At 44.9% G+C, this 55,624-nt stretch overlaps 4 protein-coding genes across 7 annotated transcripts; 1 reads left to right on the forward strand and 3 right to left on the reverse strand.

Annotated features, from left to right (window-relative positions):
• Positions 1–354: 354 nt before the first annotated feature.
• On the reverse strand, positions 355–7,126 carry myoz1b (myozenin 1b). The gene is made up of 5 exons (XM_086139696.1): positions 6,120–7,126; positions 2,571–2,737; positions 2,420–2,489; positions 2,157–2,337; positions 355–1,017 (listed from the first exon to the last, which is right to left on the reverse strand). The coding sequence occupies exons 1-5, from the start codon at positions 6,202–6,204 to the stop codon at positions 786–788; spliced, it is 735 nt and encodes a 244-aa protein (XP_085995822.1). The 5' UTR covers positions 6,205–7,126; the 3' UTR covers positions 355–785.
• Positions 7,127–11,318: 4,192 nt separating this feature from the next.
• Positions 11,319–23,118, reverse strand: synpo2lb (synaptopodin 2-like b). The gene is made up of 5 exons (XM_086139695.1): positions 22,877–23,118; positions 19,358–19,509; positions 18,953–19,255; positions 18,180–18,553; positions 11,319–14,528 (listed from the first exon to the last, which is right to left on the reverse strand). The coding sequence occupies exons 1-5, from the start codon at positions 22,976–22,978 to the stop codon at positions 12,052–12,054; spliced, it is 3,408 nt and encodes a 1,135-aa protein (XP_085995821.1). The 5' UTR covers positions 22,979–23,118; the 3' UTR covers positions 11,319–12,051.
• Positions 23,119–24,424: 1,306 nt separating this feature from the next.
• On the forward strand, positions 24,425–44,921 carry sec24c (SEC24 homolog C, COPII coat complex component). 3 transcript variants are annotated; one of them, XM_086139576.1, is made up of 25 exons: positions 24,425–24,603; positions 26,681–26,859; positions 27,104–27,184; positions 28,293–28,419; positions 29,181–29,347; positions 29,466–30,197; positions 30,277–30,425; positions 31,086–31,154; positions 31,995–32,103; positions 32,337–32,464; positions 33,545–33,683; positions 33,832–33,947; positions 35,668–35,792; positions 35,960–36,151; positions 36,243–36,336; positions 37,027–37,143; positions 37,265–37,435; positions 38,576–38,672; positions 38,786–38,931; positions 39,090–39,228; positions 40,048–40,166; positions 40,598–40,777; positions 41,064–41,249; positions 41,338–41,427; positions 42,519–44,921. In XM_086139576.1, the coding sequence occupies exons 2-25, from the start codon at positions 26,700–26,702 to the stop codon at positions 42,657–42,659; spliced, it is 3,774 nt and encodes a 1,257-aa protein (XP_085995702.1). In that variant the 5' UTR covers positions 24,425–24,603; positions 26,681–26,699; the 3' UTR covers positions 42,660–44,921. The 3 variants fall into 3 exon arrangements, with proteins under 3 accessions (XP_085995702.1, XP_085995703.1, XP_085995701.1); XM_086139577.1 differs by lacking the exon at positions 27,104–27,184 and having other exon boundaries at positions 24,450–24,603; XM_086139575.1 differs by lacking the exons at positions 24,425–24,603; positions 31,086–31,154.
• LOC147215276 (NLR family CARD domain-containing protein 3-like) lies at positions 44,842–50,726 on the reverse strand. 2 transcript variants are annotated; one of them, XM_086139578.1, is made up of 10 exons: positions 50,660–50,726; positions 49,205–49,327; positions 48,923–49,063; positions 48,776–48,841; positions 46,925–48,701; positions 46,427–46,588; positions 46,163–46,336; positions 45,914–46,081; positions 45,750–45,796; positions 44,842–45,581 (listed from the first exon to the last, which is right to left on the reverse strand). In XM_086139578.1, the coding sequence occupies exons 1-10, from the start codon at positions 50,682–50,684 to the stop codon at positions 45,058–45,060; spliced, it is 3,207 nt and encodes a 1,068-aa protein (XP_085995704.1). In that variant the 5' UTR covers positions 50,685–50,726; the 3' UTR covers positions 44,842–45,057. The 2 variants fall into 2 exon arrangements, with proteins under 2 accessions (XP_085995704.1, XP_085995705.1); XM_086139579.1 differs by lacking the exon at positions 50,660–50,726 and having other exon boundaries at positions 49,205–49,437.
• Positions 50,727–55,624: the final 4,898 nt, after the last annotated feature.

Here is a 55,624-nt window from a genome sequence, read left to right on the forward strand (position 1 = left end):
TAATTGTGGTTTGTCCATCTCCAGCGCTTTCAAATATAGCTGGTGATTTTTAGCAACACGGTTGTCATGGAGATGAGTATCTAGCTAATTTCAAAGTCAGTCTTGTTCCAGAGTTTGGGTCAAACATGCCTGCTGAGTTAATTATGCCCTTATCTGTTTGTTGGCTGATGGCTATGAGATGTGAGGAGAAAGAAAATTAGTGGGTGATCACCTTCATTTATGATGATTCTCTCTTGAACTATCGAAAGTTTCTTGTAGTTAGATGTTTTAAGACTGTGCTGTGATATAGACCTGCACGGTGGCTCATCTGAGATGAATGGTCTAAGATTGGAGGCTATCATGGATTCTGTAAAGGGAAACTTTATTGCATAAATACATTGCTTTTTTATAAGAGTGCAGAGTGCTTTATCAATTTCTGTTCACACAGGCGTCATACATGCAGGCTATTTGCTAAATCACTGAAAGACTCGTTCACAGACAGGAAAGAACAGTAAGAAAGGACACCAGGAGAGATCCTTTGTCCTTTTCCATCAAGTTATTTTCACGTTGTCTTTGCCTATCTCATTTCCATGCAAGCGAAGTACATTTGAACATGTTTGTGGCAGAAACCAACAATCCTAAAAGTGATTACGTCCCTTGTGAAAGGGGTGAGCTTTATGAGCCGCACCTCTCTCATATATGCCAGAAAACAAGAACGTATTCTTGTTAATGAGTTCCACTCAATGAACTTTGAGTGTGTGAATTTTGCGATATGGGCTTCCATATTCTTGTGTCTTCATGTCTGCTCAGAGATCATCCGTCTCGCCGTCAAAGGGGATGTCCAGGTCCATGAGGATGTTTGGGTTGTCCTCGCTGCAAACCCAGCCGATGGGCGTGCGGTTGAAGGAGGGTCGCGAGCGGATGTCGGCCTGCAGGGAAGGCAAGGGCTCCGGCTCCTCTAGAGCGGTATTGAGCGCCGGGATTTCAAAGGTCAGCATTTTGGACCCCTTTTCAAAACCGCCGAAGGGCAACGCTGTCCTGGGAGGGGAAGGCAGATAAAATCATTAATCAACATCATGCCAAGTATCTCATTGCGGCATCAATTGTATCACTTTTTAGATTTTGCCAGTGTCCTCCAGACTCACTGATGAGTTTGCCTTAGACCAATTGCAGTGTTAAACGATGTTTGCCGGTTGTCTTTAGTGCAAATTCCGAACCATCAGTGAGTTCTGGAGGATGCCGCTGATCTTTTTTGGAGTCCGCAAAAACATTAACAGCATTACAGCAGCCGGGGACGCATGGGTACAGATAAGAGTTAGATAATTAGATCAGGGCCGAAGTGCCGTCTCGGTGGTAAGTGTCATTACAGGTGGGTACATCTGTAAATGTCAGTACTGTGTGCCATCTGTATTGCCGCGGACCGAAGCCGCAGGGACACCCGGAGACAAAGCAACATTTTATTGCTGGTAGAACATCAAACTAGCGGTTGTCATAGCGATGTTGGCTCTGGAGGAAAATGGTGGTAAGTGTGAGATGCATGCGCCTGTTGATTGGAAAACAAAAAAGTCTTCTGTTTGTGTTTTGTCAGATGGTGTTCCAGTTTCTGTCTGGACACACTGGGCTCTTTATTTGACTCTTACTCTGAGTTTCGAAGTAACGGTTTTGATTTTGAATAATATTCGTTCGATAATCTTTCGGCTCACCTTATTTCTGAAACATTCTGTGCAAAGACAAGTAAATTTTTACAGAACAAAGTTGCTTTCATCTGCAGAAATTTTGTATAAAAAATTTGCAGGACACATATTGTGTGAGAGAATCCCCGATAATTGCAATTTTTGATTTTCCCGACAAACCAACCCCCTCACAGGAAACGCTATTCTGACGAAAAATTAATGGCACCATCTTCCAGAGACTGAGTGACTAAAAGAAAATATGATCTGAATATATATGATATAAGAACATTTCTGCATTTATAGCCGCGTAGGTTTATATCCAAAGCACTTCTCTTGTCCTTTATTTTTCTTTTCTTTTATCAAAGCCTCACATGCAATAAATCCCTATAATCCAGATTGCTGCTAGAATAAGTAATAATCAAGAGGTCTACCTCCTAGATGTTCTGCTTGCTCTGTTTTCGCAAGTAAGGTGCAGTTGTTTTTATGATTTATGGTACAATCTACCTGTTGAAGCTCTTGTACTGGGGAAGCTCTGAGTGCAGCTGGATCGGGCCCGGCATGCTCCCCTTCATGGTTGCTGTCAGCTCCTTGTTGCCCTTCATCGCTCGTTCCCACGGCGATATGTAGGTGCGAACGTATTCCCGTCTCCTCCTCTGTTTGTCCGCCTCCACATCCACAGGCACAGCTGAGAGGGGACAGAAATGTAAAAAGATAAAGCCGGTAGACTTACGAGAGCCTGTCAGCAGATCGTGCCGCTGCAAACTCACCTTCATCCTTTTGCATCTCAGGCTTAGGTGGGACAGGCGGTGGGGACATCAGCAGGTTCTGAAGGTTCTGCTGGAAGGGGGGAAATGGACACTGTCTGAACGGGAAGCGTGTATCGAGAACAAACCAGCACGCCGTCGTGAGAGACCCCACCAGGTCTTCGTTGTACACAATGAACTTGTCGACCCTCTGCTGCCTCATCCTGAACATCTTGGAGCCCTTGTTGGTGAGCAGGGAGAGCTCCTCCAGCATCACATCCTTGGGCGTCTTAATCTTGGTGCCCAGGTCCAGCTCGGTGGCCTCGGAGTCAGACTCGTCATCTTGGAGGCAGCAAGTCAAAATGAGGGGAAGAAGATGGGAGAACAGTGCGCCTCTACATGTTTGCATATATATATATATATATGTGTACACTGCTCGAAAAAATAAAGGGAACACTTAAAAAACACATCCTAGATCTAAATGAATGAAATATTCTTATGAAATACTTTGCTCTTTACACAGTTGGATGTGCTGACAACAAAATCACACAAAAATGATCAATGGAAATCAATTGTATCAACCCATGGAGGTCTGGATTAGGAATCACACTCAAAATTAAAGTGTAAAAACAAACTCCAGGCTGATCCAACTTTGATGTAATGTCCTTAAAACAAGTCAAAATGAATCTGTGTTGCTTCCTGAGTGGACACTATGATTTCACAGAAGTGTGATTGACTTGGAGTTACATTGTGTTATTCAAGTGTTCCCTTTATTTTTTTGAGCAGTATATTTCTACATATCTATGTGCATGCAAAGTGGGTGATCCAGATCCACGTCAAAAAATTTTTTTTTCTATTTAAGAACAATTCCGGGAGGCTGTTTTAAAAAAGATTAATTATTTCACATAAAGAAAATAGCGTTGTTTGGACAGGCGCCATGCAGCCGCCCCATCTGTTCCCTGGCTTTTGTTTCACGCTGACACGTGGGCCGGATAGATCTTCTCGTCTAGCTCTCACCTTGAAATCTGCCAGGCGTATTTCCTTAATGTCAAATGAGCGCCATTCCTGATATTGAATGAAGGGAGTTTGTTTTTGTTTTTGCCCTCCCCCACAAGCCCTACTCTTGTTTCAATGAATTAGCGCTGCAACCTGTTGTGCGCCATGGGGACGTGTGCTTGTAAAACCAAGGGAGTCCTAGAGGTTACTGGGCCAAAGCAATATGAAGGAAAGGCCTCTGGAGAATGTCATGGCAGGTCTTCTTGGCGGAGCGGTTTATGGAGGGAAATCCGTCTCTCGCTCCGGCCTTCTCCTCCTTCTCCTCTCTCCATGTGATGGAGAGATCTGATGGCCTTTTACAGCTCCACATAGCTTCTCATAAAACACCCTTCTCATCCACCGCATACACCCTGATATCACTCATAACACCTGGAGCCCAGCCATAAACCCCACACACACGTGCCTGCACACTAGCCCGCACACACACACACACACACACACACTCACACTATAATGTGAACACATCTATAAAAACAGCAAGTTGGCATTGCAATGCTGCAGAGAGCTGTTAGCAGTACCTCGTAAATCAGACTTGTGCAAGTGGGTGTGTGTTAAGAGAGAGCATCATTTGTGTGGGTGTGCGTGTGTGTGTGTGCACGCGCGCGCAAGAGAGAGAATAATTGAGGCTGGGGAGCAGAATGAACTCTCCCATGAGGATATTGATTAGAATGTTAATTCAGAAGAATGTGAAACCGGAACTGGCTGCTGACTCGGGGGAAATCGGATATACTGACCACGGCGAGAGGTAGACGGACGGGACACCGCAGGCAGACGGGCGGACAGAGACACGGGACGACACTTTTGACAGTGACGGCGGATAGACGGGTGCGAATTAACTGGAGCAAGATAAAAAGGGGGGCCTCAGATGGGGGGGGGATTAGCAGGATAAGCCCCTGAGTGACTGGCTGACCGAAAAACACGCTGGTGGAAACATGCAGCGGCAGATGTGGCGGCAGGACGGCAACACAAGGCAGCGTATCAGCCAACTGTTGACTGACAGATCATAACACAGGTGGTGTGAAAGCACTTATCTTACCTGTGTTTATTTCAATCTAGAACGACTTGCGTAACGTCACTGTAGATGTCCGCAGGATGTGATCGTGTAGAGCTGTTAATCTGTAAGAGCTCGCCTGGATGTTCAGTTACCCAACGCAGGAACGCCCGCAGCGATCCATTTTTATTTAAATAGAAAATAAAAAAATCAGGGTACTCATACCAGATCACCCGTCAAATCAGCCAAGACGGAGTTCAAGTTTCTCTTCCCCCTCCCCTTCGTGTTGTTCTCTACTGGGTTTGAAAACCAGGCCAGTCACAGCAGGGATCTACACAAGGCAGCAGACGCCTGAAGCCGCCGAGGTGTTACCGAGGCTACCGCGTAGAGCAGCTCAACGGATGTACTTTGACTTTAAAACCAGGACGAAAACAACAGTTAAAGCGTCCCCTTTGCATTTGCTGGACTCGTACGACATGGGGTTGAAGATGTAGCCCGTCACATTCACATTTTTGCTGGTCAAGTGTTCCGATTGGTTGTCGGCTCCTGCTGTGATTGGCCCATAGCCGAAGTCAGAGCATCCTCTTTATATATTATGATGCCTTTCGAAAGTCTGAATGACAACTTGTTGTTACCAAAATAACACTGCTGGTGTTTGTAACCATGGCAACGGAATTGATATTGAGAGACTAACATTTGGTCCTCGTGTATCAATAAAAAATTGTGATATTTTTCCACCCTTTTAAAGTATATTTCAACTCTAATTTAATTAACTTGCCAGCTAGATATATAACAACAGATATTATTTGATTCATTTGTGATATGATAGATAAGGATTGTGGTTATTTTCATAAAACAGTTTTGGATAATATGACCGTAAATAGGATTCTGTGCAAAAAGTGATCCCGTCTAGTCCAGATATTATCGTATTTTTCTTTGCTCGGGGAAATGAAAAACCTTTCTATTTTGTCCTCACTTTGCTGAAATGCAGCCTGGTTGGTATTTTTGAACACGTCGGAATTTCAAACCGCACAGGAAAACGTTTCAAGCCTTTTGAGGGGGGATCTGGCAGAGCGGAGTCCATTCATCTCTCTCTCTGTCTGGTGGGTCTTTTCCTGCAGTCCCGCCTCGAATCTCCGCTGCACAGGAGGGGCGTTTGAACTAAAAAGAGGCGGAAGAACCGCTCCGGCGACTGTAGCCCAACCAAGAAAAGTGCGACTCAATGAGAATTGGCTGGTGTTACGCATAAAATGTGTCACAGCAAGGACACGGGTAACAATAAAAAGCGGGTGATTTTAATGCAAAGACACAAATTATCAGACTACACTTCTGCCACGTACAGAGGAGATGCCGTCTTCTCTTTCCACCCACAAAGACAGATTTGTGGGGCATCTGACATCTGATAATGACCCACATGCATGCCAGTCACTGTGTTACTGCATCTGTGTGTGTGTGTGTATGTGTGTCCTCATTAAATTGTAATATCCTGCAAAATGCAGCAATTTACACCCACTCAGGTCCATTTGTACCGGACTGGATAACCACACTAAGCAGGAAATAAATAAAAAGGATGATGAGGACCATTAATGTCTCATATTTAGTCATATTAGTTGTCCGCGAGTGTGGGAGTTTGCCATGATTATAGTGTGTGTATTTGTGTGTGTGTGTTTGTGTTACCAATCTGGCTGATGTTGGACAGATCAGTGATGATCTTGTTGGCCTTCTTCCTCTTGCTAAAAGGGGCAGCGGTTGTGAGAGGCATGGCTGAGGACAGAGACAAGCAATGGCATTGTCACAAAAAATTCTTAACCTTCCAACCAACTTGGCCACTTTTTAATGCACAAAAGCTCCTTTTAGAATGAATTAACCCAGAATGATGATAAAAGACAAATAACCCTCTCTAAAAAAGTCTTTAATTGAACAAATGATATGAATTTATTCTAAAGTGGATACATGATTAGTAATCAGAAGTTATTACGAGTAGCAATAATTTATATTTTGAATGACTTCCGATAGTATATATTTTATTTGTATTGATTTTGTTTCACATTTAATGAAATATTTGTATGTAACTTGATTTATGAGGCTACGTTTGTAAAATATTGTCAGCAAGTCTCTGTTGCAAATGATTATCTTTATTATGGCCATGTAAGTGTTTGTAATGCCTTTCTAAAGCATTAAAGACTGCAATATAGATTGTTACCACTTTTAAAAATTTGTTTATTATCATGCTATCATAGCTATGATTTAGTATTTAATTTAGTGGAACTGAAATTTCATGGAATATCATGACTTACTATTGGTTTTTAAAAAAAAAAAAAATTTAATTGTATTGAAAGACACTGAATGTCTGTGAGCAGACAGCACTGAGTGAGAAATGAAGAACCTTCAGTGGAAAAACTCGAAGTCTGACGTTTGAAACATTTTTATTAAACTTAGAATAGATTTGTGTTTAACAGCTTTAAGATCGAACTCTTTCGTAGGACGGAACTCAAACTGGCGTCTGGATGTTTGCAGTTTTCTGGCCACTGAACTTGTTCGGCGTGAGATGGTTTACTTTGGCCAACAAAGACGGCAGATCCTTCTGTGAAACTTTGCACCGAAGACACAGAGAACATGAAACTACCTGGCCGACGTGGCGCTGGACTAAAATTAAACAGTCACATGAGTGAAGGAGATCAATGTAAACAGCAAAGTCAGTATTGGACTTATCAGGCAATAAACAGCGACATCTTTCATCCACGTTTGCCGTATTATTTTAGTTTTATTTTCTAAGTTTCACACTCCGCATAGTTAAGATTCAATTCTAAATCCAGTATATTAAACTTTAAATTATATGCTTTATTTAATTGAAATAACCCAATCTTGAATTTTATGTCATTTTATTTTATTTTAGCTTTTCACTTAGGTGGTTGATGACTTGACATGCGGAATTTGATTTTGAATTTTCAGATTTTTTTTTTTTTTTAATGCTTTCCCATATCTGTATTTGCACGTCAAGCACATGCTCGGTTGGTGTTTATGATTTTGCTGTTTAAAGAGCAATCTGGCTAGCCCCCCCAAAAAAAAAAGAAATAAAAACTTCTATGAAGAATTTCACCGAGGAGTGCCTGAACTGTCAGGCATCCTGCAGGGCGGCATGACAGAATTAGCAGCGGGACAGAAGCTGGCTGTGAAATGTGATCCAAATATGTGTTAAACACGTCCATAGCGCACGGCGATGTCCACCTAGATTTACAATTTGTTTATGATAAAACTCGGATCCCATATTTTCCAGCAGGGGTCCCTAATGAAGTTAAGAACACTCGGCGTATCGTCGCGCACGGGCCTCCTGTGTCCTTCAGGACACTAATTCCCAGTGGCAGCTCGCGTCTTTTAGCATTCAGACAGAGACGGGGGGGGGGGCTCGCCATACATCGCCGTCTATTGCGCAGGTCGAAAGCAATTAAGTCAGGCTCGGGGGTTACGAGAGAAAAAAGCCGGGGGGCTCGCCTGCCGGGACCTGTTTAATGTAATTGCTTTTCATCCACTGTAATTGAAGCTCATTTCCTGGCCTGGGATTCGGTCCCGCGTGAGCTATTTATACGGACACATGTTCTCCGGCACGGTGGCGAGTGGAACTGTCATCGGGCAGCAGGACGTACATACAAATGGGCTCGAGCGCACTCACACACACACACAGATCACACACAGATCTGCACTATTGGCTTTCCTCCGCGATACATAATGTGTGGTAGATTGGAAACAGGGTTTTACAGGAGTATTCCGGAATGAGGGGAGCGACGGCTCTTGTTACCGGCCCTCTAATTGCTCTCCTGTCCCCCACAACCTGCCTGTTTTAGCTCCCGAGATAAATCTCCAAGGGACAGCTGGAGAGGAAGGGCATCAGTCAGCGCATTCCCCTTTCCGTCCATCCCCGACACCCGCCGCACGAGGACGGTAAAATTCATCCGAGGATGGCATTCCTCTACCGGGTTTCGTCCGGTACGCGGGGAGAAATCGAAAGCGGAGCATCCGTCAGGTGGTTCATATCTGTTTGGCTGATAGTGAGATTAGAAGTCAACATTTAAATCTTGTTGTGATTAAAAAAAAAATCCTCTTGAGCAGATAATGTGATTTTAAAAAAAAAAAAAAAAAAAAAGGAAAACATTGCACGGCATCTTCCAGTCCCTGGATTATTTACTGAGAGTCAGGCGTGGGAGGTTCTCTTCGAAGGCCCCAAAATCTACCCACAGAAATCAAACGGGACTGATGAGCATATCCCGAAATTATCAAACAGCTCCATCAGCGTCGGCGTGCGACTTTTTCTGACGCCGTCTTACCTAAGACCCAGGTATCCGCAGGTCCCGGAGCAGATGGACGGCGGGAGAAGGGGGTGGGGGGGGAAAGAATACAGATTCCGCCGCGTCCAAGAGCTTGTATTGAACTGCTTCCCCTCCTCTTCGCCCCAGTGGGAGTGTAATCCTATCAGCAGGGGCTTCTCCAGGGCTATGGACCCGTGCTGGAGGGTGTGAAGAGGTGGGTGGGGTGACAAGGGGGTTAAGAGGGTGGGAAGGGTGGGTGGGTGGGAAAACGGTCAAAACAGCGATGATTCCAGCAGACCCAGAAGGAAAATCAACCTAAAAGATTGATGTTATTGCACCTTAACATGAGGGTGAATGGATTAAAACTGCCTTCAGAAATGCACGGATGGTTTCATTTATTGTACTTTTGGTTACTCGACTCCAACCCGGACCCTAAACCTGAGGTCTGACATCAGACCCTCCCGCATCGGAGATGGGCGTCCCCCAGCTAGATGCTATGTGAGGGTTTATCGTCCTCAAGAAAGGAGTTCTCTGATCATCTGTGATGGTCTTCTGCCGTCTTCCGGTGGTTTGGATGGCCTCAAGCTGCAGTTCGCCCGATGCAAAATTATTGCACAGTCTCGGTTCTGGTATTCCCGAAGTTTTCCCGAAGTCCTCAGATGCTTGTATTCCACGTTTATTTTTTTCCTTCCATTCATATCGACAAACGACAAATTCATCTGCTTAAAGGCGTTGTGATGAAAAAAGATCAATATTTAGAATAAAAAAATTAAAGTGATAACATGCCATAAAAGTGGCCTGAGAAGGAGGGGATTCTATTTTTTCATTATTTCATTTTACCTGTATTTGGCAATAAAAGCACATTAAGACTGTAGGTAAGTTTGTAAATGCTGCGTTTATTTTTTCATCGCCGATCTTGGACGGACAATTGTTTCCCTGATGTCGGAAGATCTACGATTTGGAAATTGGAAGCAGAGGTTCACTGCTGCTGGACGTCAAACTGATCTTACAGGATTTTCCTGATTTCTTCTGAAGAAGAAACCTCTTCCAGAGAGGTAAAGATGTTTGTACAGTGCATCCCCACTTCCGACACAAAAACACCTGTCTAACTCCATTGCCAATTTAAGATGAATTGCAATATGAAAAAAAAAGTGTAAGTTAAAATGGATACATACAGATGCTGTCTATGGATTAATGTGCCTTTCTTTATGTTTCAGTGGGTTACAACAAATAATTGCAATTCGACTTTGCAAAGAAAAAAGCCTTAAACAATTGATAGTGCAAGCAGAAAAAGCGTGAATTTCAAAAAAACGTTAAAACACGAGGGTTAATTCATCACGGCCGTGCAAGTATCTGAGAGACTGACCTCACAGCAGAATCTCAGCCACAAGCTGAAGTTCACGGTGTTAATAACTGGGCTGAATTTACATTGGACCTTTGCACCTTTGCTCCGGCCCGCCAATGAGATCGCTCCGTCAATGACCCGACATGAACCCGAACCCATTGACCTTTGACCCCGAACGGTGTGCTCTGCAGGAACACGGTGGGAGGAGTGAGCGGCTTTGGCTGAGTGTCGCACGGAGGGCGGGGGGGGGGGGGGACAGGATGTACAAGGCAGCGCTTCCCCTCTGCTCTCAATCACATTGTAAAAAAGCCATCAGAATTTAGAGTTTAGCAGCGGGCCAAATACCCAGAGATTAACAGCTCCAGAAATAGGTGAAATGGGCTAAGTGTGTATGTGTGTGTGTGTGTGTGAGGGAGAGAGAGAGAGAGAGAGGGGGAATTAATGGTGAAAAGCAGAGACCCAGAAAGAGAGAAATGAAAAAAATTGTGCGTGTAGTTAAAGCTTTTGCGTTTTTTTTTGTTTGGTTTCGAAGCAATCTTACTTTGCGTTGCCGTTAGCGCCGTTGCTAAACTTGCAAACGACCTAAATAGGTCTAAAGTTAGCGGCTAAAGTTAGCCCCGCCGTCCATCCATCCGTCACCTGATCTTGGTTCAAGGGTCAGAGGTCAGATCCTTCACCACGGCAACGGTTTCACAACTCCAAGGCCACCGGTCAGCCTCTGCTCCCAAATGTAGGCCAGCCGCCCCACATTTCATTTTGACAGTTTTATCCGCAGTGATTTTTTTTAATTAATCCAGGAAAAAAAAAAGATTTGGGTATTGAGATTGTCTAAATTTTAATCAGTGTACAAAATGAATGAACGCTGATTTTGAACCCGTTTTGTTTTTTGCCATCTCCCTCATCGCTGATTTTTTTTTTTTTTTTTTTTTGCTTTTTCTAATCACCGACATTAAGCCGACGTGAGCTCCCTGACACCGAGCTCTCCGCCGCCGTTTGGCCCTTCCTGACGATTGATCCTCTGCTGCCTCCGTGTGGTTATATTACCAAGTTGAAGATAAGTCTTTCTCAGAACTGCCTGAATCCTGATGTTTGCAGTCCATCTGGTGCAGAATGCAGACAAATGAGGGGAAAAAAATTAAAATAATAGAAGGAGAAGCCGTAGAGGGACGGTGGAGGGTCAGGGTGTTGACGTGGGTGACACCGGAAGAACCAGACTGACAGCTGAGGTGAGTAATGTCTATTTTTATTCAGGCCATCGCTCCGGAAAAGAATCGCAGCTAAACAGACAGACATGTTATCACGTTTCATACGAACACATACTTGTGTTATCAGATCTTTTTTTTTTTAGTGTGTGTGTTTGTGTGGTAGTGGTGAGTGTCGCTAAAATGAGAAAAAAAAAATGAAAGTCTACAGTCGTTGCGGAAAACACTAAAAGCATGTATCAAGTTTACACAATATGTTAAAAAGGGAAATAAACATATTATTTCATTAGGTGGCAACACACGTTTCAGGATATTCACCTTTCTGTTCTTTTCAAAAATTCATCTTCCTCCCGTCCAGAGCTAACTTGTCTTCCTCACATCCTCCTTTCTTCTGTTTTCAACTTTAGTATTAAAATCACTTTTTTTCCGTCGTCCCTGCAATACCTCTGCCTGCTCTCTAACTTTTTTTTTTTTTTTTTTAACTTTTTCCAGTTTCGCCAACTTGTCCCCTTTGATAACAACCCTTATCGGATGAATATCCCTTTTTGGATTTGTATACAAGTTGCGTAAGTTGGTGGTTCGCAAAATCCAAGCGATCTTGAGATAAAACGTGTTAATGATAGAACACTAAGCCGAAGCCTTTAATAACTATATTACAACAATTAAAAAAAAAAAGAAAGAAAAAAGAATGGATGCATTTCTCTAAAAACAACAATGTGACTCCATCTCCGACGGATTCTCTCATGGCCGGCGTCTCCTCAGTGCGCCGCGGACCCGGGACGCCAGACGCAGGGCTGGAGGCCGAGATTGGAGGTGCTGAACCTCGGCCTGGGAACTCTTGGAAGCTGAGCGCTTCCCGGCGCCTGCTGGGGGCCGCCGGGCCTCGCGGGACTCAAATCGGGGGCGCTTTTAAACTGCCTTGCAGAGGCCGGAGACGGCTGGAGGTCCGGGACCGGATTCATCGGGGCGGAGAAGGTGGGGAGTCGAGGTAGGGGAACGGCGGGGGCGGGACGGTGGGGCGCCGAGGCGACGGCCCATTGGGTTTGATAGTGAGCGGCGGGCGTTTGAGGTCGATATGGGACGGGGCCGGCCGAGAGTGGAGGGGACGTCGTTTCCGAGCGCCACAGGGGTTCTCCGAGGGTGGTGGCCGACCGGGGCGCGATGACCTTCGGGGTCGGACCCGTGGCTGTCGGAGGGGGCGTGGAGAACCGCTTCACTTCGTAAACGCGCGCCGTCTTCTCAGGGGCGCGCTGTTGCTGAGAGGCGTCCTGGGGAACGCCGCCCCCGTAGGTGAAGAGAGAGGACATGAGCTGGTAGGGCTGATGGCCCATAATGTCCACCGGCTTGATCCCCGCTTTCTGTCCCTTGCCTGCGGACGTTTTGGGCTTTGCCACCTCGGACTTCTTCTGCGCTTTCAGGGGACAGGACGGCGACAGGAGCGGGTTGTAGCTGATCGGCGGCGGAGCGCGGATGTTTGACGAGTACTTCCAGGCGGCGGGGAGCGAAGGCGTGGGCGAGGGCTCCCTGGTCTGGGCGGGAGAATACGGCACCGCCGCCACGGAAGGCGACCGGTCCACCACATATCGATCCATTCTGTTCTGCCTGCGGGCGAACATGTGACCCCCCTTCCCGGCCAACTCCGGCACCTGTGGGGTCTGCGGTTTGGGGGCCACAGGGGGAGGTCTGGGCCCCCGTTGGGCCTGCATGAAGTTGCACGCTTCCGCCCCCAGTCTCAGCCAGTCCTCTTCGGGCCCGGACTCATGCCCGGTCTCGCCGCCCGGCGCGGAGGCGCTTTCTCCTCCGGCGGGCCTCCCGAAGCGATCGTCCATGTTTTGAACCATCGACAGCAAAGCGGGATTCGGGGACACGTCTTGCTTCTGCACCGAGCAGAACATCGGCTTTTTGGAGCCGCGACTACGCGCATCCTGCAGGATGCCGGTGCGGGCGGCCGGGACCGAGATCCTCTGTTCGCGGGTCGCCAGAGAATCGGCGGGAGCGGCCTGGGGGCCGGGGGGAGCGTCAGCGGCGGTGTTGGCGCAAGGATGGACGGTTAAAGATGGTAGCGGTTGGGTGGGAGGGAGAGGAGGTGGGGGGATGTGAAGAGTGGAAACGCCAGCGGAGACGGGCGGATGCATTTGGGGGGGAGGAGACTGGACCGGCTGCGGAGCCGGGGGAGGGAAAGGTTGACCCGCGGATGGACAGGAAGGAGGTGAAAAGGGAGGAACGTGCACAGGGGGGGTCGGAGGCTGGGGACGAGGGGCAAAGGTCGGGGCAAAGGTCGGGGCAGGGGGGGCGTCACCTGGAGGGGGAGCGTTGCCGTGGTTGTTCCTCGGAGGGATGTACAGCGAGGTGCTGGACACCGCCCTCCTCGTGTCCGGTTGGGACGTATAGTGAGTGGGCGTGAGGGTAACCATGGAGACGGCAGTCGCCGGGTTGACCGCTAAGGATTTGGGCTGCGGCGGGCGAAACATGACAGAGGTCACGGTCCCGCGGGAAGGGGAGGGGCCGGCGGCGAAAGGGCGGGCGGTGCGGTTCAGGCAAGATGGATTGGGGCTTGGATTGGCGTTCAGGTGGAGGTCCGAGTTCTGAAACCCGTTCTGGCTGTTGGAGGGCGTCTGAGAGGGCGGGCTCAGAACGACACTAGCTCGACTGACGGCTACCGAGCCGCCATTGGTCAGAGCCGCGGCCGGAGGAGACATCGCGGGCGGGGAGCTGATGGGCCGATTCGCGACGCTGTTATCGAGCCTCGAGCCCTGATAGGCCGAGCCGTCCGGCTCAGACGCCTCCACCCCCGGGCTCAGATCGACGGGACGGCCGAGATTCCGAGGAGAGAGGATATCAAGCCCCGGGATGGAATTTGTCGTGGGCGTCGTCGGGGACGTCGGCGTGGTTGACGGGCAGGCGGAGCTCCTCCTGTCCAACAGGTCTAAATAACCGCTGTCCCACGTGGGGTCAAAAGATCCAGAGAATCCATCCTCGTCGACTTCCGAGCCGCTGAGTATCGAGCTCCCGCCTTCCTCCTCGGTCTCGCCCTCCGTCTCCCCTCCTCCGTCGCCCTCGGCCTTGCCGAAGCAGGTCAGCGTGTACTTCTTGGCCCTCTGCCGGCGCTTCTTGAACATAAGCACCCCCTTGGAGTTGGGGTTGGGCGCATCAGTCAAAAGGGAGGCGATGGAGCGGCATTTGGTGCGAGCTTCCTTCACCTGCTTCTCCACCAAACTCTCCCCGCGCTGCAATTCTGCAGGAACAGCAGAGGGAAGACAGGGAATTAGTAACGCTGTTTTTTTGTTTTCTTTTAAGGGGAGGATAAAGGAAGAAACCGGTGTAACGGCCCTCAGTGGCTGCAAGCAGAGGCTGATTTATTACAGCGAGGACTGACAGGAGAATGTGTTATGGATTTAGAACAAAGAATTCCTGCTGCTCTCTGCATTGAGTCACACACTCAGGTTAGACTTGGATCACAATGTCTGTCCTCGGCAAATCCCTCTTTATGCCCGTGTGTGTGTGTGTGTGTGTGTGTGTGTGTGTGTGTGTTTAGTTCAAGGCTGTTTCCGTTTTTATTTTAGTTTTTAAATGTCTGGGCTGCTCCCATCTGAATATAGTGATTATACGACATCGAGATGATAGTCTTTTGTATCACTCCACATCTGTTACTATGTTGAAATAGGTGTAATAATTATAAAGCTGATTAAATATGTTTGTTTTTTTTCATTTTAAGCATATTTTATGTGTCCTGCAAAAACATGAAATTGATTTATTATATTATATTATACTGAATATTAGTCATGCCATTTTATTATATATATATATATATATTGGAACTTGCAAGATATGGTGATGTATGACTGTGTCTTATTGTGCGACACGTGCTCATTGACTTTGCATTGAAAAAGAGCATTTAAAATATAACTAATAATTACTGCTTAATCCTCACAAAATAGATATTTTAGTATAAAAATGTGAATGATCTTTACCAAAAAAAATAATGACCTGAGGAATGTCCCCATGGATTATCGCCCCCAACCCATCCAAAAATTGGTTTTGTGTGCACATTACATGGGGAACTTTATAGCATTTATTTTTACATATTAATAAAATGTATAACAATATTAATTATACCCATTAAACCTGTATATTCTTCATTAACATCAAAAAATACATGTTAAAATGTAATATTTATAAAGGGATCATTAACACCTTGGTCATGGCGCATTTTTGAAGGGTTGAAAGATTAATACAATTGATTCTTTAGTTAATGTTAGAAGACACATTGTTTTTATAACTGGCCGTTGATAAAGTTTTTAGCATTATAAGTTTTTTTCTACTTGTACTTAAAGGAAGGGAACCTGACAAAAATCAGAGAGGAAAAATAAGTTTTGTGCCAGGACATTTTTGTATTAAGTAACAAGTCCTATTTTTATCAACTCAATGGAGCTCTACACACATACACATACACACACACACACACACATCCACTGAACCAGTATGAGCTCAATCATGCTCATTAGTTGAATTAACATATATAATATTCAATGATAAGTAATTATTAGTTTTAAATTAAAAAAATAGACCCCTCATTTGAAATAAACAACATGAATTCAAATTGAAAACTATGATAAAGATATGAATTTGAATTAAGTCTTACCTCTGTTCAAGATGTGTGGGGCTGTGTGTCCACCTTTGTTTGGATCTGAATTAAATGTTTTGTCCCTCATCTCACAAGAGTTTATGTGTGTCTCCTCAACCTCCCTTGGACCCTCCCACACACACTCACACGCACACACACACACACACCCTCGCCGTGTTCCGACTCGAGTCTGAGTGGGAAGCGTTTAACCTCTGTCTGGCGGCCCGTCCCCCGGGCACAGCCCATGTAAAGACCTTTGTCTCCATCCGGCAACCCAAACCCAACACATGATGTCAGCCCACTATTCCTGTCCCCCTGACGGATATCAAACACCTGTCAAGGACTGAACCCACAAACGCAAAGATGCACACACACACACACACACAGACACACACACATGCTCAAAATCCGATGGGGAGACCCCTTGCAGGAGGTTCACCGTCTGAGTCATTATCTTAGAGAAAAGTTAAAAAAGAAAATTAAAAAATCACATTCATCTTGTGGAGTTTTTTTTTAATGAACAACCAAATATTAGAATGAACTCCGATGTTGAAATAGATATTTTTTTTTCCTCTTGTTCTCTTTATTTTAACCGTACATTGCATTCCTTTTTTCCTTTCGTCCTGTTTTTTGCTGTAATGATGTAAATGTCCTTTTGTCTCCTTTCTTCAGCATTCATTTTGTTAATTATATTGAATTTAATCTCTAATAAATTCTCAGTTCCTTTCATACCGTTTCCATTTACAGCATCTGTTGATTGTTTTATGAGTATTTTGCATGTAATTTTATTACAGATTTATTTTACTTTTTGAGGGCTTAGCATTTTTAAAAAAAAATTTTTTTTTATTTTATGGTCTCAATTTGTTAGTCAACAAAATACAAATGAACTGACTACTTGTTTTAGTCCATCCAGGCTTATTTCAATGCGGTCAAATGCGGAACAACCCTTTTTTTGTTCTGTTTTTTTACAACTGGTAATAATTTCAAACCAGGAAGCTTGCGTGCCACTCTTTGCTGATGTGCCGTTCCCTGCAGCCCACACTTTTGCACGCACAGCTCTGCCCCAAACAATCTAAATACATGTGTGTGTGTATGTGTGTGTGTGTGTGCGAGGGTGTGTGAGGGTGTAACACGAGAAAGGGCAGAGCACCTCCGCCGCCGTGTGTCCCATAGTAAAGGCGTATCCTGGGTCAGCCGGGCCTCTGATACCGGAGGACAGCCATTTCATTACCGCGGCGCACGAAGCGACTGCTCGGTCACAGCATAGCTATTCACTTTGATCAGCCGGCGCCATCGTGGCCTTGTTAGGACGCCACATTAACCAGGATACGGCTGATAAACCTCCCGGAGATCAATTTACCTCTGAATGCCCCCCAGTTGAAATCATGTAATGCTGTAAATAACATTTTTGTAGTCATCGGCCAAATGCGCACATGACCTCATAAAACAAAAGCGTTAAAGCCACTGTGGGCTCCTTATTTATTTAAAAAGGGACTTTGTGAAACAGAAGTTTCTCATTTCTAGCGCTCTGACATTCCTCCCAGATATTCAGATCCTCAAGAGGCTCCACATGTCAATTTTTATGTCGTTAAAATATCAAAAAATGACAAAAAAAAGACATCTACTGCCGAAATGAAACCAGTTCAAATGTCTAAAAACAGTCAAAGGATAGTCTTCAGTGCTCCGCTTTTGTCCTAAAATTAACACCTTTTGTAAAATCTTGGTAGCATTTAATATCAATAAATACCTCCAATCATTTCTCGATGTTTTTTATTGACGATTTTAACGAACCTGCATGCAATCATTCACCGATGTGGAATCCTTGAAAATATCAGATTCAAAAGAATGATCCAAATGCTTAGTTTGAAGCTGAATGAGGAGGAATTACCTGCTGAGTATCAGAAATAGTCCCTCCACCGAAGACGCGTACAGAACAAGACCACTAGAGAGGGCCAAAGCTGCATCTGGGCTTCGACCAGCCTTGGACATACCTTAGCAGAGATCCCAAGGCCAATCATTGAAATTTAAAAAGAAAACAACCCAGGCGAGACAGAAATAGTTATTTCACTGCAAAAAAAAAAACTGTTGTTTCTGGTAAGCAGTCAATCTTTGAATTCAGTGAGAACTGGCAGAATCCTAAGAGAATAGCAGTTTCCGCACCTCAGTATTTTAGGGTCTCTCGCCGTGCCAGCGCTTCTAGTTTTTGCGATTATTCTTGTGATGTTTAATTGCCCGTTGAGGAAGACAAAGAAGTGGACTTACTGGCTTGCCGCGCTTTGTCCATGTAGGTGGCGGACAGCTCGTCGCTCAGGGGTGTCATCTGTGGTCCCACCATGGGCACCAGCTGGTTCCCGGACCCCAGCATCAGAGCCTCTCTGGCCCGCTCCGGAGACACCAAGGGCGGGCAGGCCATCCCCACGCAGCCGCCCGCTTCCTGGAAGCCGCTGTCGCCTTCTCCCTCTGCCTCCGCCAGACCCTGATCCGGGGTCGGGGTGAGCGCGTGCAGGGTGTGTGCCGGGACGGTCCACTCCGTCTGGAGGGGTTGGTAAATAAAGTCCCTGCGAGGAACGCCGGCGAGACAAGGAGGTTCGCGCTGCGCCTGCAATGAGACCCCCGCGTCGTTGGCGCTCTCATAGCTAAAATCAAGCACAGGAGACAGACCGGTTTTAGATGATGACGCCGAAGGTGGACTAAGGAGGATGTTTTATGACATTCAAACCCCCCACATAAACCCGATGTAGACGATGACAGCGATCTTCAAAATTTAAAGATGGCGCCGAGAGTTTCCGCCGCTCTAAATCAATTTGTGCGAACGATGACACGAAAGGCCCTTCGTTTCTGGCCTTTTTAACCATTTATGCTGGAATGGGGGGAAGTTTTGCAAATTGATTGAGAAATCGAACCACGATGATCCCCACGGTGATCCTTGCGGCGCCTAATTTCCTCTAATTTTCCAACTCGGGAATTGAATATCACAAGCAATGGGAATATGAGCAGTAGGTAAATGGGAGTGCTCCTGGAAATGAGTGGCTTACCCGCTCATTTCCGAGGTCTCCTCCTCTTCCTGGTTGTCGTAACGGGCTGGCGAGCGCGCGTGAGGAGGCGTGCGACGTTGGCGGCGATGCGTGTGCGACTGCGTGTCCGCGTCGCTGTCCGTCTCCCCGTAATAGGCCTCGCTGTCCGGGGGGGACGTGATTCCCCCGGGCGTCTCCGTCGGGGAGAAGACGGAGGAACGGTGGGCCTTCAGAGGGGCAGCCGGAGGAGAAAAGACCTTCAGCGATGAGCGCGGTGAGCCCGAGCGACCGGCGTAGGATGAGGAGTGAAACCCGGGAGGGGCCCTGGACATAAAATTGACACCTCGTGAAAATCCGAACATTACATCCGCCCCGTATTAAAGGGCATCATTGATAGGAGGGGTTCGGGTTAAATACATGCACGACCTTTTAACCCTCAGGTTGAGAGTAGAACTCTGTGTGTCGATGAGACTCATGGCCTGTGCGTGACTGAGCTCGTCACAGATATGGTCGCCAATGGCAACCAGTTCGTCATGCTCCTTCAGTCCGGCTCTGCATGCTTTACTGCGCCTCCGTACCTAAAGCGGGAAAGAATCATAGCCCTTGATTACTAATCAATGATATTGATTCGCATGATTGTCATTTTTCTCAACAATGTCGGCTTTTCTGTTTCTAATCAGCAGGATATTGTTCATTTTTGGACTTTGAAACTGACTGATGCTCGAGGCCCATCAACAAGGTGCAACTTAGCTCAGGGTCACACTTGTGTAAGTACACTCACATAATAAAAATGAGGCGTAAAAACTAAACATTCTCATTTTAATTATACGCTATTTGATGTGCGTTTTCAACTGTATAGCATTACTAACCATTTTTGTCCATAATCTATGACATTTAATACACATATCCATTTGTATAATCGGTTTGTCACAGCCTATCTGTAAATCACTTGTCAATTATTTACATAAAATGCCACGTGCATACTGTTAACTTATTTATTGTATCTGCTTTCTTGAACTTCTGGTTTGATGCTAAACTGCATTTCGTTGCCCTGAACTTGTACACATTTGACGACAATGAAGTCAAATCTAATCTAATCTAAAAACGTATAGCTTATAGCTTAATTTATTCAGTGTTGTATGGTATAATGACTAGTATAATGAAGTCATAAAAAAAATTGCTTTATACAACTCGACTAAATTCAGATAAGAATCATTGCATGGTGAAAAAAAAAAATTGGGGAATATTTTATTTTGTGTTCTTTGCTGTAGTCATTCATTTTTACCAAATGCTAAATCAACAAGTTATTCCAAACAGCTGAGAAAAATAAGTCAGTCATGAAAAATATAACATCCTGAAAATCACGAGGATATTAACTTGTCAACTTCTTAAAACAAGAAATTAAAACATTATTCACAACTATAAGGCTCAAATAGATTGAAAAAATATTCTCCGCACGTTCAGGGGGTTACGGCAACTTGTCACACACAAATTGAAAATAAACAATTTCTGTGTTTATTTTGTGTTGCTGACTAATATGTTTTTGTATTAAAAAAAGCCTCTGATTTTATATTTATGATGGTCATTATTTCTGAATCGTCCAAGCTCATCTGTGATCCCAGACGCTATTTCAGTGCGAGCGTTTCACCATCACCGGATGTTATCCGCCGCCGGCCATCTTTGCCCAAGCATGAAAATAAACCCGTGAGGTCATGTTGCTGCTCTGGGACGTCGCTGAGAGATGATGTCACAGAAACTTTCAGGAAGTGTGTGAGTGTGTGAGTGTGTGTGTGTGCGGACATGTATGTGTGTGTCAAGGGGCCAAGTATTCTTGTCCACAGAATGTAGTTTCCTCTGGGGATGCAAGGTAACCCCCATCCCCCTATCCTCTCCCTTCACACATGCGCACTAATACCGATGTTATCAGGGTCAAAATGTTGAGGGGAGCTACATTTGTCCTTGCACCTACTTGCACTCAGAAGAGGATGCGATATTCGCCATTATCTGTAACACTTGACAAAACAACACCATCACAAAAGCAAAAATCAAGGGCAAAGGGACAAACTCTAACTTGAGCCTCTCAAAACAGTAAGATATGCACATATCTATTCGTATAATGAAAGACGGGGGTTCTTGAACAGCTGCATCACCGGCCTGGACCAGTCGGCATGCTTGTCATTCACCATATGTTCCTCACGTACTCTAAATAAAACCTCGCCGGAGAATCAACCGCATTCTTAGACACACACACAAAAAAAAACAGGTGCAAAAGTAATGTACAGACAAAATAAAGGAGAGTGTAACAGTGCAGTTTTGTCCGAAAAACTTCATGAGCCAAGAATGTGTGTATGTGTCCTTGTGTGTGTGTGTGTGTGTGTGTGTGTGTGTGTGTGTGTGTGTGTGTGTGTGTGTCTGTGGCACTTTGTGAACAAGTGGGTTTTTTCCATGAGCGGCTTCCAATTCCTCTTAAATGAACTATTCTTATCCTCCAGCTTGCACTCCATCACCGAGCAGGCTTATCTGAGGTATGCCGGACCATGCAGGAGTGTGTGCGCACGCACCCACACACACACACACACACACATACATGCGCGTGCGTGCGTGCAAATGACAGGTTACACCTCCACCCCCAAGAGAGGCACACACCTACGACAAACTGATCAGACTGCCATTCCGACGACCTTATCTGATGTGAAATCCCTAGTCTTTGGTGCAGAGCCACTTTCCCATCTCTGAATCATAGGTTCTGACAGCTTACAAGCAACTAGCCAACATTCGGTGTGAGCAAGGTCACATTCTTCAATTCCAGAATAGATTTTCCTATTAGAGGAAACATTCTGGTGTGTCAACAAATAAACACAGACACAAAAGCCCCCCCTTGGGGGTGGGGGTGGGGGGGGGGGCAAACTTAGTTACAAGTAATTTACAGGGCTTAAAATTGGTGACCAAAAAAGGCAATTACTGTAAAAATCAAACATGCGTCCACATCGGATGCACCGCCAGGATTTGTAACATGGAAAATCTATGCGTGCTCACACAAGCGTGCCGGACACTAACCTAGATAAACGAAAGGCCGACTAATCCCCGCTGATATGTGATCACCGCGTGAATGTAGCGATGAAATCAGAGTCTAGATCAATCCGCCAAACATGTGTTCTCGTTCTCCCCTGACCCACAAACCAACAAGACGCTGGCCGACAAGGGAAGGTAAAAGGGTGACTCGGACAAAAGCGTCATGAGTACGGTGTGACTGAACACACCGGTCGATGGATGAAATTGATGAAAGATCCTGATGCCGACAGGCAGAGGACGTTTCATAATTCTAATTTTTTTTCTTTTTTAGCTTCATTTTTTTCCATTCACTGCCAAATACCCTGCACCCTTAATCGTCATTTTCACTTATTATACCTATTTCCCACTTTTTATTTCAAGGAAATGAAGGTAAAATAATTTTGTCACAAAGCCAACATTTTTAAGAGGTACCGAATATTGGCTTCTATAGGTACTTCATTTGGGCTATGTTTTAGTACTTTTAACCAAGTAACTATTTCATTTGCAGATTTTTTACATTTTTGCCTCTTTTATGTGAATTGTTTAAGTACTAAAACTGATTAAAATTAGTGAACGTTGTACTCCCTTGGTGTGTGTTTGCTCATATCAATAAGACATATTCATTGCTCTTATAAGGCATATCCTCCAAATGATAACCCAAAACCCTGTGGTCTCTTAGTGGATTTGATCTCATTCATTCATTCAGAATTTCTGCCACTCATACTAGTCCAGAAACAAAACTTATATTACACACAGAAACCGCAAGGCTGACCACAAACTACTGCAATTTCTGTCTCTATTAAACCCATGTACTCATGTTACTGTCTTGGCAGTTCTATGCAATACACACACGCGCACGCACACACTCACACGCCCTCCACTATGACACTGTACCTTTGCCACCTGCAGAGGCTTTTGCTGTTCTCTTCCTCCTTGTAGTCTGAAACCCCAGGGAGATCCCCCAGAAAGGGAGACCACAATCTCCTCCGCCACCATCCCTTTTAACCTGTGTGTGTACCAGGGCGTCTATGTTGCCCTTCACTTCCTCACACTTTGTGAGTATCACCGTGTGTTTCAGGTTGCTGCGCTGGTGCTGCTCTTCTCCACCGCGGCCAGTCTCTCCACACATGAGTTAAAAGGGTAGCTGGTTTTCATCTGCTAACACAGGAATGCTGCGTCGGAGGGTGGGCACTCCGGGGGGAAGGGGGTGCGTGTATGGCTGTTCATCCTCCCCTGTATTCAACACTTGCCATGTCACTCTTAAGTGCTCTATACGCGGGTGGGATACTTTCTGATACACCCTCCGAAAATAACCACCACCACTCCCTGTGCAGTGCCAGGCTCAGCCAGCCTTTCCAAGAGCCGGATTTGTCTCCATCTCCCCAAAGCAGGCTGACCTCAAAGCAGAGGAGAAGACGGTGCAGGGGGGGATATCTTAGTTGATTTCATATTTTTACTGTTTAATTTCATTAGGCCCTGGAGTGAGTTGGGCGCCAAAATTCTCTCTGGAAAATATTATTTTGTGCTAATCCTGGTTCACTTCTCCTGCCAAAAAACGTTGTTTGTCACACAAAAAATCCCTCATGACTGTAGACTAGGTTACTTCAATCAGAACCAAGATCTATGTGAGCCAACACATGCTCCACCAAGCTGTTCATAAAGTCATAATAATGTTTATTTCAATTATACATATATGTATACTTTTTCTCAGCATGGTGAATCCGATTAGGTTTTAAATTTCTAGACAAATTTATGATATATTGCATGTAAGAATGTTCTTATATTTTGGTAATTTAGGATTCTGATTAAGATACAGAGAATAGGATTAGATGGAGAAAGTTGACTCGCTGTGGCGACCCCTGACGGGAAAAGCCAGAAGAAGAAGAAGAAGAAGAAGAAGAAGAAGAAAAAGAAGAAGAAGAAAAAGAAGGATTCTGACTATATGGCCCATGCAATAGCAGTTGATCCAAACTGCCACATATTTGCATTAAAAGTATGAGCTGAATTTAGAAGCCTGGGGCTAACCTAAAGAGGCTCACATTTTAAAGATTGCCAGTGAGGCTTGTTTTGCAAGGATGTGTCTATTCTGTCAATGATGATACTTGAGTGTCAAGAGTGATGCAAACCAGACACAAGTCTGTCCGCTATCTGGAAATGCAGTATATACTGACACTTCCTTATGACTACCCCAACTGATAATAGGATTCACAATATTCAGAGGTTTGTCAGTTTAGACTTAGTGACCCAAGTAGACTGTATTTGTCATTTAGATTTACATCAAAATTATCAACATGTGTATATATATATGTATATATAATATTAAATATTTAAATTATTTTTAAATATTTATTAATATTAATAAAACACACACAATGTTGTTGCCAAAGCTGGTGTCAGTAGAGGTACCATGAGCGGATGAGCGGAGAGGAAGTGGCTCTGCGGTGTCCGGATGTGGACGTGGCAAAGCGCTGCAGCAGTTCCGCTGAATGTCCGCTTCTCATACCAAGAAGGGATTAGTGAGAAACACCCCGGGACGATACAGGTTTTCGACTTTTTTGGCCGCCGGTATTTACAGTTTACCCCGAACTGAGGATCGCCTTAGAGTTTACAACACTTTGGAGGTTGGTTTTGATCTCAACCCAGGACATACCCGCCCGGCTTTATATGAGAAGTAGGATTTTGCTACTAGCTAATGCTAACTTCTGCTATGGTACTGCTCTGCGAAGTAGCTGGAAGTCACTAGCTTAGCTAGCAGGCTAACACTCGCTAGCTCCGGTTGTGCCGATTTGGTCACAGCTGATTCAAACACTGTTGCTGTCATTTTAGTCAACTTAACCCTCTAGCATTTGAAGTCATTTATCAGAACTTGGATATTTGTCAAGGAAGGGGTGTCCTTTTCCTCTTTGTCTCCACTGGCGCTCCCATCAAAGATAACGCCAAACCTTGTTGTGTATTTTATCAGGTCTGTGTTTTGGGGTTTGACTTGACATGTTATCTGGCTAACGTTAGCGAGCCAGCTAGCTGTAATGCGGCACAATGTTCGCTAGCAACCAGCTACGCCCGGCTAATGTAGCAGGTTAGTGTTGTCCAACCGATATAAGACCGGCGTTTGACAACAACATGTCTCGATTAGTAAAGTAACGTTCGTCTTTACCGGCATTGTAAGTATTAACTTTATTTCTATAATGTCCAACACAGCGAACACAGCAGAAACGGGTCGCACAGTTAACGTTAGGCCCGAGGTACCTTGTAGCTGTACGGCTCCGGCGATTGTATTTCCAGTTGTGGCACCTGTGCTGTTGAATTATTAAAAGGCCCAACTCGTTTATCCCCGTGTTTTCTGTTAGATGATACTTATCATACTGTCATATTAGTTAAGCTAGTCTCCAGAAGCCTTTTGACCTAACGTCGCCACTTGTTAAGGTTACGAAATGCCGCAAGAACAACAAACATAAAGTAGTTTGGAGTCCATTTGATTTTTATAGTGTCAAAACCCCCTGTTTTCTGAGGATACATTTATGGGTGCCGTAAACAACACACAGTCTTCACACTAACTTTCCACAGACAGAGTTATGTTTGTTATGCTGGCATGCAAGGTTTTTGTTGTTGGAAGTTAACATTTAACTTAAATTGTGTCCATTGTCTTCACAAGCCTTTCAGCTGTCTCATGTTGGTTGGTGGCCAGTGTGTAAAGTTCTTCAATGATACGCAATGGATGGGTGTGGCAAAGTTGACAAGAAAAGCTGCATGAGGTGTTACTGATGAACCAGGAACTAAAAATCGTGTATTCTCGCTTGAAGATCGGTTTGGTGTACAAAGTCCAAACTTTTCTCAACTCTTTCATTTGGCTTCATATAGTTCTCCTAATGTTTTGAGAGAAAATATTTACACGCCAGAAAAGACTGCAGAGTTTAGACATATTAGATATAACTACCCATCAATCAGAGACAATAAGCCTTCTCTCTGTGATAAACTGAGGTTCTTCTCTTAATGTCACGTTGGCCGTGTTTCCCCAGCTCATCTTCACTTTTTCTCTAGTACAGCAATCATTTTCATTTTGAGGATCTGTTGTGTTACAAGATGATGTAAATTATTTATTTTTTGTTTCCACTTGTTGAAAATTATATAATTTTAACTGTTTTCATTTGGGTATAGCAAAAAGTACTGTAACGATAAATGAAACTGGTCTGTAAGCCAGATCTCCAAACAGAGATGCACAGATGGTAAACAGAACAGGCAAAAACAGTTGATCTTCAGCCAGTGGCTGTTACAAAAGCCACAAGTAACGTGACAAACCCATGCAACACAACAAATTTGTATGGAGAGAAAACTCTCTGAGCCCAATGACTGTATTTTGTTTGTTTTTACTTTTAAGGAATCAGATATGAACTGATCTTTATGTGCATAGTGGTTAAACTCACTGAGACCAGTGATCGCACTGTTCACAGCTGTTTATTGTAAAAGCAAATAGGCCTTTATATTTACACTTTTTAAAACTTGTTTCTGTTTTATTGTAAAAGCAGGTATATATTTGTAACAAAATGAAAGTGAAGTTCAGTTGAAATGGGGTTACTTATCCTCGGTGCTCCAGGATTAGAGTTGCAGTCGCAGTATCTCATCCTGAATGTCGTGCCGAATAAGTATATTTGGTGACACATGATTTATTTGTCTACTAACTGTTGCCCAATTTGTGTCCAGCTTTAGGGATGAACTGAAGATGAATGTAAACCAGCACACTCCTATGGCCTCTCCGTACGGCCAGCCCCAGCCTGGCTATGGGCAGCCCAGCTATGCTCCCCTGGATGGGGGATACCCAGCCCCATATGCACCTTACAATGGTCCTACTTCAGTCTACCAGCCTGGAGCACCACCACAAGGTGAAATACAGCTCCTCTGTATCTTGAACTACCCGTGAGAGAGAGCAAGCAACCGGTCTTCCCAGCTGTGATGCTCTACATGCATTCACAAAGCTTTTCCTTGGCGTGTCCAATCTGCCTGCTCCTCTGTGATTTGTTTTTGTTAATATCTCAAATTTCTTCTCTATTCATTTTCTTCATGTTGTTTCGTGCATGTCCTTTCATCTCCGTGTGTTTGCCCTCTTTGCTTCCTCTTGTATTTCAGGTTATTCTCCTTTCACAAGCTTTCCCTCTAAGGCTATGGCAGCCAACCCAGCCTCAGACTTCCCCTCTCCTCTTGACTTAGGTAACTGCATCTTTTCCTTGCCTTGCTCATTTCAAGCTTCATGCGCTAAGCAGTGGTGACTCCTCTGTATATCTGTAGCCATGCTACGTTCTTTAGAGTTCTTTTCTCAGTGCTAATAGGAGAGAATCTTGTAACACTATAAAAAGCACAGCAGACAAAGACTTACTAGCAATTTACCAGGAGTTATTTTCTTTATTTACATCCGTCAGTGTAATATACAGATAGTATACTTGTCTTTATAAATTCATTCTTAACAGTGATGAGTTATTCAAGTGTCTCCTTTTGTCCAGTTGCCAGTAAAAAAAAACATCACAGTTCCAGTTTAATGTGCTGAATGACAAATTTGTCTCTCAAATTCTTTTTTCAAGGCGCAACCGCCACATACTTTTGCTTAGAGATACATAAATTATCTGGTTTACAAAGTAGATGGCAATGAATTAGGTTTGAACAACAATATGCTTAAGTGCTGCAGCTAATTTTTTTCTCTTCTTTTTCTTTTCTGCCACACAAACCATTAATGATCTGCATTCAGGCCTTGGCAATGATTCAGTCAAACAGCTCCAAGTACATGAGACCACACCTGGCATGAAAATGCATTTTCACATCTGCCTTTGGCATCCTTTTACAAATCTGCATGGTTCTTTTTATATGCCTCTTTAACCAGTTCAAAAGCTTGGGCAGTCTACAGTGTGGCCTTGATCAAATTTATGGTATTATTTTCAAAAGCAGGTGGATGCAATTCGTTCAAGATGAACTCTGGATAGAATAAAACCTTTTTGAGATATTTAAAAGATTTGAAATCTAAATCCAGCAATGGTTCGCTTAGAAATTAGTATATTTCATGATGATGGATTTAATATATTGCGTCGACCAGAAATGGTTACATATCTGTTTTCTGTTCTGCCAAGTGCAGCACTCATCTCAGTTTGTGGCTGCTGTTGTTCTTAGAGCAGTCCACTTTTAATAGGAAGGGTGAGGAAGGATGCTGAAATGTCCAAAAAACAGGCCAGACACTTTGCTACTGATCAGAAGGGAATCAGGGGTGTTCTGCTGGCGGGACTTTGCCTTTTGAAAGTAGGTGTTAAACGTTTCTTTCCCTGCATTTCAGGTCCCGCAAGGGGTTCTCTTCCTTCCGGGCCTCAGCCAGTATCACCACCACAGCTGTACAATCAGTACAGTCAAAGTCAGGGGGACATGCAGAATGGCCCCCCACCTATGACACAAGCTCCTCCTAGGTAGGTGCATGTTAAGCGATTCTCCCCCCTCGAGGTACCTTTTGCCACTGCAGACTCTTCTACTCCCCCAGAAGTCCAGAATTTCTTAGCAGATGACATCCTTTTTGAAACAATCACTTCTAAAAGCTCTGCTCATTCTAGCAGGCAAACTCAAATACGTACACAGAGGCCTGTATGAACCTTAATGGCTAGACGTTTCTTCTTTTGGATAGTTAAAAAGGAAAGTACACCACCGAAAAATGTAAAAACTCACTTTGCAAGGCAGCTGGATTTGTAAAATCACAGGACAATCCATCTGCCAGACTTCAAGTTATCTGTTTGTGCGTCAGCAAATCAACATCATTTCCTGATTTGACGGCACAGAGACGTCAGTAGAAGGAACTCAAACAACGGCGGCAGCTTTTGAAGAGGCCATAACCATGTTTTTTTTTTTTTTTTTATGTTTTTTAAAATAGGCCTTCCCTTTTCCAAACAAGGCCCATTCCAGATGGTTCTTTGTTTTAAATCCTCTGGTGTGTCAGGATAGCTCTAGACCTTTCCGGGCCCATCACTTGTATTAATATATACACGCGTCCTTTTAATTTAAAACTGTTAACAAAGAGACCAAGAGTGAAGAAACCCAGGTTCATGGAACTTGCTGATAACCAGCATTGTCTTCTTTGTGTTGTGACGTAGGCTCCTGTTTTTTGTTTGAAATACTGCAGCTGAGGAAAAAAAATCTGTTTTTGAGAGGAAGCATCATACAACATGTGTGTTTCCAGGCCTGCTGTATCTCAGCCATATAACCAGGGTGCTGTGAGCCAGTCGGGACCACAGCCCTCCTATCCTCAACACTACGCGCCCCCGCCCACAATGCAGCAGGTCACCAACCAGATGACTGGGATGCAGATTACTGCTGGACCCCCGACCCCTGCGGGGCCCGGATACGGTAAGCTTTTGATGCAGTGATATGAATTATGATGTAAGGATGAAGTAAAGAGTGAAGCTTGATTTCATTTTATATTATTATTGCGGAGATAACATCATAGTATTTCACTCCCCTGCAGCACCACCTCCAAGCTCCCAGCCTCCTGCTAGCACAGCCTTCTCGGCCGCCCCGCTACCCTCCTACACCCAAGCCCCACCTCCTGTATCTTCTGCTCCGGCCCAGCTGCCGCCTCCCAGTGGCCCCGCTGCCTCTCAGCAATACTACGGAGGCCCGCCTCTTTCACAACCGCCGTTCAGTTCTTCTCTCCCCCCCACCCCTCCCCAGCAGTTCACGTCACCTGCACCACCACCTTCATCTCAACAAACATTTCCTCCCTCTTCCTACTCAGGCCCAATGCCCCCATCCACCCAAGCCCCTGCTCCACCTGTGTCGCAGCCTCACCAGTCCTTCCCCCCGACGCAGCCACCTTTCTCCTCGGCACCTCCCACTGCTAGCCAGCCTGCTTTTATCTCGGGGCCGCCTCCCCTCGCCCAGGGCTCATTCCCACCCAGAGCTCCCCCTCCTTCCTCTCAGCCCGGGTCGTATCCTCCTCCTGGTCCCCCCCCTACCTCAGCTCCCTCTTCCCAATACCCAGGCACCATGCCTCCTCAGCCGCAGCCGCCATCCCAGCCGCCCTCCTACCACGCCGGCCCCCCGCCTCCCAGAGCTCAGATGCCTCCCACATCCATGGCCCAGAGCAACCACTTGCCTCCTGGGCCGCAGGGCCCACCGGCAGCCCCCGGATCCCTGCAACAGCAGCAGCCTCCATCCCACCCTGGCATGCAGGGTGGTTACCCTCCTCAGCAGAATGGTGAGGAAAAAGCTGCCACGTGGAAACCAAACATTTGACGGCGCTCTGCAACGCTCAGTCCTTTTCTCTGTCTCTCCAGGTGCATTTGGACAGGTGCGAGGTCCCCAGCCTGCTTATCCAGCTCTTTACCCTGGACAACCAAATTATGGCGCGCCAGCACCGGCACCAGCACCAGCTCCTGGTCCCCCTGCACAGAAAAGATTGGACCCAGATGCTATTCCCAGCCCGGTTAGTAGACTCAAACTCCCCTGCTCCTTAATGCTGTGCCGACTCTTAATCACCTTCTGTCCAGTATTTTTTTCTCTAAGCTAAATTTTCACATAAGGCTTTAATAATCAGTATGAGGCTTTAGATCACTTTGAGATACATACGCTGAACTGAGTTGTGAAGAAAGTCTAAATTTATCATCGCAACCACGGTGGAAGTTTTTGATGTTTTTGTGATGTGACTATTTTATGTCAGTAATAATTGTCAAGTTTTAAATCCTCCTCTTTTAAATGGGTCTGCTCAGCATTTTTATATCATGGGAGTTGTCGTTATAAACCAAATAGGTGTGGAAGTTTTGAGGTGTATGTGATCAGTGGTCACCCAATTCACAAGTCTAAAAGTAATAGTTCATTCGCGTGTGACCTTTTTTCGTTTTAAAATGTGGAGCTGCTTGGCATGAGTCTCAGACAGGCTACTGCTGTATTGCCCTGTATCTCCTTGCGCTCCACTAATCTTTAACCAATACTTCTGATCAATTTCTTAGTAACCCTGCTCCTCTGCTGCTCAGCGTCATCTTGCTGAGATCTCTTTCTCTTGCACTCCTTTCTGTCAGTCACTCTTTGTGTTCATTAATTCTGTCTTGTTTTGCACAATTCGCTGGACAAACTTTTGAATGTAAAGCAAGCGTCTGACATGCCGGCCGTGCAGAAATCACGACATAGAATAGATCCAGATGCTATCCCCAGCCCAGTAAGTTTTTCCCGGGGTGCATGTCCCCTCCTCCGTTTCATCCTGTTTCCCTCCCGCTCGTGTGTGCATGTGCAAACACTGACATATTTTTTTTTTCCGTTCTCGCCTTTTTTTTTTGTCCTGTCAGTCATTTGCAGAATAAATCATTCCATTTTGGGATGGGGGTTACAGTGCTTGTTGTCAGGATGCGGCAGTAATTCACATCAAGACTGTCGTGTATATGAAACACTGGAGTTTTAGATTTTTTTAGATTTTGTATTTGCGCTTATATTTAAAGAGCACAGACTGGGACTTTTTTTTATTGTTTATTGAGGGAATTTTTTAAGTGTGAGGCAGTCTTGGTTATTAACATTCACTGGTACTGCCCCCCTCACACCCCCACCACCGCTGCTAACTTACCAGAGCCTTCTTCCGTGTAGCCTGGCTGGTTTTCGAGGCTGCTCATCCCTAGTTGTGCCGTCGCAACAATTAGACATCTTGCCCCCCATAACCCCTCCTCCTTATTGCATGCCAGCTGGCAACGTTTCAGAAATAGAGCAAAACTGCATGTGTTGCTCAAAACCCTGCACTCGAAATGAACTATTTGTCATTGAAATTATCTCCGCATAACATCATTGAGCTTGAGTTTATACCATTTGTCACCCTGGTCTTCACCTAATTATTTCTTCTTGAATGCCAGTGATTTGTGTTGAGGTTTTGAAGGTGCGTGCGTGCGTGCGTGCGTGCGTGCGTACTGTATACCATCTTCTGCATGGATGTTGAGCATTCCCATCTGGACTTGACCGAGACCTGAGGAGTGCAGGTGTTTCAATGTTTCCTTCCCTTCTTCATCCACGGTAGATCCAAGTGATAGAAGACGACAAGGCTAAGAGCACAGAGCCTTTTACTACGGGTGTCAGGGGTCAGGCCCCCCCGCTGGTCACCACCAGCTTCCAGGTCAAAGACCAAGGTAGGCACATCTTTCCTTTGACATAACTGAAACCAAACCTATCCATTGCATGTTGTAGGATTATGAAACCTCTGGTGTTTTACCCCCCCCCTTTTTTTATTTTTTTTTTACCAAATCTTCTGAAATTGACTTTTAACTCATCTGTACTGTACAAATGAAAACATGAATTGCGTTGTAACTTGGATTCTGACAGAGTGATTTATTTGTTTATTGACCAATTTTTTTCCTCCCAGGAAACGCCAGCCCCAGATTTATCCGCTGTACAGCCTACAATATGCCCTGCACAGCTGAAATGGCCAAGCAGTCTCAGGTGCCGCTGGCTGCCGTCATCAAGCCCCTGGCCAGGCTGCCACCAGATGAAGTGAGCCTTTACCCCTTCCATTTGTGCTCCCTCCTGTGTTGTTATGTTCTGAAGCTCTATATTATTTCACTTCTGGTACAAGTCATTCCCTCAATAATAATATCACCCGATCCTATCTGATTGTTGTTATTGTTTTATTATTTCAGAAAATGCTGACGGTGTAAAGAGTTAATTTGTTAAGATTAAAAGACAGATAATGTCACCCTGCTGTTGTTTTTTTGCAAACCTATCGAAAAACACATGCATGTCTTTGAAAGACCTACATTCCATTTTTGGAATATACACAAATCTTATTTTTAGGTGATCGGGATCTATAACATCAAGGCAGCTGACTATTGCATAAATTGGACGAACCATAAACCTTTAATTTATCTATTAGCAGATATGTATTAGCATTAAGAATGTATTAGAGGTATCGTCACAACTTTGAGGCATCAACACAACATTGTCAATACGCATTGTCTTTTTTGCAAGTATTGAGTAAGTTTTGTCTTTTCAACAATTGTATTTTTTAAAATGAAAGGCAAAAGGACGAGGAATAGATATTTGAAATTATGTAATGTTACGCAAGATTTAAAGCATGAGGTTGACAAATGGGGGATTAAAATGCCAGCTTTAAAGCTTTGTATGCGTAATATATAAGTGTATTATTTTTTTCCTTTTTTTTTTTCTTTTTTTTTTTTTCTACATTTTCAGCTGCATTTCACCATTGTCTGATTTGAGAAAGATTAGGGTTTTTTTTTCAGGGCAGTGCCTGATGTGTAATTGTTTCTCAGGACAGCTGTAACGTCACGGTATAATCTGTCTTAAAACTAGCGAGGTGGGAGTGGCCGCATGACCTTGTTCCATGCATGCACATGTGTCACCCCCGCCCACGCACACCAAACTATTTTCCAATTTAGAATTTTAATACAATAGTTATTTCATGATATGCACACCATGTGTAACCTCCAAATTAAAATACATATTCTTTGCTGGTTTTTCATCTTTAAACGTGTATTCTAAAATATGTATTTTAAATAGTTTAGGTTATTATGGCATGATATTTCTCTACTAATTTCACTCAATCTTTCCACTCAGACACCTCCGTATCTTGTGGATCACGGGGAGGGGGGTCCGATCCGCTGTAACCGCTGCAAAGCCTACATGTGTCCGTACATGCAGTTCATAGAGGGAGGACGGCGCTTCCAGTGTGGCTTTTGCAGTTGCGTCACAGAGGGTGAGTTACAGCTCTTGCGCTGTGCAGCCACAGGGGGGAGGGTAATAATTCAGCCCCAGGCAAGGCGATCGAAAACAAGATCGTATATTGCGTCTTGAATTAATTGTACTAATAGCTTCTGTTCGTCTGCCCTCTGCTCTCCCTCTAGTTCCTCCTCATTATTTCCAGCATCTGGACCACACCGGCAAGAGGGTGGACTGCTACGACAGGCCCGAGCTGTCGCTGGGCAGCTATGAGTTCCTCGCCACCGTCGACTACTGTAAAGTGAGTCCGCAGCTCAGAGTGGAGCTGGACACTGAAATATTTTCTCCCTGGTCTCATGAGTTCATTATCGTGCTGATAAAATTCCATTGGTTTTTCCTCCTCGCTTTTGTGCTTTTTTTTTGTTCTTTCATTTGCCAACAGAGCCCCACAAGCTGCTGAAATCAATGGAGTCACTCAATATTATCCAATAATCAAAACATGAAAATAGATTAGCTTGGCACTGTGTAGCCAATTTAATTTTCCAGCAGCTTGTTGAAATTGGCCATGTCTGATATTTTTCTTGATCAGTATGCTTCTCTTTAGTGCAAAAAGAATGCTGAAATTAAACTTAGATTTAATTTTAGATCTTTGGCTACTTCTTTTCCTTTTGGCTTTTCCCCTCAGGGGTCACCACAGCAAATAAACCATCTCTATCTAACCCTATTCTATGTATCCTCTGTCATACCAACTACCTTCATATCCTCTCTCACTGCGTCCATAAATCTTCTCTTTGGTCTTCCTCTAGACCTCCTGCCTGACAGCTCCAATTCCAGCATCCGTCTACCAACATATTCACTATCCCATCTCTGGACATGACCGAACCATCTAAGTTTTGGCTGCTCTGAGCTTTTCGCTAAAGCGTCTAACGTGCTGTCCCTCAAATGAACTCATTCTTGATTCTGTCTATGCTGGTCACTCCCAAAGAGAACTTCAACATCTTCATCTCTGCGACCTCCAGCTCTGCCTCCTGTCTTTTTTCACTGTTTCTAGACCATACCGCTTCACTGGTCCGACCACTACCTTGTACACCTTTCCTTTCATTCTGATGGCTGATGGTCTTCTATCGCATAGTACCCCTGACATTTTTCTCCACCCATTCCAACCTGCTTGGACCCATTTCTTACCTCTTTTCCACACTCTCCATTGCTTTGGACTGTTGAAATCCTTCAACTTCTTAATCTCCAGTCCCTGTAGCCTCACCGTTCCACCCAGGCTTCTCTCATTCACACACACATATTCTGTCTTGCTGCGACTAACCTTCATTCCTCTCCTTTCCAGAGCATACCTCCACCTCTCAAGATTTCCTCAACCTCTTCCCTGCTCTCACTATAGATCACAATATCATCTGCAAACTTCATGGTCCATGGATATTCTTGTCTAACCTGACCTATCAGCCTGTCCATCACCACTGCAAACAAGAAGGGGCTCAGAGCTGATCCTTGATGTAGTCCCACCTCCACCTTGAACTTCTCTGTTACACCTACAGCACGCGTCACCACTGTCTCACAGCTGGCATACATGTCCTGCACCAGTCTAACATAACTCTCTGCCACTAGAAACCTCCTCTTACGATACCAGAGTTCCTCTCTCGGCACCCTGTTGTATGCTTTTTCTAGGTCTACAAAAGCGCAACGCTGCTCCTTCTAACCTTCTCTGTATTTTGGTTTTGGCTTATATAATTATATCTGTGGTACATTACTTATTTCTTTTAATTTTCAATTAACAAGTTAATACAAGGAGACCGTTAAGTGAGAGGCAATGAAATTACTTGAAATATTTGATTACAATCAAGACGTGGTCTCAAATAATATTTGAAAATGTTGATGTTTTTCTTCTAATTAATGATAATTACGGTTTTCCATACTGCCGTCCCCCGGCTTTAAAGTGGTTCAAAAGCTGATCAGTAAAATGCAATAACATTCCCTTGGAATAATACATTTCTTTTTCCTCTCTCTAACAGAACAACAAGATTCCTCAGCCTCCAGCTTTCATCTTCCTCATTGATGTTTCCTACAATGCTGTCAAAAGCGGCATGGTCAGCATTGTCTGCCAGGAACTCAAGACCCTCTTAGATTACCTACCCAGGTACTTTGTGATGGAAGGGATGAATGGAAAGACCCGGGGAAAAGGAAGGATCGAAAGTGGCGTGAATAGAAGAGGGAAAAGAGGAAATAAGTCATAAAATTGCTTTGGAAATGACGAGGCAGAAGGGAAATCCAATTGAAATTCTCTCCTTATGTGTACATGTCCAGGGAGAACCCAGAAGCGGAGTCTGCGGTGCGAGTGGGTTTTGTCACCTACAACAAGGTTTTGCACTTCTACAACGTCAAGGCGAGCCTGGCCCAGCCCCAGATGCTGGTCGTGTCTGATGTGTCGGATATGTTTGTACCCCTGTTAGATGGCTTCCTGGTCAATGTAAATGAGAGCCGGCTAGTTATTGAAAGGTTGGCAGACACTGAGCGGATGAACATCAAATGATCCGACGGTCAAGGTCAGTTTTGGTGACCTGCAGTTTGTTTCTTTTGTTTTCCCCAGTTTGCTGGACCAAATCCCAGAGATGTTTGCAGATACCAGGGAGACAGAAACTGTCTTTGGACCAGTAATACAGGCTGGACTCGAGGCACTCAAGGTAACACTCGCAGAAAACCATGAACAGGTCATAAAAAATGTACCAGGAATGACACATTCAAAACCACAGCACAAAAATTTCAAGCCAAGTATGAATGTTTCCATTTCAAGTTTAGTATTTGCAATAAATTAATTATTGCTATAAAATATCCTGTGTTGTTCCTGGAGACTTTCCGCTGAAAACCATGTTCCGAGACCTTACTGATACCCAGGCAACAATTAATAAAAGTTCAAATCCTAAAAAAATCTCATTGAATATGGCAATATGCAAAATGTTCTCATAAATTTGGCATCTCAAACTACAAATTGTGCTTTTCTGTTAGTTTCTCGACACGGCATTGCAAAGAAGTCCTTCCAAAATAAAATAAAAAATAAAAGCCTCTCAAATTTCACAAAGTCTCTGTAAATTATCAAGACATGAGATGAAATTACAGAGGAGAAACTACCCACTAAAGTAAGCTGAATATTAAACAGATCCAGAATAATTACCTGAATAATAATGCAAAATTCGTTTACTTTGTATACAGAAAAGCACACCAATTTTGAAACTTAACAAATTCGTGGGAAGAGTGGAAGTCAAAAACGCGAAGGGCCAAAATATTCAAATACTGTATTTACTGCATAACAGTCATAATGTTGCCATTGCTGAGCTTCATGGCTGATCACTCGCTTTGTCTTGTGTTTCTCTAAGGCTGCCGACTGTGCGGGGAAGCTCTTTGTGTTTCACACGTCTCTGCCCATTGCCGAGGCTCCCGGAAAACTCAAGAACAGAGAAGACAAGAAGCTGATCGGCACCGACAAGGAAAAGGTAACGGCGGGGGGATGGGGAGTCGTGAGTCATGCTTTTGTCCATGCGTATCGCCGTCTCGTCCGCGCACATCGGCAAACATCCCAGGCTGACTCCCGCTCTCCCCTCCTGTCACATCCAGTCTCTGTTTCAGCCTCAAGCTGGTTTCTACAGTAGCCTGGCGAGGGAGTGCGTAGCCCAGGGCTGCTGCGTGGATCTCTTCCTCTTTCCCAACCAGTACGTGGACATGGCCACGTTAGGGGTGGTGCCCGTCTCCACCGGGGGTTCCGTCTACAAATACACTTATTTTCAGGTATGAAAAACACCCACTCAGCCATGATTAGAAGTCATTCCTTTTATTTTAAAGGGGTTTTTGATGTGTAGATTTTAAATAGTGATATATATCTTACACTACCTGTTTAAATTCTATTTCACATGAAGTGAGCAGGCCTCCACCATAATGAGGACTAGTTTAATTCCACTTTTATTGATTTTTTTTTTGTTAAAGAAAAGAATATTTAAAAGCCTTACCTAGTGAGCCTACTTGTAATTGTAACCTTTCAGTTTTGTTTTTCTAAGAACCTCAGCTCGCTATTCACAACTGGGCTTACACCACAAGACTAAATATTTTGAAAAGACTTGTCAAACTATAAACTCACACAAGCTCACATTTTATGACCTGTTCTCAAGGACTCGGGGTCTCACGTTCAAACACTTGGTGAAGATTTTGAAAAGACTCTTAAAAAACAACAGCTAGATTCTCTCAGCAAGTTTTCGCTGCCATGCAATGTTTTCACCCGGTATTTGCATTGCCTCTGCTATTACAGTCCAAAAATCAGAATCAAAGAAACTTTTTATTTTTGTCCGAGGGACAAATGGAGGGCACAAGGGTTTAGCATAGCAACTCAGAGCAGATAAACATCTATGAATGTATAAAATAAACATGATAAAGCTAAAATAAAAATTACATAAAAGTAACTCCCTCGTCAATATGGCGGCTTATATGATTTATTGTTATAAATTATTATCGCTTTTCCTCCTCCACTCGGCTGTGATACTGGTCCTTCGTCCATTCCCATTCACCCACACATTAAACAGATATCCGTCTCTGCTGCCGATACCCCTCTGGCGAATGTTTGTCAACAAGGTTTCCTGTTTCCGGGTTTTGTTAGAGCACAGCTGTGGGTTTTTGATTTAGTCGGTACGGTGATGTAACACTAAGACCTGTGATAGAACATGTTTGATATTGTCATAAGCCCTCAGACTAGGGAAAGTCTAAGCTGCGACTGCGCTAAGCCTTAAGACTACCAGCTCACACTGAGTGGTCTGGAGCGTGCTATGGCTCTTTACTATTTCCGTAACGACTGCCAGTTTTAAGTCTGCGCCTGGTAAAGCGTAAGGTCTAAGCTCGGCATATAATGTTGTCTCCTCCGTGATGCACTCTTCACCTCAGGCCCAGTCAGACCAGGAGAGATTCCTCAACGACCTCAGACGAGACATTCAGAAGCCCGTGGGTTTCGACGCCGTGATGAGGGTGCGAACGAGCACAGGTGAGCCTCCTCTCGGCCTCTGAAGACGGCCCCGAGATATTTGGACACCTGACTCCCATTTCCCCCTGTCTTTTGGCCTTTGGTCTGACTCCCCTCCTCCCCTTCCTCCTCAGGCATTCGAGCGACGGACTTCTTTGGCTCCTTCTTCATGAGCAACACCACAGACGTGGAGCTGGCAGGCCTGGACTGTGACAAGGCCATCACCGTGGAGTTCAAGCACGATGACAAGCTCAGTGAAGAGACGGGGGCGCTCATGCAGGTGAGCATGGACATGCTTTTATTTACTCATTTTGAGGTTGAAGACACCAGAGCCCAGTTTATGCCAGGAAACTCGAATTGTGTAAAAAGTGAAGTGAGATTACAGTGGTCTTAGCCAGCATTTTTAAGAGACGCCTGACGTCTGATTTGTCCCTGCAGTGTGCCGTGCTCTACACCAGCTGCAGTGGCCAGCGGCGCCTGCGCATCCACAACATGGCGGTCAACTGCTGCTCTCAGCTGGCCGACCTCTACCGCAACTGCGAGACCGACACAATCATCAACTTCTTCTCTAAATATGGTGAGGACCAGCCCACACCTCTAAATGCTACCAGTGTTGCTGGAAGTTTGTGGAGGCTCCAGATATGCACAGTCAAAAGTCAGCCTCAGTAATTTCTCCACATGTACCAGAAATACACAGGAATCAAGAAGACACTTTTAACTTTCCCATATTGACAGAATAAAAATGCACAAGCACAAAGACATGAGATTTCCAAACAATAAACAAATGAAAAAAACAGAGTACAGAAAATATACAAGTAGAAAAAAATAGCAGTAGAGGTTTTTGCATAATACATAGTACTGTATTATCATCTGAAATATGAATATTGATTATTGTCAGATCATACACTTTTTTTTTGTTTATAAATTACTATACATATCCTAGCATGGGTCTTTGGTAATAATCTATGCTTTGCTTTTTTGTATATTTTTTTATTTGATGTTGTCATAGTATAGTAATAGCGATTTTTAAAATCAGGAAACGGTATGTAAAAATCCTGAAGAATTTGTCTGAAAGTCGGTGAGGTAATTAGTAATGTAAGTCAGCCTTCTATCTGGAAAAGGACTTCTAATGCAGCATTTAAAGCACTCACAGGCACACTAAGATTTTTTGTACTGTCTATCTGGATGTGATTTTTTTTTTTTTTTTTTCATTTTTCAATGAGTCTGTCTTTTTCAATGCCCCGTCTGAAAGACCGTCAAGGATCTTCATATAGCAGGGTTGCACTTTGTTATTATTAATATTTTTCTTTGATATTGTTAGCTGTGGTTTCCGGGCATTAACACCCACGAGTGCTCACATGCAGTCTTGTTTTTTTGGTTTGTTCATTTCTTACAGCTTTCCGCGGCATTGTAAACAACCCCACCAAGGCTGTCAGGGACACTCTGGTCAACCAGTGCGCTCAGATCCTGGCCTGCTACCGCAAGAACTGCGCCAGCCCCTCGTCTGCGGGCCAGGTAGGAATTGCATGGAAAGGTTATTCTCACGGGTCCTCCAACACCTGCGGAGGAGTGTTACTTAAATGGGAAATTACATGGAAAATGCTAGGCAAAGCAGAAAGTCATGGAAAATGTTGTGCAGCTTGAACAAATTGTTTTCAACGTACTCACCTATGTCCCTGTACCGAGGTCGGCGTGTTGAAAAATGCAGCTGAAAAATTAACACCTTTAAGTCCATTAACCTGTTAGCAAAGGCCCGGAAACAAGAAAATGTTTTTTTTCCCAAATTTCCTGATGGAGGGTGTATTGGGCCCTCAATTTGACAGTTTTTTCATGGTGTGAATGACCTTCCCGTACACCGCCTTCGCTGTTTCTACCAGCAAGTCTAAAAGCAGTGTCCCAACACGGGTAGTTCTTTACGTCCTCGCTGTTGCCGTGCGTTTTCCCAGCTGATCCTCCCAGAGTGCATGAAGCTGCTGCCTGTCTATTTGAACTGCGTGCTGAAGAGCGACGTGCTGCTGCCGGGAGCCGACGTCTCGCTGGATGACAGAGCTTACCTGAGACAGCTGATCAGCTGCATGGACGTCGCCGAGACCCAGGTTTTCTTCTACCCGCGCCTGATGCCACTGGTGAGGCTCCCACCAGCCCGAAAACTGACATCTCTGATCAGTCGGGCCGCGAGAAAATAGCAATCAATCGCTGCCCCTGCAAAGTATTGCGTATATGTGGGAATGAAATAAATGAAAACTGTCTATCGTGTCGCGCTACAGGGGAAAAAAAATGTATCTGTTTGAATTGACTTGCTTTCAATTTATCCCTGTTAGACATGAGGAAATGTCTCCTTGAGCTCAAGGGCTTATTTTTATCAGTAGTACTAATATTATCTCACGTCATTGCTCCTCTTCGACAACTCAGATGAAGTTGGAAAGCGGGTCGCTGCCCACGGCGGTGCGAGACTCTGAGGAAAGGCTCTCAAAGGGCGGCGTCTACCTGCTGGAGACGGGGCTCCACCTCTTCCTCTGGGTGGGGGCCAGCGCGCAGCAGGAACTGCTGCTCAACATCTTCGGCACGTCGAGCTTCGGCCAGATCGACTCGAGCGTGGTGAGAGGAAGTTTTTTTTGCCTGCAGTTTAAATCCGCGGGGCAAATGCGGCAGGATTCTGAAAAACGTCCCTGCTGCTCCGTTTCAGACGAGTCTGCCGGCACTGGACAACCCCTTCTCCCAGAGACTCCGAGAGATCGTAGAAGGCTCCAGAGCCCAGAGGTCACGATACATGAAGGTACGTGTCCACCTGATCCTACCCAAGAGATTCACTGATTGATCAAGAGGTGATTGGGCTCATTATCAGCCCCACGCTTCCGTGTAACGGGTCACGAATCTCCCGCTTCGCAGATCACATGAAACACATATGGTTAGTTTTCCTATCGGGGGGAAAAAAAAAATCAAACTACAGCAGAACCTTGACTTACAAGTGCATTTACTTATGACTTTTCCGAGACACAAGCCGTCCCCCATTCGTTATTTATTTATTTATTGATCGATCAATCGATTGTGATACGAACCGAGATCTGAGTTCGGAGCGAGCGGGGTAAGCCTTTGACATGGACGCTACTGTCCATGAAGTGGCATTTTTCAAAAAAGGTGGACACTTGCCCGCCACCAGGTTGCCCCGAAAAAATTGTGGAAAAGTATGCGCGCAGTGTGGCGTGTTGTCGACTTGTCCACAAAGAGATAGAGAAAATGTTGCCGGTGAGATACCATGACCGAGAGCATCATCTGTATGAAGGCGTGACGCATTTCAGGGGATTTGGCGCAGCAGACGGCAGGAACATGGAAGAGTCATTGAAAGCCAGTCAGGGATAGGTGGATCATTTTGAAAAGTGTCTGTCGCTAAGTTAAGTCTAGCGATAAAGTTAACAATACAATGAAGCAAGTAAGTTAAGTGATCGAGCACCAAAGGGAAAAACTGCAATTTCTTCTTCGTCATGGTAAATACATTTAATATAACCAATTTTTTTTCTCTATATTCTCTTACAATCTATTATTACTTTTTTAATGTTTTTTGTTATTTATAAAGTAATTTTTTCTTATTTAAATACATTTAACAAAACCAGGGGGTTGAAATGGATTTGTAGCGTTTCAATGCATTTGTATGGGAAATTTAAATTCAATATATGGTCAAATTGAGTCAGAAGCTCAGTCACGGAACAAATTAAACTCATAAGTAAAGGCGTTATTGTATATAAAATCTCATGTTTCCCCTTAAACCCCTCTCTTTACCTATCAGTCCTGTACCGACAAAAATGTTTGGGTGGCCTCTCTGTAACACAATTTACCCAAACATCTAATTTCTATCCCTCTCTACCGCAGCTGATGGTGGTGAAGCAGGAGGACAGAGCCGAGCTGATATTCAGACACTTCCTGGTGGAGGACAAGAGCGCCAGCGGCGGAGCGTCCTACGTGGACTTCTTGTGTCACATGCACAAGGAGATCCGCCAGCTGCTCAGCTAGGTCCACCAAGTCCACAAGCCCCGTGACCCTCCCCAGTCAGTTCTCAACCCCTCTTTGTAAAAGAAAGCGCTTTATTTCCTTTTCTTCCTTGTTTTTTTTTTTTTTTTTGTTTTTTTGTTTTTTTTTTTCCCCTCTCCCACCCGGAAGAAAAAAAACAAATGACAAAAAAAACTTAATACACTAATGCTCTCCCTGCTGTCCAGGGGGTGAGAGACACAGCAGGGGAGAGTGGTTGTCTAGATGTTGATAGAGCTTTACTCTGCCTCAAATCTGCCGTTCTAATCCTGCGGGGGGCCGGGGAGAGGGCTACTGACACGGGAGGGTCAATGTAAATATCCAGTGAACAGCTATGGATGCAACATAGTGACGGAGAGGGGATCCATTTGAGGCACATAAGCGACAGTAGTAAACATCGTTTTCTCTGATTCAATTCCCACAGGGTGATGGACGTTTGCATACCAAGACCGAAACCGAATCGAATAAATTCCATTCTTCTCTCCTCCTCTTAAATCATGGCCTTAGACCCCCCCCCCCCCCTCCCCCCCACAATCATCTTGCGTACAGGCGTGCGTTTGCACGACAACACCCGGCGCCCTCTTTCCAAACATTTTATTTCTTCTCTCATTTCCCGAGAGCAGTCCCAAGTTGCGTTTTAAGACGCGTCCTAAAACCTTGAGAACAGGATTTTCCGGAGGGCTGCGGATCAATGTCAGAAATTAACACCGTGGCCCGGATTTGTCGGCGAATCCTTTGTTTGGTGGTTTTTTTTTTTTTTTGTTTTTTTTTTTGTTTGTTTTGTTTTGTTTTTTTTTTTTTCTAAATGTGAAGAGGTCGCTGGTGAACCGCTTGTAATGAGAGGAGACACTCTCATTCATTCTTCAGTCTATGCAGCACTGGAAACTGACCAGAGAGGAAATAAATTTCAGCAAAACAGAATGACTTAAAAAAACACACACACACACACACACACAGACAAAAAAAAATCAGAGGTACATGGACTTTTGATGCCAATGTCTCTGACGGGAAATCCTCAAGATTCTTGTTATTTTCATTTTGTTGATGATTCTGTCTGATGGTGTGTGTGTGTGTGTGTGTGTGTGTGTGTGTGTGTGTTGCAAGGTTATATTTAGAAGAGATTTCAGGAATTGAGCACAGAATATCATCGGATGAGTGGACATCAGAACTGTTTGCGCACTGACCCCTGTTCGGTGTGTGTGTATATATATATAATCTGTACAGAATTAATAGAAAAAATAACCATTTTAAAGGCCTGCCCGAACAGCTATGGGCTGTTCGCGGTTGGTTTCTCCGTCACTAATAGCCTAAATATGAAGAAGAAGGAAAAAAAAAGCAAATCATGGCTCTTACTGACAAGGCGAAGAACGCCTCGACTGGTTTTTTGATAAGTTTGCGTGTATGCGCGTGCGTGTGTGTGTTTGCGGGTGTGTAAATGTAGTCGGTCCTGGTGAATTTCTCTTGAGGAACAGAGGGATCAACCAACATGGACACACTAGCACACACACACACACACACACACACACACACACACACACACACACACACACACACACACAACCCCCGATATCAGATTCAGTCTTCATCTGTCACTCTTGTTCCTTTTTTTTTTTTTTTAAATTGTTTGGTGTGTGTGTGCGTGCGTGTGTGTGCGTGCGCGCGTACGTGCGTGTGTTTGTGTGTGTGTGTGTGTGTGTGTGTGTGTGTGCGTGGAGCCCTCTGTTCCATCTTCATGTTCACTGAATTAAATTGACCCACTGTCTGACTGTATTCTTCATTTCTGTTCCTTTTTTTTTTCTTTCTTTTTGATTTTTTCTTTTTTTTTTTTTTTTTTTTTCATTGCCTCTTGGGACTCCTAATAAAATGATTGTTAAAAGTGGAAAACGCTGATTGTGGAACTCACGTCTTTGTAGATTTTTCTGTTTCCACCACCGTTTAAAGAACCAATAAGATCTGATATGGATTAACTCCGATGCTGTACTTGGAGAATCATTTTACCATAAATCCTATCCCTGTGAACGTAATACTTTCAGTGTTCTTGAAATTTGTACTTTGTGATCTGCTCTACTTAAAAAGAAAGTGCTATTAAGGTGTGAATCTTAAGTACTAATATTTTACATATCACAAGTTTAACGGTTGGAGAAGACACCATGTTCCTCGCAATACAATCTCAATTTATTTAATAATATAGATTTTCTCAAGTCAACCTTGACTTTCTGTATCTAAAATAAACATTTTTACAAAGACATTTTGCGCAGTCTGTAAACGTCTCACTAAGGCAGGATTCCACGGTCAAACTACCCTTGCAATGACACCAAGTGTCCACCAGGGGGCGTTCTCATTTCTCCGCTCTTAAGTCCAATGAGGATTTACTCTAGAAAGGTTAACAGAGGAACACCGTAGAGTTCGCCCAAGCCAGAGCAAAGGCGGGGTAGACGGGCTCAGTGAAGGCGGTGTGGAAGGTATGTATGAGTGTCCGTTCACCACTGGACACAGAGTAGAAGGACAGCGTCCCTCCTGTCCAGTCCAGATAGACCGCCACTCTATTGGAAACGCGGTGGTAGGCGATGGAGGCAGCGCTCACCCCATTGTGGATGGGTTTGAAGTCGGTGCCGTTGCCGTTGAGGCCCCAGGACAGTTCGTTTCGGCCCAACCAGCTGTCGTCGCCTTCGCCTTTCCTGCACATCCGTCTGTAGGCGACGCCTATGAAAGGTCTCCCGGTCCACTCCGTCTCCCAGTAGCAGCGTCCGGTGAGGCCTTCCTTGCACAACACCTGCCTCCAGAAATCAAACCTGTCCAGGTGGTCGGGATACGGCTGCTCAATCCAGCGAGTCGCTTTCCTGTTCCCTTCAGTCAGGGAAAGGTCCCTGTTGGCTGTGTTCGGGTCCAGGGTGAGTCTGACAGTATCTGATGAAACCGGAAGATGGACCGATTGGAAGCAAACAAATGTACACCCAAATTCTGAACTTACGACTGATCTTCAGCACACTGGATATTTCAAATGCATTCTGTCGAAGAACTGAATCTGATTCATAGAGATTGTCTTTTTAGCTCCAAATACCCCCTTGTACTCACATTTCTTTGGACCCGGCTGGATCCTGGACTCGTCACATTCGGCAACGCTGAAACAGAGAATTGAGCTCTAGTCGTGCCAATGTTCGGCCACCAAGTCAAAACAGGCACGTTTTCCTGAAGAAAAATAATACAGAATAACAGTGCGGAGCAACCCGCTTCAATACCTGAGCTCCTTCAGAGTGCATTGCGGGTTGTCTAAAAGGTCGGACAGCAGCTTGAGGCCAGAATCTCCCGGGTAATTCTGGCTCAGGTTCAGTTCCCTCAAGCAGGCTGTGCGAAGAACTTCTTCAAGAAATCTACATCCCTTTTCCGTCACTCTGCACAGGGACAAACTTTATAAAAAAAAAAAAATCAAATTAGTTTTCCGTAACAAAAAGCGGTCATTGTGCGATGCTCTTGAACAACTGACTTACCCAAGTTTTTCCAGCTTGCAGTGATGACTCTTCAGTCCTTGGGCGAGCTTTTTTACTCCCAGGTCCTGAAGATCGTTGTCCGAGAGGTCCAGCACTTTCAGGTGGCAGGAGGTCGAGCAGAGAACCAGCACCAGGATGTCGGAGCTGTGCTCGGTCAGGCTGCAGCTCCTCAGCCTGGACCGACGGAAGATAATAAATCCTAATGCAATTATTACCCGCGAACCGTGTCCGATTCGAAAAAAGCGTTCGAAAAAGCCAACGGACCTTAGTGTCTCCAGTTTGCAGCTCTCCAGTCCCATAGAGAGGTGCCTCACCCCTGTGTCCGTCACGTTGTTGTTACTGAGGTCCAGCTCTCTCAGTCTGGACGAGCTCATCACGCCGTTGAGGATCATGCAGGACTCCGCCGTCAGGTTACAGGCGCTCAGGCTGTGACAACGAGGCGGCGTGAGAAAAAGGCGGGATGTACCGTCCACGCTCGGAACATCAGACCGCCAAGTGTTTGTGCGGCGAGCGAGTTGGCGACATACAAGGTTTTTTTTTTTTTAAAGAAATGTGCCCGACTAACATCCTTGGAGTGGCTTTGCACCTGCAGAGGCCACAGGGAGACGGATGTCATTGATCCACATTCAAACCTTTGACAACCATGATGAACTTAAAGGTCACCTTACGTAACTTGTCCCATCCGATTGGGCGAGGCTGTTATGAACGGCAAGTTTGTCACCGGACGCGACGACGGAAAGACAGAAACGTTTGAGCACTTACTCGACGACCTGCGCCGTTTTGACGACGGGGAGCATTTTCTGGAGGCCCTCCTGCGACTTGCTGTACTTGCTCAGCTCGAACACGCCCAGCTCCTCCTCGGAGGTGAGCAGCACGTAGACCAGCGTGGACCACTGGGCGGGCGAAAGTTCGCCTCGGGCCAGGCCGCCCGACTTGAGGTAGCGTTGGATCTCCTCCACCATGGAGTGGTCGTTCAGCTCGTTCAGGCAGTGAAAGAGATTGAGGCATCGGTCGGTGGACGAGACGGACCGGATCCGTTCCTTGATGTGATCGATGATGGCCTCTCGCGTCCCTTTGCGCGTTCTGTTGCTGGTCATTAGATGTTTCACCAGACTCTGATTGGGCTCCAGAGACAGGCCCAAGAGGAAGCGCAGAAAGATGTCAAATTCGCCGTTGTCGGACCGTAAAGCCCTCTCCACCGCTTCTTTGTAGAGGATGAGCTCCGAGGAGTTTCGGAACAAGAGGCGCCTCGAAGCCGACGACTTCTTGGTCAGGACGTTGTCGTTGTCGTTGTGGAAAGCGAGGAAAACGTACAGCGCCGCGAAGAACTCCTGGATGGTCAGGTGCACGAAGCAGAACATTTTCTCCTGGCACAGCATCGGCTCCTCGCTGAACACCTGGGTGTAGACTCCTGAAAACATGGCCGCCTCCGAGACCTTGATACCGTTCGAAATCAGGTCGCTCTGGTAGAAGATCAGCTGTCCCTTCTCCAGCTCCCTGAAGGCCAGTTTACCCAGGGAGATGAGGTTGGCTCTCACGCAATCGGAATTGGACTCTCTTCTTCCGTGCAGCCTCGTCTTCATGCCCTCGGCGTGTATGGATAAGAAGTGGATGTACATTTGGGTGAGAGTCTTCGGGGTGTCTTTGCTCCCGGCGGCGCTCAGCTTCTTCTCGAGGACGCTCGCCGCCATCCTGCAGAAGACCGGGATGTGGCACATGATGTGGAGACTCCTGCAGGACTTCACGTGAGCGATGATCTTCTTCGCCAAGTCCCGGTCCTCGATCCTCTTCTTGAAGTACTCCTCTTTCTGGGCGTCGTCGAACCCCCGCACCTCCGTCACCAGATCTATGTACTCCGTAGGGATCTGCCCGGAAGCCGCCGGCCGCGTCGTTATCCAGACGGAGGCGAGGGGGAGGAGGTTCGCCCGGATGAGATTGGTGAGAAGCACGGCCACGGTGGCCGGTTGGGTCACGTCGGTCACCATCTCGCTCTTGAAGTTGAGCGCCAGCCGGCTCTCGTCCAGACCGTCGAGGATGAAGAGCACTTTGACGTCGCCGTTCGTGAAGATCCCGGTGTCTCTCGTTTCGGGGAAGAAGACGCAGACCAGCTCCGCCAGGCTCAGCGTTCTTTTCCTCATCAGATTCAGCTCTCGGAAAGAGAGGGGGAACACGAAATCCAGATGCGCGTTCGCCCGCCCCTCGGCCCAATCCAGAGTGAATTTATTGGCGGAGACGGTTTTTCCGATGCCGGCGACCCCCATCGTGATAACCGTTCTTCTCTGGACGTCTCCGGACACAAAGAGGCTGTTGCAGCAGATTGATTTGTCCCACGCTGCTTTCGTTTTGGACGCCATCTCGATCTGGGTCACCTCGTGCTCTTTATTGACTTTGCGGCTGCTGCCCTCGGTGATGTACAGCTCCGTGTAGATTTTATCCAGAGCTGTTTTGTTGCCGCCGGTTGTCATCCTCTCGGGCAGGTGACTGAACTTCCTCGTCAGGTCGGCTTTCAGTTTCTCCCGACACTCGCCGATCCTGAAATCTGACGCAAAATATCGAGTTATTCGGAGTTTTAACTCAAACGGCGAAAACTCGATCGGTAGTCGACGGTCTCACTTTGAGGCTGCGGACTTTCAGGACTTTCTCCGCCTCCGCCGTCACAGTTTGACGAACCATGACTTCCTGCGACAGAAAAAAAAAGTCAGGTCACGCCATTCCTTTTTTTTTGTTTCTTTTTTTTAAGCCAGCACATCACGTATCTACCTTGGCCCGTTGAGACGATGCTGATGTTGAGGGTGCCGATGGTCGAGCCGATGATGGAGGGGGAGATAATGTTGCCTCCGGTCTTAGCGTTGAAAGTCGGACAGAAGTTCTGCACCGAGGCATGAACGCTCGGAAGCGACGCTGAAAAAAGAAACACGAAACCGTCACAGTCAGCTGAAACTATGAGATAAATGTTACTTCCCTTTTTCCTGGTATTTCATTTTTTACTACTTTCATCGCTGAGTTCACTTCCTTTCTATTCTCACTTGGACATTTATTTACCTTGACAGACTTCCTCCACTTTATCCGCAGCGCTCTTCAGGTCCGTGGGTTTCATATCTCCTCCGTCAGGACCTGGTCCAGGGATCGATCTCCGTCCTGACCTCAGACACGAGACCGGAACGTCTCCGTAGAGAAATTTCTCAGTTAAACGTCAAGGTGCCAGAGATGTAAAACAAGTTTTAGCTTTCGGTATGAAGGACTTCCGATTTTTTTTGACCTTGTTGCGTAACACGGAAGTGTTTTACCGTCCTTGTGTGTCATTGTTGCGCGGTCTCTCCTTTTTTACGATATAATAATAGTCAAATTGCCCTTTGTTACTTCCATGGCCGACGACTTTTCAGATTTAAACTGCAGAATACAACCCGCACCTTTTACCTTTTTTTTTTTTTGGCTCTTGTACTTCTTCCCTTTTCCACATATCCCTTCCTTATTGACTGCCTTCCCCAACACCTCCTGATGTTCTTCGTCCTATCAGATATCTACGGCATGCGTCTTGTTGCGTAGTAATTTGAGCGATAGTTTCAGTTCTATCTTGAGTCTGTTTTTACAAAGTCCAAGCTTTCCAAAGTCCAATCAACATGATCGGCGTGGTGCAGATCTAATGTTCATTATGCACCACGACCATCTGCAGACTATATAAGGTCCAAATGATAAAGTGTGTTGTCCTTCTATGAGCAATATAGGATAAAATAAGTAAGATAAAAGAAAATAAGGAGTACTTTAGCTTTTTGTGGAAAAGGATAGGTGCGTGAACCTCATATACAAATAACGGTAAGAGCACAATTGGTTTTCAGTTTTAGGCGAAATCAGAAAAAAAAATTAACCTTCAGCAAATTATTTGCTTCTTTTACTTGTTTTTCTTCTTGATTAGCAACCTGTGCTAAAATTGATTACGGCAAAGTTTAAATGTTTAGCTGAAGGTCACAATTAAAATGGTGTGCTACGCCACTCTATACTTTTATTTTTTTACAATGAGTTAAAATTGTTTAGAACACATGGATTTGCCCTCTCTGTTGTCGCCATCCACTTTAAAAGAAACATTTTCTATGTTCCTGCGAGTGTGTGTGTGTGTGTGTGCATGTGTGTGTGAGTGAGACATGAAACAATGAAAGCAATGAAAGTCTTCCCTCGATGCTGTTTTAAATGTATCATCTTGTCCTGGGAAGACCTTTTTTAGGTTTGTTTTTCAGACATTTTAAAGAGGAATTTACTAAACACTTCACTGAGAATGAAAATAATCATCAGTTGCACTTCTGGAGTACAGAAATCACTCATTTACATCATCGCTGATATTATTTCAACAGGAAGCAGCTAGAATTTTTACACCAGCCGCTGAATTACACATTACTGTTCACATTGCATGACGGTGACTAAGAAGACGATGAAAATGTCACGCCAGGTTTATCTTATCTTATCTTAAAGATGCTGAGATTAAGAGATGAAGGAAAGCTTTACCTCCTGGAGCAGTTCTGACCTCCATCTAAAGTCTCGATTTGACGAGTTATGAGAGTCTGTCTGAGGCCATCTTTCGAACTCGCTAAAGAGGAAGTGGGAGCGCTCAGTAATCTACGCAATGCTTGAATGAATCATGAAATCCCATTTGCATTCCTTTTTTGTTTGTTTTCATTTTTTAATCGGCCCCGTTTCTTAATCCTCACCAGATCCACCCCTTAGACTGAGTAGACGATCGGAAAAAATACTTGCGGTAAAAAAAAGCCTCTAAAAAAAATCTAGAACCTCATATACATTTAAATATCATCTCATAAAACGCATTCAACTTTCAGTGTATTACCACTCAAAAGTTGATAAATGAGCGTTCATCGATGATTTTTGTATTATTGTCTTTCTTTCCAGCAAGAAAGAGCCAAATACAACGGGTGTTTATGATATAACTGAGTTTTCTCTGCATACGCAATAATCATCCTTGACTCATTTTGCATTACTAGAGTAATCTGACTCATTGTGAGGTTTTTTCTGCATCCTTATGAAAGATCAGCAAACCACACACACACACGTGTGTTTTTTTATTTACTACTCAAGGAAATAAAGCATGGTCTGTGTTTGTTTATTGCTGTCCAAGTGCCCCTTTGCATCTTCTCACTGTGTTCATGTTCATTTACTATGATACTAAATTATTGCCAAATTTCTTGACTTTGTGACATCAATTGTCACAAATTGTGACATCAATAATTCAATCTGGCGGTTTTTCGGCGAAGGGATGCACAGTTGGATCCTTTTTTTAGTTTCTTCTTTTCAGTTTCCTTCCCCCCCCCCCCCCATCTTACTTATTGTAGTTATGCTTTTTGAACAGAGGGTGGAAGCAAATTACAAGTCTTTCTTTTTTTTGCCACTGTGTTAGTTTGTAGTGCAACCGGATCAGGGCACGGTGGGAACAATGTAACAATGATCTGAGTTTTAAAAGTATCTCGTAATAATCATCATGGGGGTCGCTCTGACGTTCAGGAAACGATCCATTTGAAATTGCAGCTTCTCATTTGCCGATTTACGAACGGTGACATTTTGGCGGCGGTGTCCTCTGATTACTTCTTGACAAATTACTCAGCAAATTAGGAGGACGACTGCACGCCGTTGTCCGAATGCTAGAAAAGTAGCTGTTTCTTATTCAACCTGGTTTTGCAGACCGCGTCGGCTGACAGCTCGTTGGCCAACAGCTCGTCTGCGACGCCTCGCCCCTCCCCTCGTTCGACCGCACCCGCTCACGTCCTGGGCGTTGCCAAACACGAGCGCCGCCGTCCGCGTCTCGCCGCCAAGGATCGGTAGCTTCTTGCCCCGGGGCATCGCGGCAGTAACTGCAGAGGAAGGAGAAGACCGTTACTCATTCAGCATCCCTCCCACCCCGGTCAGACTATTTCTTCAAAGCAGCGAATCGGCATCATCAGTGAAGAGGGAGAGTGTCATGACTCAGCTCTCGGCCACATCCACCCTCTCAGTTGTGATGATGTAACAGATGGCATATTCACCCTCATTAGTCACAACAAAGTAAAAGTCATACCTAAATGTAGTCGACTCTGGATGCGAACAAAGCTTCCGTAAGTCATGGGTGTCTGCGGCAAGCGGAGATGTGGTATTTTGACTCTCTCCTACCCTGTGGGTGATTCGGCGGTTTGTTGTTTTTTTTTTTTTTTTTTATGCAGCAGCCACCGGGCGCCGAGCACATCACGCACCCACGTAAAACCCCTCTGAAGGGCATTCGCTCAGACTGGCTTAACAGCAACTTTGACCTTTCTTGTTGTACATTTGCCCTCCGTCCGGTTATCTTCCTCCTTCCCTACTCCAACAATCTTTTTCACATCCGGCATGTGCATTTGAAATTCATACTATTTTAACAGGGGGGGGAGATTGTTAAATAGCAGGGGTGGGCAAACTACGGCCCGCGGGCCACATCCGGCCCATTGGTTTTTTTTTTATCCGGCCCGCCAAAGATTGGTACAGAATTCATACTTGATGTGAGCGATCGAATGATTGGATCAGTGAATGTGGGGGTTAAACAGGACATTATTTCATTTTTGGAGCTACTTGACAATTTTCCTGAGCTGAATGACACAGATCGGCCTTGTGATTTAGCCTTAACTGTGGACATACTGACACACATGAATGAGTCGCACGTGAAGCAACAAGGGAAAAAAATGGTTTGTGCATGAAATGCAAGCAAACGTCAGAGCCTTCAAAACCAAGCTGGTTATATTTTCAAAACAAGTGTCAGACAAGTCTGATATGTCCTGTTAACAAATGTGTTTTTTTTTTGTTTTTTTTTATATGTATCGTATCTTGTGCTGACCCAGACCCTCTGTCAAATTTTAAAAGTCGATGCAGCCCCTGAGCCAAAAAGTTTGCCCACCCGTGTTCTATAGTTTGTTACCAGTAATTTCAGCAGAACGAGACGATCAAAAACTAAAGAAATATGCCAAAGTCAAAGTCAGCTTTATTGTCAAATCTCCATGTATACTAGACATACAGATGAATCTAGAGGATGTTTCTCATTTTCCCACAGTGACATGAGATTAACTAGATAATAATAGAGCGCACATTAGCAGTAAAGCGCACGATAAACAAACAAACATTAAACAATAGGATGGATACAGTCTACCGGCAGATGAGAAACAAAGTGGATTTAAGGAGAAAAAAATGTTGGTATATTGTAAATAAGGATATCAAGTATGGTTGTTTCTGTCTTTGAGTAGTGTATCCTGAAGGGGGTGCAGGATTTTGAGATTTAAAAACACTATCGCCTATCAATGCTGTGATTGATTTGTGTATTATAATTATAGGGTGTTTAGGGTCAGTCCTCGAAGGACTTATTGGAGCGGGTCGTCTTTATTTTTTCTCTTTATAAAAGCTTTAATAAAGAGTGTGGCGGTATATAGTTTCATACAAGGGTGAGGTCAGGCACAGGGATATCTAATGTACAAAGAAGTATCAACTGAACCTTTTATACAAAAAAAAAGATACGAAAAAGGGAATTTGCAGTAGAATTGAATTTGGCTAGTTTTAATAGGCCTAATCAATGCATGCAACCCTTTTTCTCATCTTGAACGAGGACTTTTGAGGTCACATGCCTGAAACCTGTATCTCAGGTGTTGGAAATTAAAAATAAAAGTAAAAGAAAATCCCCTGGTTGATTTAATTTGATATATATCCAGGAAAGTATTGACAGCAGGGTGGGACTAAGAGAAAAAAAAGAGGTGGAATCCAACCTCAGCTTCAGGACCACGGACAGCACCAGGGATTTATCAATACCGCAGCACATTTGGGCTACTGGTCATTCACAGACACCAAATTCTACAAAATCTCAGTCAAATAAAAAAATCAACGAGTCATGTGGACTCTGCGGACATATTTAACTATGACCCCGACCCTGGTAAGTTGTAAAACCAATAAAAACAAATATTTTCTTTTTACATATTAAGGATTCTTGTAGCATACATTCCCTTGGCAGATATTTAACCACAGTGGGCGGATCGGCCACAGGATGTGGGGAAATATCTCCGGCGTAGAAAGAAGTTTTGGGAAATGGAAATTTTCGGCAACAACTGCCTGCAATTCTTTCATAGGTAAGCCAGGCGTTTAATTCACACGACCACGCCAGCTGTGGCTTTCACCATCATGACGCCAAATACCGACCGATATTTTGGGCGATCTGATAACATTCAATCTAGTTAAACTGAAGCACGTATTCTCTTTTTCAAATACTTTCTGGCGTGTACAGTGCTGTGTGTGTGTGTGTGTGTGTGTGTGAGTGTAGGTGGCTGCGGCTCCTCCCTCCTGTATGTGGACCCCTATTTTATTATATGTGCAGTTGTGATACGGCCAAGTGAAGACGATTGAAATTGCCGTCATCGTCCGCGCGCTCAATGGCAAAATCAAGATGATGAAACGCCCTACCCCTTTTTTTTATCACATCACTGAGAAATCCCTCAGGCTTGAGTCACATGGGAAATGAAGGGACTAAAATTCAGCCGAATTTTTACCAAAACCGTCTTACTTTTTCTTCTCTCGGCCTCCCGCATTCTCTCTCGCTCCCTCCGTCCTCTTCCCTCCTCTGCTCCTCTGTCTCTCATCAAGCGAGCAAGGCGTAATGTGTGGTTGGTGTGAGATAACAAAGGCTGAGGAGTTCAGCATTATATAAGTTCTGTGGAGGCTGAGGAGGTGGAGGAAGAGGAGGAGTAGCGGCGGGGTTAGCACGTAGGAAAAGGAGAGCAGGAGCGGGCCAGTAGCCTACGTTGCAGTGCTCATTTGTCTTCCACATAACACACAAAGCACACACACACACACAGAGACACACCGCTGGCCTCCTTTCTCTGCTCTCCATCACAGATTCACCAGGCTGCACTTGCAGATATGGCTTCATAATACTTGAACTTTTCGGCGCTGCAGCTCTGTGTTCCCACGCTGACAACTACGCATGAAGGTTTTTAAGTGAAATCACCATTTTTACTCTTTCCCACTTACAGAACTGCTCGCTGTCCCACCTCTGAGCCAGAGTGCTGAGCGGGCACCCTCTCTCTCTCTCTCACACACACACACCAACACACACATGCAGGGCCTCTAACTCTCAAGCTCCTGCCAGCCCCACCCGCCTGGCCTCTGATGGCCTCCCACTCATGCCACATTAAACATTTAGTGAGGCACTCTGGATCTGTGTGACACCGTCTTTTAGCACCTTCAAGCTAACAGACCTCACACTGTGGAAAAAAAGGGCTCATGCTTGTCAGCGGAAACCTGATACAGCGGTCATTTTATTTATTTTTATTTTTTCCTCTCGCTATCTCAACCCAACCCCCCCCCAACCTGCCCGTGCAAATATGCCAATGCAAAATCTGTGATACAGGAGGGATCGCTGTGCAGAGAGCAAGACCTGCATTAATCAATATTGATCTGTGGAGTGTGTATCTGTATGTG

This window comes from Fistularia commersonii, chromosome 32, assembly GCF_037954325.1.
Source record: "Fistularia commersonii isolate RoL2024-O1a breed Wild chromosome 32, RoL_Fcom_v1.0, whole genome shotgun sequence".
NCBI lineage: Eukaryota > Metazoa > Chordata > Actinopteri > Syngnathiformes > Fistulariidae > Fistularia > Fistularia commersonii.

Excerpts from the sequence above, each read along its gene's own strand:
- myoz1b (XM_086139696.1), bottom strand. The coding sequence starts at position 6,204 with ATGCCTCTCACAACCGCTGCCCCTTTTAGCAAGAGGAAGAAGGCCAAC. Across the intron at positions 2,490-2,570 it reads TTGTGTACAACGAAGACCTG|CAGAACCTTCAGAACCTGCT; the intron begins GTGGGGTCTCTC and ends CCCCCCTTCCAG. Across the intron at positions 2,338-2,419 it reads TGAGATGCAAAAGGATGAAG|CTGTGCCTGTGGATGTGGAG; the intron begins GTGAGTTTGCAG and ends GTCCCCTCTCAG.
- synpo2lb (XM_086139695.1), bottom strand. The coding sequence starts at position 22,978 with ATGGTGGCGGAGGAGATTGTGGTCTCCCTTTCTGGGGGATCTCCCTGG. Across the intron at positions 19,256-19,357 it reads CTCAACCTGAGGGTTAAAAG|GGCCCCTCCCGGGTTTCACT; the intron begins GTCGTGCATGTA and ends TTTTATGTCCAG. Across the intron at positions 14,529-18,179 it reads GGACAAAGCGCGGCAAGCCA|AATTGCAGCGCGGGGAGAGT; the intron begins GTAAGTCCACTT and ends CTGTTCCTGCAG.
- sec24c (XM_086139576.1), top strand. The coding sequence starts at position 26,700 with ATGAATGTAAACCAGCACACTCCTATGGCCTCTCCGTACGGCCAGCCC. Across the intron at positions 27,185-28,292 it reads CCCCTCTCCTCTTGACTTAG|GTCCCGCAAGGGGTTCTCTT; the intron begins GTAACTGCATCT and ends CCTGCATTTCAG. Across the intron at positions 30,198-30,276 it reads TTACCCTCCTCAGCAGAATG|GTGCATTTGGACAGGTGCGA; the intron begins GTGAGGAAAAAG and ends CTGTCTCTCCAG.
- LOC147215276 (XM_086139578.1), bottom strand. The coding sequence starts at position 50,684 with ATGGAGGTCAGAACTGCTCCAGGAG. Across the intron at positions 46,589-46,924 it reads AAAACGGCGCAGGTCGTCGA|CCTGAGCGCCTGTAACCTGA; the intron begins GTAAGTGCTCAA and ends TCGTTGTCACAG. Across the intron at positions 45,582-45,749 it reads CCAGCCGGGTCCAAAGAAAT|ATACTGTCAGACTCACCCTG; the intron begins GTGAGTACAAGG and ends CGGTTTCATCAG.